This window comes from Buteo buteo, chromosome 4 (assembly GCF_964188355.1).
Source record: "Buteo buteo chromosome 4, bButBut1.hap1.1, whole genome shotgun sequence".
Taxonomy (NCBI): domain Eukaryota; kingdom Metazoa; phylum Chordata; class Aves; order Accipitriformes; family Accipitridae; genus Buteo; species Buteo buteo.
Window position 1 is genome coordinate 1,680,467 of NC_134174.1, and position 59,877 is coordinate 1,740,343.

Below are 59,877 nucleotides of genomic sequence, written 5' to 3' on the forward strand. Positions count from 1 at the left end.
TAATTAATCGTAAATATATATATTTATATGCTTGCTTTTCTGCTAGTAATTTTGTAGTAACTTGTAATATACACTTGCTTTACTAATAGTATTCTGTAATAAAGAAATTAATGGAAACAAAGGCCGTGTCCTTGTGTGCTATGGGGTCCTACGACCCCACCGTCGCCACCGTGGGTTGGGTGGTGACTGTGACCGTGACACCTCCTCGCACCAAGCCGGGTGCACGGGCACGCATCCTCCCTGGCTGCCTGCGGCAGGACCTGAGCCTGGAGGAAGCCGTTATCGGATCCTCCCTAATTTGGCTGCTCTTTTATTGACTTCGCCAAATAAAGCAAACATTTGGGCTCCTGGGAGCCGTTCCTGGCTAATCTGTTTGTTGCTGCTGGCTCCGTGGGGACGGCAGATGTGGCCTTGGTGAGAAGGTCCGCGAGCGCCCCCGGAGCACTATATAGGGGGCTATATACGTCCTCGGGGGCTGAGGTTCGTCTACGTCCACTCACCATGAAGATCCTCCTGGTCTTCGCCACCCTCGTGGCAGCCGCCTGCGGCGAGCAGCTTTTCGTGGGGTGAGTCCTGCTGAAAGCAAGGGGTGGTGGGGCACCCTGGGTGGGGATGGGGACCGGGGTGAGGGATGCCTGGCCTCATCCACCTTCCTTTGGGATCAACAAGAAGGGTGGCATCCCGAAGGAGGGAAATCCATCAGCTTTTGCTGCGTGGACACCAGGAAAAATGTGGGGTTTTTTACCCTGGCTTTGCAGGGAGGTTTTGAGCCCCCTCCTGGCCACTGCAGTGGGTAGAAATTAGGGGATGCTAAATCCTGAGAGCATCACCCCAAGCTGTTCCAGGGGAAGGACTGAACTGGGATGGGAAAACCTTGCTGCTGGGGAAGGAGAGTGTTTCCTTCTTCGCTGGGGGCTGTAGCCATCCCTGGGGGAGCCCAGCCAGGCTGGAGCAGAGGCTGTGCTAGGAAATATCTAACATAGAGGTAGGTATAAAGAGAACATATCCATATGTTAGATATTTACTGACATTTTGGGAGCTCTCATGATCGACAGAAGGGTGGAGATTGCCTCAGGCTCCCTGGCACTTGCTGTTTTTCCCTATTGCGGCTATTCTGAACCTGCATTTTTCACTCTCGACACCAAACCTCCAGCAATTGATGCACTTTCCAACCTGTCGAGCCGGTGTAGACCTTTCACGGTCTCCACCCAGCCCACGATGGGGCCGTGTCAGCGCTGGAGGCTCAGGTCCTTTCCCCCTGCTCCTGAGATCCCTCCTGCGTGTGCTGATGGCTCTGCCTCCCTGCAGGGACCAGGTCCTCCGCATCACGGCCAGCAACGAGGAGCAGATCGCCCTGCTCAGGGCGCTGGGTGAGCAGGCAGAGCTGCAGGTGAGCTGCGATGTGGTCCCGAGCATCCCCTGGTGTAAAGCAGAGACCCTGGTGACATCCAAAGCTCCCTCCTTCTTTTGAGCTCACATCCAATTTTCCTTCCCGTTTTGGATACTTATAATTTATGACTATATAAATATAATATTTAGCTTGGGGAACTTTGAGCTTAGCCTTCCTGTTTCAGACAAAGTGGGAACACCCCGGCCACTGCAGCATTGTCGTATGCAGGCTGACAATTATTCAGGTCTTATTCAGGTCTAAAAAGCCATTGCATTTTTTTTTGGTTTGAATTACAACGTGACTCTCCTCCTGCTGTGTTTTCTCTGGTTGCTTTGGGTGGGGGGGGGGTGAATCCTGGTGAACAATTTGAGCAGCAGGAGAGATTTGGGTGGTGGGGAACAGCATCTGCATCGCAAAGCTGATGTAGGGATATAGGTCTATCAAATTAAGGCGCAAAACCAGCACACAGCAACCCTGGTGTCTCATTGTGTCTGCTCAAATCACAAAACCTCATCATTCAAAGGGATGTTTACAGCCAACATGTAGCTTGGGCTGAAACATGTTTCTGTAGAAGATCCATTGATTGAGGCAAATGATTGACCCTGACCCATTCTGGTACTCACGTGTGTCCCAAAATTTGTCCAAAGACCTTTTTAAATCCTTCAGTGGAAACTTTTATGAGACCCTTTTTGGTGCCGGGGAGCTCAGGGGATGAGCACCAGCATGGGATGGGGCCGAGCTCTCTCCTCTCCTCCCCACCAGGTTGACTTTTGGCTTGACCCCACCAGCCCCGGTTACCCAGCCGACCTGCGGGTGCCCTTTCCCAGCCTCCAAGCAGTCAAAATCTTCCTGGAGTCCAATAGCATTTCCTACAGCATCATGATTGAGGACGTACAGGTAAGCGCCGCGGTGGGGAGCTGGATGAGCTCCTGCAGCTCAGTCCCAAGAAAGGGTCCAAAAAGTTGGAAACTATGAGGAGACAGAAGAAGAACCCAACCACCTGCTCCTTCCAGCCTGTTTGATGTTGTGGTTTTTTGTTTGTTTTTTTTTTTCCCTCCTAAACAGGAGTTAGTGGATGAGGAAAAGAGAGCCATGATGAAGTCTAGGAGGATAGAGAGAAGCACCCGCACATTCGATTTTGCCTCCTACCACACGATAGATGAGGTACTTTGCTCTGCAGAGCATTTGTTTCATCTTGCTAGGGTCACGCTCAGCCCGTGCCATGGTTGCATCCATGTGGTGACATTTGTGGTGGCAGGCGAGACCCCCCCTGGGACATGCCTGTTCTCCTTGGGTGGAGGTTTTAGCTGAGCTGAGAGACTGGAGATCCCTCCACGTGCAGCGTGGCCTCTCCTGGCATCTCCCCACCTTGCTGGAAGACATCTTCAACTTCATTTTGGGGGGTGAAACCCTGTGCTTGGAGCCCAGTGGGTGGCTGACAGAGGCTATTATGGTGTTGGGGGATCTCAGAGCTTTCCCCCCCCCCGCCCTGTTCATCTGCTTTTGCAAAAACCTTTGCGATGTGCACCTCCCTGCTCACCTGGAGGTCCAAGTACCTGGTCTTCTCCAGGGGAGCTCTGCATGTTGCATCTGGCACCAGATACCCTAAAAACCGAAAGGAAAGCCAGGGTGAGCCTCGTGACGCAGCAGCTCCTCCTTTCAGATCTACGACTGGATGGACATGCTGGTAGATGATCATCCCAGCCTCGTTAGCAAGATCCAGATCGGGCAGAGCTACGAGAAAAGACCCTTGTATGTGCTGAAGGTGGGTACCGGGGACACCCTCACCTTGCCCAGCCCTGGGAGGGCACGGGGCTGAAATCCCCCCCTCTCTGTACAGTTCAGCACCGGGGGATCGAATCGGCCGGCCATCTGGCTGGACACCGGCATCCACTCGCGGGAATGGATCACGCAAGCCACCGGCGTCTGGACGGCCAACAAGGTAACCGTGTGCCCTGGGACCCCAATTCTTACCCCAGCTCTTCTTTAACACCTCCCTGAGGGGCACCAAGGCAGCTCCTGCTCTCCTCCCCATGCAGATCGCTGAGGAATACGGCCGGGACCCCTCCATCACCGCCATCCTGGACAGCATGGACATCTTCTTCGAGATCGTCACCAACCCTGATGGCTATGCCTTCACCCACAGCTCCGTGAGTGCAGGCGCAACTTCTCCCAGCTCTTGTCTCTGGCAACTGTGGCTGGCCGCAGTTTTTGGGTGGGGAGGGATGTTCTTTCCCATGTGGGACGGTGAGTGGGTGGAGGTGGTTTCCTCCCATCCCTGGAGATGCTTGGGCAGGAGGGTGGCATCTGTGCCCCCAAAGAGGTGGGATTCACATCCCTGTGACGGTCTTGCCCCCATCTGCTCCTAGAATCGCATGTGGCGCAAGACGAGGTCCATCAACGCCGGCTCCCACTGCGTTGGCGTGGACCCCAACCGAAACTGGGACGCAGGCTTTGGAGGTGAGAGCCGGGCCACCAGGTCGCCGTGCTGGGCGTCGCTCGTGCCTCAAAGCATCGAAGCTTTCTGCTAGAGGGGAGAAACCTGGGGGCTAGAAACCCTTCTCCAGGGCAGCCTCTCTACATGGTGCCTCTTCCGCCATGCCCCAGGCGCCGGCTCCAGCAGCAACCCCTGCTCCGAGACCTACCGCGGCCCTTACCCCCACTCTGAGAGCGAAGTGAAAGCCATCGTGGACTTCATCCGCGGCCACGGGAACGTGAAATCGGTCATCTCCATCCACAGCTACTCCCAGATGCTGCTTTTCCCCTACGGCTACAAGAGAGCACCCGCGCCCGACCACCAGGAACTGGTGAGATGGCCCCAAAATGGAGACACTGGGCTGTGAGCACCAGCCTTGCTGGAAAAGTCAGGTCGGATCATCCCAGGACCCTCCCGGCTCCTCTCATTAGGTGCAACCTGCACACTGAAGCCCGTTACCTGGTTCTTAGAGGGAGGACAATTGCAAGATGTACCCCCCCCATCCATCAAAAATTAAGGGTGTCTTGGGGAAAAGCAAGAGCAGAAGGGGTGGGATATGATGATGGGCCTCACTGCCCTGGCGTTTCCAATGTTCCAGGGTCTTGGTCCACCGGGTCTTACCACTTTTGGGCTCTCCCTTGCAGAATGAACTGGCTAAAAAGGCGGTGAACGACTTGGCCGCCGTGTATGGGACGAAATACACCTACGGCAGCATCGTGGACACCATCTGTAAGTGCCCCTTCCTCATCCCGCAGCCTTGTGTCCACCACGAATGCTCAACGTTGGGGTCACATCTCCCCTCCTCTCCCCGCAGACTTGGCAGACGGGACCACCATCGACTGGGCCTACGACAACGGGGTGAAATATTCCTTCACCTTCGAGCTGAGGGACACGGGACGCTACGGCTTCCTCCTGCCCAGCACCCAGATCATCCCCACCGCTACCGAGACCTGGCCGGCGCTGCTGGACATCATGACCCACGTCCTGGAGCATCCGTACTAAAGCTGGCGCCTTCCACGGCGTCCCCTCATCTCAATAAATAATCTTGGAGACTCTTTACGGTTTAGAACTGGCGCCTTTATTTTTTCATGCTAGACTTCCAAAAAAGGGTGAAAAAGGATTCCCAGCCCTGCAGGTGTTTATTCCCCCCCTCATGGCTTTGGCCCTACAAGTCCTTATCCTTTGGGACCAACAGCCCTGAAGGACCTGGCAGGAGGTGTTTTTTTGGGCAACCAAACCCAAATTTGTGGGGTTTTGGACAGCACTGCTCTATCGTCCCTTCCCTGGGGGCTGCGAGGAGGGACACTGGGCACTCTCAGGGCCGTCGCTGGGTGCAAAGTGCTTTCAGGCATTTGCTCTTTTATTTTTGCCACCCGGGCTGACCGTCACCCGCTCCGACCTCTGTCCTGTGCCAAACTTTAAACCAATTTCCCTGCCGCCACCACCACGGCCATGGTTTGGGCATCCAGCTCACCGAGTCCCCCATGCAAAAATCTGCATCTCGCACTTTCCCCACCCAAATTTATCTTTTTCCTCCCCCCAGCCGGCACCGTGGGCAGTGGGATTTTTGGCACCTCCCCACCTCTCGCCCTGCTGGTGGGTGACTCACGGACGGCTCCGGCCGGTTCCCAGGACGGGTTTGGCCGGGACTGGGAGGGTGGACGGCAGGGCTGCAGTGCCCAACCTTGCCCGGTGCCAGACGGAGCCTTCCCACAGCCCTGGGAAAGGGGACAGCTGGGGGCGGGGGGGGGCGGCCGCCGATGGGATTTAAGAGATCCCGGTGTGCCGTCGGGACGTGGAACGGGCACTTTCGGCTGACGATGAGGGCCCTCGTGCTGCTGGCTGCCCTGGTGGCAGCGGCCGCTGGCACCGAGACTTTTGTTGGGTAGGGGGTCCGGCTGGCGGGGGGGGGCTGGCTGGGATGGGGACGGTGGCACCCATCAGGGCAGAAGGAACTGATTCAGCCCCGAGGGGACACGGACACCCCCTGGGAAAAGACTCAGTGCAAATCCCCAGGGTGAGGGGATGGATGGGGTGGGGGGGGTTAGGCTGGACCCACGGGGGGCCAGAGCTTGGTCCTGCGCCCCCCCAGCATCCCCTGACCCCGCAGGCACCAGGTGCTGCGCATCGTCCCCACCAGCGACGAGGAGCTGCAGAAGGTGCAGGAGCTGCAGGACCTCGAGGAGCTGCAGGTACTGGGTGCAACGGCGGGGGTGGCTTTTGGGGAGACACCCCCCCCCCCCCCCTCAGCTCGTGTCCCTTGCTTTGCACCCCCCAAATCATGCTGTAGAGTAGGGATGGGGCTGGAGGGGGGGGTGGATGTGGGATGATGGGGACCAGCTGGTGAAAAGCAAGACAGAGGATGGTGCAGGGCGGCGGGGGGCAGCCTGAGGTGGGATCTGACCCCCCCATCTCACTTTGTCCTCCTCCAGCTGGATTTCTGGCTGGCACCCCGCGGCCCTGGGTACCCGGTCGATGTCCGCGTGCCCTTCCCCAGCCTGCAGCCCTTCAAAGCCCACCTGGAGGCCAACGGCGTCTCCTACTCCATCATGATCGAGGACGTGCAGGTCAGCGGTGGCAGAGGGGAGGCGGGTGAGACGCAGGGTCTCAGCCCGGCGGGGAACGAGGTCTCATCCTGCTCCCTGTCCCCCAGGCGCTGGTGGACGATGAGCAGACAGAGATGCTTCGTGGCCGCCGTCGGCTGCCGCTCTCCACCAACACATTTGACTATGCCGCCTACCATAACCTGGATGAGGTGAGAAAGCACGAGATTCGGGGCATTTTGGGGTGAAAAACTGCATCCTGGAATTGCTCTTGCAAAGCCTTTTGCTCCACGTGCAGCAAGGGCAGGGGGTGAGCTGGGAGTGATCCCCCCCAACGCTCTCCCCCCAGATCTACTCCTTCATGGACCTGCTGGTGGCTGAAAACCCCAACCTGGTCAGCAAGCTCGAGATCGGCCGGTCGACGGAGAACCGCCCCATTTACGTGCTCAAGGTGAGGATTTGGGGTTTGTAGGGTGACCGGAGGGGGGAGCAGGACCAGGGCCAAAGCCAACCCTCCCCTTTCTGCTTCTTCAGTTCAGCAAAGGGGGTCCGAACCGCCCGGCCGTCTGGATCGACACCGGTATCCACTCCCGCGAATGGGTGACGCAGGCCAGCGGTGTCTGGTTCGCCAAGAAGGTATGGGCACCTCCTGGACACGTCTTACGTTCCCAAAGGGCCAAACGGTCCTGCAGCCACCGTAGATGCCAGGTGGCCGACGCCACAGAGAGGACGATGCCCCAGCACCGCCAGAGAGCCCCAAATTGCTGTCTTCTCTAGATTGTCCTGGATCATGAGAATGACGAAGGTCTGGCCTCCATCCTGGACACGATGGACATCTTCCTGGAGATCGTCACCAACCCGGATGGCTTTGCCTTCACCCAAACCCAGGTACCGCCCCGGCTTTCCTCTTCCTGGCTCCTACAGCCATGCTGGATGGGGCTGAGGAACAAGATTGGGGTGCTGCATATCGAGGCCCCCGAAAGGTCAAAGCCTCCTTGTCCACGTTTCCACGGGATGGGAAGGGGACCACCATGACCCATTAGCCTCCTCAGATGTCAGACCCCTTGTCTGCTTGAGGCTGGTGGAGCATCAGCCCCGGACACCAGCTGAGATGGCTCTGCCCTTCCAGAATCGCATGTGGCGCAAGACCAGGTCCAGGCATTCGGGCTCCAATTGCATCGGCGTGGACCCCAACCGCAACTGGGATGCAGGTTTTGGAGGTCAGAGCTCTCCCGTTCACCCTGCCGGGGGTTTCTACCCTCCAGGTGGAGGCTCTGAGGTCATTTCTGGCTCAGAAAGATCCACTGATGTCCCCTGGGGAAGGGATGGGATTTGCTCTCTGCGGCAGAGACGTGGGTTTGGGCTCTACCGGGGCTTTGATGTCCCCTAGTGAGCAGCATGGTGGGGACCACAAATGAAAGCCATCAAACAAATGTGTAGGAGGAGCCCCAAAAGTTCTTCGCTGGCCACCAAGCAGCTGAGGGGTGGGAAAAGCTCTTAGGCTTGGAAATGGAAAAGGCCCTTTGTCCTTGTGACTCTCTGAGCCACCCAACTGCCACCAAAGCCACCAAACACCCACACTGTGTTTTCACTGTCCTCCACAGGGCCCGGAGCCAGCAAAAATCCATGCTCAGAGACGTACCATGGACCTTACGCCAACTCGGAGCCCGAGGTGAAGGCCATCGTGGACTTTGTGAAGAACCACGGGAACATCAAGGCTTTCATCTCCATCCACAGCTACTCCCAGCTCCTGCTCTACCCCTACGGCTACACCAGCACCCCAGTGCCTGACCAGAAGGAACTGGTAGGGTTGACACGGAGGTTTGAAGGGGGCTGGGATGATGCAAGGCTGTTCCTCTCCTCCAAGGAGGGGCAACCTCCATCCTGCACTGCGAAGGGGCCATTGGCAAGCCAGGAAGAAGCCCTGGCTCCTCTGCCAGTCCCCGGGGACTCCCATTAAGCTTTGGCATCCTTTTTGCCTGTGGCACGAGCATAAAATCTCTCCTGCAGGCTGGATCCCGCAGGCTTTTCCCTTCTTCGGCTCATCTTTCTCCCTTCTGTCTATTCCCAGCACCAGGTTTCTCAGAAGGCGGTCGCAGCTCTGTCTTCTCTCTACGGCACTAAATACAAGTATGGCAGCATCATCACCACCATCTGTAAGTAACGGGGGGCAGCAGTGGTTCCCCCAAAATAAACCAAAATCATCACTTGCACCTCCGCTTAGACAAAAGGTCCCGTGAAATACCCGTACGACGCAGAGCAACTAAGTTTTCACATCCTTCCCGTTGTTTCCCCACTCAGATCAAGCGAGCGGAGGAACCATCGACTGGACGTACAATCAGGGCATTAAGTACTCCTTCACCTTCGAGCTGCGGGACACGGGGCGCTACGGATTCCTGCTCCCTGCCAAACAGATCGTCCCGACCGCACAGGAGACATGGCTGGCGCTGAAAGTCATCATGCTGCACGCGCGGGACCACCTCTACTAACTGGGATCGCGGGGCTGAGTGGAAGTTGGATTAGCTGTGGGAGGAAAAGAAAGCAAGAAATAAATGTAAAGAATGATGAGAAATGCCTTTTGTTGTTTTTCCCTGTTTCAAAATAATGTTGAAAAGCTTTTTTGGAGACTGACTCGGCACTCCTGTGGGTGCACGTGGCTGCAGCCACCATAAACAGCATGCGCTGGCCCAGCGGCCCAAAAAGGGGATGAAAAGGGCATGAAAATAGTGGGACACAAAAGAAAGGAAGGTGCTTGTTTTCCCTCTGCTCCAGCAGAGGATGGAAGGGGAAGAGGTTCAGTTTGACATTTACTGGGCAAGCAGAGACCTCAGACACCGCAGCTGTGCGGGCAGGAGGGGTGCCCACCTTCCCCAGCCCTGCCAGGGGCCAGGGCAGCTCTGGGACATGAGGCAATGGGGTTATTAGCTCAATTTATTTTGTGTATTTTTGGGGTTGAACACCAATTTGCAGCACTGGTAGGAAGTTCCCTCCTCACTCACTGCAATCCCATGGGCCGGGGGAGCCAAGCCCCTGCCCAATCCCAGCTTCTGCAGGCACCGCTCCATGCTCTCCATTAGCTCTCAAAGCTCAAACTGAAAAGAAGGACTCAACCATATGTTATAATTTACTTTTTATTAAATTAAACAATTAAAACTCCCAGAGTCTATAGAGTTTGACTCTATCTTCCAAACAACACGAAGTCAAGAGTCCAAAAACACATAAATCCATCAAGACAGGAAAATACATTCAGTTCTTCCTTTGATGCCCTGAATTTGGAGGGCCTCAAACAGTTCGGACTAGATTTGTCCATCTGCTTCAGAAGGATGTTTTCATGCAGCCCAGAGTAGAGCAGCCAGGGATTTCAGATCTGTCTCCCGCAGCTGGATAGCAAAATCAGGACATAAGCAGATGCACATGATGCCTATTCTCATCTCCATTTTCAGACAAATGCATTTTATACACTTCCAAGTGCTCACAGAGCTGAAATACCTCCTACTCACACACCGGTGTGACCCGGCATGCTGTACTGGTCCCTTGTCTTTCAAGCACATAATAAATGGCTCTTACCTCTCTTGTGCACATGCAGCTAAATCAATCAGGTAGTATCATTTTTCAGGCAACCGGCCTAGGCAAGCTACCAACTGAATTATGCAGGACATACTGCTTCATTCAATGTTTTTATTTCATGATGACATAAAAATAGAGGTGCTGTACAGGAAGGAGTAGCGGACTCAGGACATCAAGATCAGACTATGCAGCAGCATGAGCCACGTTATACCCCAACGTTCAAAGCTAAATGTGGTATTTCTGCAATGCTTCAATACCAAACTCCTTTGAAAGCTTTATTTAGCTTTTAGTTATTTTATTAGGCCACCTAAAATCATCGCCACTCAGTAACTAAAGCCCCAAGAGGTCAGCCAGCTTCCCAAGGCTGCGAGTGAAGAAGAGTGCGGACAAGAACCAGGTCCCTGCAGCTCCTGCTTTGGGCTCAGACCATTTAAGTAAACACTTTTCTCTCAAAAAGCAACGCTGCCATTCCACGGAAAGCCAACCAGTCTGACCTAGGAGGACAAGCTACTTTGTCCAAAATAAATAAGCCTACAACTAAAACAAGAAGGTGGCTTCCAGAAGCGTGATCAAGTAGGAAGGTAAGAAAGTAGAGCAGTTAGTAAGATGGTGAGACGCATCCAGCTTCCTATGGATGGGCTGAAGTAAGACATGACCAGACCCATTAGTATTTTTATCTTCACACCTCACCAGCCCGACTCTTACAGTACACACTTACACACACACATACACACACACTCTCCCAGTGGAAACCCAGGACATGTGTGATCCTTAGTGGATGGATTGGAAGGACAGTTAGTACAAATTAGAGCTGGTTTGTACAACTGAAAGCATCCAAGGACTTCTTTGGGAAGCTGGCAGCTTTAAGTTACCTCCCTGCAATCAGATTTTGTTACATATAAAAATATAGATGCATATTTGAACATACAAGGACATTCAGCTCTTTGAAGTACTTTGTTCAGTACATTTTTAAATGCTGGCTCTGCCCTATGACCCTCTATTTCTCCCCTTATTCTCCCTCTGGGGGATCCCAAAACGGCATCAGAGGTTTGTGCTGATCACCTCACTCTTCTCTGGAGAGGACTGAGGTTATGGCTCTCACCAGAATGAGACTGCCAGTTCCTGTATCAGCACCTCTCCGATTTAAGACACATGGAGACACAATAAACATGATAAATGTGCTCAGGGATGTTGAGTCTTAACTGCCAAACTGGAAATTATGTGCAATTTCTCTAGCCTTGCCCTTTCACGAGAATTATCCCCTGATGATCTGCACCAGCAGTGAATTTTGGGGTCTGTTGAAGATTACTTGTCTACTTTAAAAAGGGGGACCCCTCCCCACTGAAACCCCAAAAGCCATGCACAAAACCCACAAGACCAGGAAGCCAAAGCTGGACCAAGCTGAGCAATCCTGTAGATAAAGGCTAGAGAGCAGGATCTCTCTGTAACCACCTAAAATGTCGCTAGTAGGCAACTCTGCTTTGTCACTGGGTAGTTTCAGATGATTTCCTGGTCACTCAACCAATACTGGTATGGTGGAAGCAGCCAGTCAGTTTGATTTGATGAAAGCTGTGATACTCATTTTCTATGAAGTCTTCATGCCCTGTTCAGTTACCAGATTAATCGTCCCTGCTAGGTTTTAGGGATCCTGGTGAGAGGGCAGAAGAAAATTTCCCTTCAGCCACCCTAACCTTAAAGAAGCTATGCCAAAAACACCAGCAAGGGTGTAACTGGGAATAAATGCCCAGCCTCTATCAGGCCCTGGAACTGCAGAGCTCTTTGCTGCTCCACTGAAGAATACAGTTTGCCTCCAAGTAACACAAAAAGCATTTTACAAAGCAAAATTACATTGTGCCTCCTAACCTCAACCCACAGCTGCCTGTAAGAGGTTAGGGAAGTCAGCCTTGTCAGCAGAAGGGTGACTGGCTTCTCCATGTACGCTGTAGTTTTCTGCAGTTCCAGTGACGAGCAACCTGTTCTGGCAGGTCAGAAAAAGAGCAAGCTACCGGCGCACGGTGGAACTAAGGAGACACTCTGCCTGCACACCAAAAGGAGGGGCACAGCAGATTGTTTTGCCCTAAGACTTGTCAGCTAAAAACCAGCACATCTGGCAGACTTACTCTCATTTAGAACCAAAACCACCACACAGTAGCTCTCTGTAACCATGGCAAGGAACAAAGCAGAAAAAGCAGTTAGAAGCTAAACATTTCAGACAATAAGGGAGAAAAGACAGAAAACAGTTATTTTCTCCTCCAGCTCACCTTTAAAAATACAGAACTGTATCATGAACTGTCCATGAGTAAACACAACTGTCAGGTTACAGTGCCATGCTGGGCATTATTTAAAAAAACAACTTTATTACAAGTACTTCTGATCATTAGTATAAATTTAAAAAACCCCAAACACTTACGGAATCCTCTCTCCAATGTTTTGGCAAGTTGCTGAATGTCTGTATCTCTGCTACAAAACACCAAAGTTTTTGCTCACAGATGATTTCTGGCCTGTTTACCTTCACATGTGTTCTCCTGTTCGCACAGGCACAGCACAGGAGGAGTATGTTACAGACACAAATTCATTCATCCGAACTACAAGCTTCGCAGAACCGTTTCTACTGGTCACAGGCTTTACTACCAGTTTCCTCCCTCCCCTACAAAATCAGTTATATCAATTCTGTCCTGACACTGCACCTAAAGGTCAGCCTTGCCAAAGCGACACTGTTCCTGCTTCTATGAAACATCAAACATTCCACCTCCCCCAGCCTTACCCGAGCTGCCATTTATACACCACCGCTGCTTTTCTCTGCAGATTCCTAAAACGACAAACAGGCTGCACTGCTCAGGGTTCCCAGAATCTGGACATTCATTTATTCAGTGGAGGAAGACACTGCTGCTTATTTCCATGGCCTGTTCTGGAGGCTGCTCCTGCTGAGTGAGCGGGTGGTGAGGGGTGCCATGTTGCCAGCGGTGCTGGGGAGACTGGGGCTGCTCCTCACAGTTGTCACCTTGGAATTGTGGCCTGAAGAACCATGGCTAAGCCGGCCTGTGGAAAAAAAAACCCCAAAGATCAGAAGCTGTGTGCGTGATGGAGCACAAGGACACACAAATGATCTGTTGCCCATCACTAGCTCTCCAGCTCTCCCTGTAAACATATAGGCCCATGAATAATTCAGTGCAGGGTTCTGGGAAGTCTCTATCTAGCTGTGCAGGCCTAAGAATTTGAAGAACCTACTAATCACCAGTAAAACCTAAAGATATTTAAATATAGTGGGCAGAATGGTATATGCCCACCCTCAGCAGGCCCAGGATTTTGCCATTGCGTAACTATGTAAGATTTAAGTTCTCTGGCTTTGGCATAGCACAGGTTTTGGTGGATATTCTCAGTCAGTTTGGAAAAAAATTCTCCCTCTCCCAGCAATCTCATGGAGAGAATACAGCAAAGCAGAGGACTGCTGCAGGGCAGGCTCAAGAGCTACAGAAAGCAGCTGCAGCATTTGTCCTGGACTCTTACTGGCAGTATCTGAAGGAATGTGCTCCTCTTCTAGGTAGTACTTTATTTTTTTTAGATCATCTGCAGAAAATCTCCATTTGTTCTCAGCAAGTGCAGGTGGCATTTTGGGAGAGGTCTTTTTTCGGGCAGATCCAGTGGGAGCTGCCAGCTGGCAGGACATGGGGAGCGAGCCGGTGACCAGACCTTCTGGGATCTTCTGGGCAAGGACCTTCAGGCCTGCAGACATAACAGATCACGTTATCAGTGACCACCAGCTAAGATTGGATCAGTGATTTTACCGGTCACAAATAAAACACTCAACAGAGCTGAACATCTAGCTCTTTTCAATTTCCAGCTCACGCAACCCTTGCTCTCTGCTCTCAATTTACCCACTCGAGATCTCAGGGAGTCCTGCCCATCCCCACTTACCTCCAGATAACATAAACAAGTTCTCAAAGCCCCTCTCACACATGGTTGTCGCAGCCTGGCTGGCTAACCTCTCATCATTGTCATATAAGATGATAATTTTTCCGTGTGCATTTTTCTGATAGGTAAAAGAGCTAAGGATTGTAAGTTTAAGGTGATCGTTAATATCTTTTAGAAAGAAGGGGGACAAACAAATTGGACTGGGAACTGTGACACTCCCTTCTTGATTTGTGAGTATCAGACAGGAATGCCTTCCCTTCACCAGTGCTTTAAAACTGATTTCTTAGTAGCTGGGGCTTGCCAGGTGCTGGAAAGACACAGCCTAATCCCCACTGGAGTACAGCCCCTGCAGCAAGCGTCCACCACTGTTCTGAAGATTGGTTAGTAACAGGCAATAGCAAGAAGCACCTTAATTTATAGCCTGCCCTCTCCCCTGCAGCCCTCACAAGCTAACAACCCAGGAAATTATCAGCTTAATCCTAGCTAATAATCCTCTTTCTGTCCTCCAGAGAAAAGCCAATCCCCATCAAGGTGCTAAGAGGAAGCCAAAGGATTTGATCAATGTGTCCCTCAAGAAGCCCAGTGCTCCAGCAACAGCAGGGGACAGGTGCCCAAGTAGTACAGCTTTGCCTTCCAGCAGCCAAAATCCCATGAAATGCCAAAGTCAGGCAGCTCACTCCCATTGGAGTCAAGACGTGTAACAGCCTTGAGGAACTAGAGTCCAGCATCTGATGGTGGCAGCGGAGCCACACCAGGTAATCACAGACAGCGTAAAGGACTTGCCCTCCCACCCTCCTTGAAATCCCCAGATTTTGTTGGTTAAGCATTGTCCTGCTCACAGCAACTGCTATAGCTCCCACTGTCTTTGGAAGCACCCACCAACATCCCCTCAATTTCCCTTTTTTTTTTTTTTTTTTTTTTTTTATTCCAGCACTTTATATGTAAAGGATACATATTCCAGAATACTATTTGTATACGGGTTCATGGTTCTAGACAGTGTTGCAATAGGATAAGAGTAAGCTGCAGAGGAGGCAAAAAGAAAAAGAAAAAAATTATACAGCAGCTGAACACCAACCATCACACAACCTGGAATACAACTCACGCAGGCTTCTTAGAGTAAACAGACTTGAAAACCCACCGAATAAGGGATTAACATCAGCTCGGTCCCCTCATCCCTTTCCAGGGAAGATGGGTGTACTGGATGAGTGCCGAGAGCATTCTACACCCAAGTGATATCTACCTTGGGGGAAAAAAATGAAGCCAGCCAGAATATGACACAACGAGTGGAATATGTGATACCAACTGACACTAGACTGCTGTGGGATTCTAGCCTCCTCACCTCCAACAATGTGACATTGGTCGTATGCATCTCGGTCTCGTACGTCCAAAAGCAGGAAGGGGCAGTCGGGATAAGGCAGGTCTTTAGCCTGAGCATCCACTTTCTTTGGAGTGCCCTTTTCTATATCCAGTTCACCAACACCACTTATCACACTACAAGAGGAAAGAGGAGGTTATGGTGCAAGCTCTCACTCTGAACACTTCCATACCTCTTCAGCAGGTCAGAGCACTTTTCCATCAACTGTTCCAACAGCCCATTTACATGCCAGTACAGCCAGACACCACTTAAAAATGGAGAGATTCTATTTCAGGCTTTCCAGTACATCATAAGAGACTGATTTTATTTTTATCAGTATAAAAAAAAATAAACAAAGTACAGCCCTGCTATGTGAATATACCGTACTCTTCTGGATCAGTCAAGTCCAGGTGTTTTATGTTGTAAGTGACTTTGAGGTGAGGGAGAATAATTCTAAGAAGCTGCCAACACGAAGATCTCAGCAAGTCAGACACACTAAATAACTGTTAGTCATCTACTAGCAGTGCTATGCAGAGGTTTCCAATTTCAACACTAGATTGGATACAGGACATGAACAGAAACCTCCAGATACCCTTGGTGGTCACTAAATCGATGGCTTTGATACACAACCACCAAGCCTGTCAGGCTAATGTCCCAACTCTTCTGTTAACATTTGCACAGGTAGAGCAAGAGAAGGGCTGAGACAAAGCTTCCTCTTATAGTGTCTTCCTGGGATCTCTGACCTTGACTAGTGATGTATTGAGTTAGGAAACTGGACTCTTATTCTCAATTACGGGACAATCTGTTAAGATCATCAGAAAGGCACATTCCTGAGTTTACCAGAGCAGTTTATAACATGGATTCTTGAACCCAGGGACCTGGATCAAATCCCACAAACATATTTCCTTGTCAGCTGTTTAGACAATCATCAGGTGGCAACAGTGTTGGGTTACAGCCTCAAACCAAACTCATACAGACAGGAAAACCTGCTAACCCTCTCTCTTGCTCATATCCCCAGACCTGCAAAATCAGGCTTTAATAAGAAATACAACATAAATCCACTTAGCAGCAATTTAAAATAACTAGCTGGATAAAAATAATTATCTGCTAAGACAGGAAGAAAATTGTGTATTATTATCAGGCACCTCTGCAATGTGGACCGATAGGATTCCCCAGCTCCTGTGTTGTTTATGAACAGGACTGGACTAGGTGTCCCATCTGGGCTTCCTTTCCCATTTGTCCCTGCTGTGCCTTCAGCATCTGCATCTGGAGCAGCAGAATCACCATCTTGGGGAGAGAACAGGGTACAAAGAGTTAAAATGCTGCAGGAAATAAGCAGGTTTTAAGCGCAGTTTCTATTCTTAGAAGAAAGTGTGTCTCTTAAAGACAGCCTTATCTTCATCCTCTTATAAGGATAACTTACTGAGAGCCTCATATTAAAAATAATAAAAAGTGCCATATGATTTTTAAGGGCTCAAGATCTCATTTTAAGAATTCAATAAAAATGTAATTCTTGATGCATGATATCTAATGAGTTACTACAATAAACTTGGCAGAACAAGGCCTTTTTTATTTGCAAGCCTTTCTGTTTTAAAAGTGTTTCTGCTCCCAAAGTGGAATGGCTGCAGGCCACAGGTTAATTTTTTTTTCCTCCTGACTTGCTGAATAGTCAGCTATGTCTGTCAGGACACAGTTCACCATATGACAGTGTTCTACAGCTCTCTCTCTTTGTGCTTACAATAAATATTGTTACCTTCCAGCTTGTGGATCTCCTCATTTGTCGCTTCTAAGGTTTCATCAGATAGAGAGGCAACCTGGATGACCTGCAGGAAACAAAAGCAAGCAATGATATCTTGATACGCATGCAGCGGTGTCAATGAAAGACAGCAGGGATCAGCTTAAGGAAAAACAATCCTCAAGCCAAAACACATTTAACTCAATGCAACTTCTACTGCAAGTGTGTCCTTTTATTAAAAAAGAGTTGTAGCAAAAAAAAAAAAAGAACACTCAACCTTAGAATAAAGAAAAGCCAGATATGTGGTGCTGGCAATATCAAATACCAGAATGTTTTCTGATATTTATGAAGTTCAGTCACTGGCTGCAACTGAAACATTTCAGAGCATGCACTACACTGGCTAAAATCACACATGGTTAATTGGTTTGTGAGAGCAGAACTGAGATATTCACATACTAAATCAGTTCATTACACCAGTGAGAGTTACAGGACTGGTCTTAACCATCCAGGCGAACTGAAGATATGAGTCTGCACAAACCCACTCCTTCAGTATCTGCAAGTTTAACCTTCCCTTTCCTTCTCTCCTTTGAAGACAGCTTGTCTTTTTCTAGTTTTTACTAGTTTTCTTGAACTAACATGTAAGCAACACACAGCTCTCTATTTACTGGTCAAATTTTCCATTTGTTAATGTTTTGATTCATTACTTTTAAGTAAAAAACTATGCAGAAAGCCTTGAAGTCACAACCTTCCCACCTTCTGCAATTAAACCTGCTATTAAGGAGGGCTTCAGGCTGTGACTGCTTGACACAAAGCTCTATGAGATCAGATTTGAATGCTACTTTACATAGCCCTTTTCTTTTGTAAGAGGCTCAAAGATCCTCTTAAGTTAATGGACAAAAAATAGAGAACAAATTTCAAAGACAGAGTCACTACAAACTTCAATTTGCAACTAAATGCATTTGAGTACTCTGAAAAAATTGGCCTGAATCGTTTGCTTTTATTAAGGGAAATCTATGAGGGCAGGAAGAAGCCAATACAGAAGAATTACACACTAAGGCTACATAACTATGTAGGAAGCTTTAGACAAAGCAAAAATGTTGTTCATAAATGATAACAACTTTCAGAGGCCAGAGAGGGAACTATACATACCAACTGGGCAAAAGTAGTCACTTTCAGTCTTTTAAACAGCTCATCCTTTTTATATCTGTAATCTTCAAAAACAAAACAGAAGAGGACAATGTAAATTTTCAGTTAATTCCCAGCTTTTGCAAATGCCAGGTAATGGGCTTAGTCCCAGCTATTCTCATAGACTCTCTTCTCCAACAAGGCAGGATTTCTGGGCGCTAAGCTTGCGCTGAAGGATCAGAGCAGCAAGCCTGAAGACTTTGTGAAAAGTAATACCAGTTATAAAGAGAGATCTTGTCCAGATATGATTGAAGGGGAGAAAGCAGATTTAGTTGCTTTTAGACTCAAATGTGTATTACTTTGTGTTTTCTGTTCTTGCTGGGGGAAAGAAGCAGTTTCATGAATTTATGACCTTGCCTGCTGTTCTTCTGAAGCCTGCTATGGTCGCAAAGCCTCTTAAACCAAAAGATTTAATTTACCTGAATTTTTAATTTGTGAAAGTTACAGCAGAATCAGAGCATAGGGGCACTATATCTCAGATTGTGTCTTTTCAAATACTAAGCTAAACATGTATGTTTAATCGTACAGATTAAAATGCTCCAGGTTTTCTTACTTTATCTGACAATTAAATTCCAATTCCTACAATTTGCTGATACAGATATCTAAAGGAATGGATAACTGACAGAAGCCGTTTAACGCAGAAAACCAAACAGCAGATCAGTGTGGATACCAGCTTGAAGCACACATAATTGCTATGGAGAAACTGGACTAATTGACTCTTAAGCCTGAAGACAAAGTTTAAGTAGCAAGAAAACTGAGCGTTCTGTTGGAACGACTGGCAAACAACCAGAGCAGAGATTAACAGTGCTAAGTAAGTGATGACAAGGATGGAAGTCTGATTGCATACAGATACTCGAGATGTGTAAACACGAGGAAGAGAGAAGCCTTCTAGTGTGAAACAAAAGGGTGTATGTAGTAGGAGAGAGAAGCTGAGACGAGTATCAGTAGGAACATCTTGATATGAAATAGCCTCCCACGGGAAGTAATGAAAGCCTCGTCCTTTGGGAAATTTACAGCTAGAAAGAAGATAGCAGAGGAGGGAAGAAAAAGGGGGAAAAAAACCCCAACAAATCCAAAACAGTCAATCCTGCACTGGCAGGGAAAGGCAAAGAAGATGAACAAAATTCCTCCCATGTCAGGCACTGCAGTCATAACAGAGTTCTGCATGCAGCTCTTGAAGCCATGCTCTAATGAATCTAAGCTCCCTCGAAAAATAAAATTGCTCCTCCTTTCTTTTCCTTCTCCTCCCGTACTAGGCTCCACCTCTGAAGTAGCAGATTTTTATTAAAAAAAAAAAAAAAAAAAAAAAAGAAAAATCCTTTGCATTTTTCTAACAATTTTAGTAACTACTGGAGGATATTCCAAACTGGTCTCTCTCCAGCTGTTCAGCTAAGAGGGCTAACAATGGAGTACAGGACCTTTAGCAAATCCAGCCAGTTAAGCAATTCTAAATCCTCTGAAACCATCTGCTGAATGCTCCATTAGCTTAAGCAAGGGAAGATGGGGGAGAAGGGGGAAGGGCTCCAATCCATACTCCTGTAACCACCACACAAAAAATTACTGCAAAATTAGCTTATGGAAACTCTCAAGCTGACATGTGTTTAGAGAAGGAGCCACGCGAACGCTGGAGGCCGAGATCTCTTCCCAATACAAGTGGTGATCACGCGCTTCCTGACAGATGTTCTACTCGGACAAGATTCTCTGCGTACACAGCCTGCGGGCACATTATGGTTGCAGTACAGACACAAAAAGAGAAATTGTGAGTTTTCATCTCTGGGGTTTTTTTTATTCCTATCCCTTCCCTCTTAAATATGCTTCCTAGAGAGGTAGGCCAATTAATTTTCAGCATTCAGAGTGAGCAGAGTTCCCAAATTCAACGGCCTACCCTATATAATTGTTACTAGGCTGCAAAGCAAGTGCCTACTTGCTACTCAGCAACTTGTCTTAGAAAAAAGAAGCCCATCCAAAATATCCCAGTGCACTGCAGTGTGCACTATGCATTTCAAACCACGAGTCTGAAGTACAAGACCTGTGCATAAACTAGATTTCAGAACGTCAATTAACTTGAAAACGACCCTCGCAGTTCTTGCAAAACCACCTGGTTTCAAGCCTCAAGTTCAGGTTGCTAAAGCCTCCCTTTAACTCAAAAATAACAGCAACAATTATCTTTTATACAGCCCATTTCATCTGCCTGACGAAACCCACATGTAGCCCACGTCCAAATGATTAAAACTCCCCAGCCATGGACAAAAAGAGCCCTCAGTCAAGTGAGGAGCAAGAAATAAACTTAATTTAGAAGGACTAATAAAAGCAGCAAAGCTTATGAAGTGCTGGATGTATATAAACACTGACAAAGCAGAACCGTTGTCACAGTGCTCATGCAATACGGCTGATGGATGGTTTCTGCCCACCTCGAGCAATGATTATTTATCCCAGAACAAGCCTTTTTGACCTAGATCTTGCCTTTATCACCCAAAATTATTTCTACCAACAAGAAACACCAAAAGCCTCCCAGCAGTTATCTGAAAGTTCAGAAGAAGTGCTGCTTCTGACTACAAAAGCAACACGACATACCCGGTTCTGTCCTGGAAGGTCCATTCGAATTTTCTGACATTTTTTGCTTCAGTGACCTGGTCTGAAGCTGTAATTATTGTGTATTCAAGGAGGTGCTCCTCAGGGCTTCAGAAATGAGTGAAGCAACACCAGAGAAAAGGAAGAGGCTTGGTGTCTCTCCTCAAGACAATCCGCCAAAGGGCAAATCATCGTGGTTCCAGCTCTCTTATGTTCTGATTCCACAGCAGGCTCAGGGTATTAAGTCCCACTCTCTCACATTACACAAGAGACAGAGAGTTGACTGTACTGGGTATTTAAAGTTGTGTCCAAACGGTGTCATCTATCCATGAGAAATCAAGGGGTAGAAGTTTCTAAACTGCCTGGGAACACAAGGTGTCTATTCAGCACTGATATAATGAGAAAGTTTCTACTGGACTCCAGAACCATGATTAAACAAAAGAACTCCTACATGAAACAAAATCAGATTCACAGCAGAGATTGAAAACCAACTAGACCCATACAAGATTTTCAGCACAGATAAAAAGCGATGGCAATCCAGTATTAAGCACTGAAATCTTTGGAAAGCAAGGTCACTTCTCTTTTGATATAACCCAAAGACCCATGGTTTTAAAAAAAAAAACCACCAACAAAAAAAAACCAGCAACAAAGGACCATTTTGCACAAAGCCGAGCACAAATATATTCATGTGACAGTTTAGCGACCTCCTTATAATATGAACACTGCCACTGTAGAGAAACACAGTAAGTGGGTCTAAGAACTAAAACTGAACATTCATAAGTCTAATTAATCCTCATTAATGGGGATGGTTTTTCTTTTACAACAATAAGTGCAGCTTTTGGGTTTAATAGCTTTCCTGGCTCTCTATGTGAAAATAATCTGGACAGCAGCTGAAAATAAAGTAGTAAAACGTTAGCTTTATTAGTAAAAATTTTTTAAAAAGCCTATTTTCAGTGGGAAAACAGACTGATGTAAAAACCAGTTAGGCTTTCATTAGCCTGAACAACCCGACATCTTCAAAATATCAGTGTTTAATTCTGGTGAAATCAATGAGTTGCACAGGAATGAGCTTCTCTTTTTCCTGTCTTGGAGTATTCTGATAGAAATCTAAGTATGCTAAAATCATACAAAGGTAAGAGATCTCAAGTTCAATCATTTTGTTACCTAAAAGTGAAATAAAGTCTTAGAAGTGCAGTCTGAGTCTTCCCAGATGAGTCTAGTCTAGTTTTCTTAGTCCAGAGACTTCCTCCTGTCCATTCAATAACAAAAATTGCACAAAGAAGGATCTGGAAAGACTCCTACACCTGCCCACCTCGTTTTTTAAGTTAAATCTGTGAAGCACTGTAAGAGACAGAGAAATAAGGCACAGGACAAAGCAGAAGGTGCCCAGCAAAGAATTAAGGTAGAGTCATCTTTGTATCCTACTCCTACCTGTTTCTACAGTTCATTCCTGTAAATGGCTGTGGGAAGCATTGGAGTGGAGATTTCCAAGCAAATGGAGGGCCTGGGAGTCAACCCCTGCTCCTCCATGCTCTTTCAGTTTTGAACTAACGCACCACAAGCTACACTCTGCTCCTCTCCAGATACTTACTTCTTTTGATCTCTTCCAACTTCTCAGTGTATTTTGTTAAACTGTTTCCTGTAACAAAAAAAAATAAATCAATTTGTTACTAATGTTTTATTAGTGATTTTCTTCAGCGCTATTAAGCCTTACATTTTTTTTCTGAAGGCAAAGATCAGACTATGATCACAAGTGTTTGTTGTAGATCCTCTTTTGCCATGACAATACAAGGCAGCCATAAATCAAAAGTACCACGATTTTCCTCCTCATGCTTTTCTCTCACAAGGAAGGCTGAGCTAAATAGCCAAGTCAGTCGAAGGACTAGCTGTACCCTGGCTGCCAACCACCTCTGGGAACAGGCAGTGCCCTCTAGCCTCTGTACTGGAGAGGGGAAGTCACTGTGACTGTTCACAACCAGCAGGAGCGCAAATCTTTTACATATACCCACAGCTGCATGGCATCTGGGGTAAAGGAGCTCTGGACAGAAGCAGTTAAGACATTCAGCATGGTTTTGTATACTCCTACATCCACGTTTGGTGTTTTTACCCTACAATGATTTCACTTACCGGTATCGAGGCGGGTTTTTATATGTTGGTATCTGGGATTCTGAGGGATGCGCCTGGTTAAGTACTGTTTTAAAAGGGAAAAGATAAGAGGAAGTCAATATACAGCCATGTATTTTTTTTAAAGGCAAAAAAACATTAATGGAAAAGGCAATTTGAAGAGGTCTGAGAGACAGCAAAAAGAGGAGTGAGACCACAGGCATCCTCTCGGACATCTCTGCTCTCCAGCAGAAGGTCACACCTCTGAATCTCCAACTCGATATTAAATCCCCAAGATTTAAACCGCCGCTTTAAGGCCTCAAAAGGTGAGCTTCTCTCCCTTTCCCTCTCCACCCGCCCACTCACCCGGCTCTGGAGACCCCAGGAAACCTCCCCCCCGCCCCCAGTTACCCCTCTGGAAGCTGCACCGGCCCACTGAGGCCACCGAGAGTCCCCCTACCCTCAGGACACCCCACCGAATCGGTCCCCACATCCCGCAGCTCCCAGGGACGCCCCGGCCGCTGGGGACCCTGCGTGCCATGGGCCACCCAGGGCTGACCCCCCTCAGGAGAGGAAGAGGAGGAGGCCGCCGCCGCTCCCCGGCCCGGACCCCCGAGTCCCCCCCGCCTCCCCGCCCGCGGGTGGGAGGCTGACGGCGAAGGGAAGAGCCCCTCACGCCACCTCCGGGTCCCCGACGCTCCTCCGGCTCGACATCTTCCCTCAGCAGACCCGCCGCCGTCCCCGTCTTCCCTCGCTCCCGCCTGCCCACTCGCCCTCCGGTTCTGGCGTCCCACCCCGCAATTACCCCTTCTCCGATTGGTCGCCCGTGGCGCCGGCGGCCAATCAGGCGCCGCCTAGGGGCTCGAGCGGCTGACAGCGCCCGCTCGTCGCCCGGCAACGGGGGACGCCGCCGTTACACGCCCCGTGACGCGCGGGAAGCTTTGTCGGGGGAGGGCGGGGCGTCCGGGCGGCGCATGCGCAGGGCGGGGAGCTGCCCCCCCCCAGCCCCCGCCGTTAGAGCGCCGTGCCGGCGCGCGGCCGAAGCACCTGAGGCAGGTGAGGCGCGCGCGGTCCCCCCGCCCCGCCCCGCGGCCCCGCCAGGCGCGGAGGCTCCGCCCACCGCCGCTGGGGGGGCGGGGCCTGACACCCCCCCCTCAGGGGAGGGGGCGCGCGGCAGGGGGGGCGTGGCCTGCGGGGGGGGAACAAGTGCTGCCCTGAGGGGCGGGGCTGGGATTGAAGGGGCGGGGTTTGTTGACGGGGGCGTGGCCTCGTTTGTGGTGGGGCGGTGCTTATGGAGGGGTGTGGTGGTGGGGCGGGGCTTTGGCCTTCAGATCGGGGCCACACCCCCCCTTAAACCCCTTGTGGGGCTCACGTGCCCCCCCTCAGCCCCCCAACGGGGCCCACATCCCCCCCTTACGACCCCCAGTGGGGCCCATGTCCTCCCTCAGACCCCTCATGGGGGGCTACATCCATCCCTCAGACCCCCAATGGGGCCCATGTCCTCCCTCAGACCTCAAATTGGGCCCACGCTCCCCCTCAGACCCCTTATGGGGGGCCACATCCATCCCTCAGACCCTTAATGGGGCCCACGTTCCCCCCCTCAGACCCCCTAACCTCTACTGCAGAGACCGCTTTCTGTCACGGACCTGCCACCACAGGGACGCGTAAGGTGTGGGGACATGGGGGGTTTTGGGGACTTGGAGGTGGGTTATGGGGACGTGGGGGGTTTGGGGCACTCGGAGGTGGGTTATGGGGACGTGGGGTTCGGTTGTGGGGACGTGGGGAGTTTTGGGGACTTGGAGGTGGGTTATGGGGACGTGGGGGGTTTTGGGGACTTGGAGGTGGGTTATGGGGACGTGGGGGGTTTGGGGGACTCGGAGGTGGGTTATGGGGACGTGGGGTTGGGTTGTGGGGATGCGGGGGGTTTTGGGGACTCGGAGGTGGGTTAGGGAGCTGTGGGGGTTATGGGGACATGGCGGTGGGTTAGGGGGATGTGGGAGTTACGGGGTAAATCCCAGTAGACAGGCGCCTTGCTCTCTGCGGCAGGATGAAGGAGTGGTGGGTGCAGGTGGGGCTGCTGAGCGTCCCCCTCCTCGCCGTCTACCTGCACATCCCACCCCCCAAGCTCTCCCCAGCTCTCCTCTCCTGGAGGTCCTCCGGAGGCTACTTCACCTACAAGGAGCAGAACATCTTCTACAGAGGTGACGGGGCTGCGCCGAGCCCTGGGGACATCTTGTCCGTCCCTGGTGGGGAGTGGGGCTGGGGACTCTGCTCCCCTCGGTGGTCCCGGGGACGTCCCCAAGGCCAGGCAGGGAGACGGAAAATCCCTCCCAAAACGTAATGGCTTTAGGGGGAGCCGCCGCATGGATCCAGGAACGATGTGGCTGTTCGTTATCAAAAGTTTTTAATTGGGTGAAGCCACCAAGGTTGGGTTTTGTGCAGCAGCGGCAATACCTTGCTGTTGGCGGGGAAGGATCCCAAGAGCCTCTGACGGGTCACAGCAAGGAAAAAAGATACTGAAAAACCTTTTTGCTGGAGCAGTTGTTAGCCACTATAGCAACTTAGGGGCAGCTGCAATTAATTTGTGCTAAGTAAAACCCTGGTTTGCATCAAGTAGCTGATGCCAGTGGTCACAGTGGCTCGTCTGGGTGGGTTTGCGAAACCACGCTGGCACCGGGAAGCTGCTGTGCCAGTCAAACCCATGCTTGGTTTTGGGGTAGCAGAGGGAGAGGTTGGGCTCCCAGCAGGGCGAAAGGCAATGACTGTCTTACAGGGGAGAAAATTGGGGGAGAAAAAAGCTGACCCTGAGGTGCTCTGTTCCCTTCCCAGATTCATACGGCGCCGTCGGCAGCTCCGACATCGTCATCCTCCTGCATGGCTTCCCAACCTCTAGCTACGACTGGTGCAAGGTGAGGGGAGTGAGCATACGGGGAGTTGGATGTCGACAGCAAACCCTGCAGTTTCTCCCTGCTGGGGATGAGCAGAAGGACACAGGTGGTGCGTCAGCCTAGGGGGGGCGATGCTCCAGAGGAGTTTCTCCTGGGGATACCACCGGGCTCCAGGATATCAGCCCTGTTCCTCTCTCAACACCTTGCATGGGACCCAAGCCCTTTTCACATCACCCTTTCCCACACTTCAGCCCACAGCAGGAGGAAAAGACCCACAACTATTTCTTGGCTTTTTTGGGAGATGGTCTTGCTGTTTATTGGGAAATTTCAACCTCCTGCAGTTTTCTCAGAGCTGGAAGGTGCTGTCTGGGGGACTGGAGGGGAGCATGGCTGTCTATAGCTGCGCATTGCCGTAGAGTTTTCCTCTCTCTGCTCCCATCAGCCTTTTTTTTTTTTTTTTTTTTTTTTAATGCATTTCTCCTCTTTCCAGATCTGGGAAGGGCTGACCCAGCGGTTTCACCGGGTGATTGCTCTGGATTTCGTAGGATTCGGTTTCAGTGACAAGCCTGTAAGTAGCCTGGGAAGAGGATTTTTGCAGTTGCTTTTGGCCCAGCGGTTGTTCTGCCATGCCAGCATCCCCAGAAAACTGGCATTTGCAGTGCAGTTTCTTCTCCCATTTACATCTGGAAAAGGAATAAGACATTGTAATAGCGAAAAGGGTGGGGAAGGTGTGTGGTGGAGATCAGCTCTGCCACCATCTTGCCTTTACTTGGGTTTGATGTGACTCCAAAGCACACCTTGACCCCTTTGGGGCATGGGCAGTGCTCCCGTGGGCTTGTTGATGTAGCTGCCAGCCCAGGACATCCCGACTGCTCTGTCTGGGGTCGCAAACTGCTGGTTTCCACCCCATATTCCTCCATTTGGGTGTTTATTCTGGAGTTTGTGGGCTCATGGTGGGTCAGGCTCTCACTGTGGCTCCTCTCTTGCTTTGCTTCGCAGAGGCCCCACCGCTACTCCATCTTCGAGCAAGCCAGCATTGTCGAGGGGCTGGTGCGTCACCTTGGCCTCCACCACCAGAGGATTAATCTCCTGTCCCACGATTACGGGGATACGGTCGCACAGGAGCTGCTGCACAGGTCACTGCAACCACTGATGCTCTGGCTGCTCTTTACTGTCCCCACCAAGATGCTTTCCAGCAGATAAATGGGAGGATGTAGTGCACAACCCTGTTTTCCCTGTACCTACAGCTGTAATGAAGGCTGGGAGGTCTCAGGGCACATCCATGGTGGGCAGATCTGAGGCTCCCATCCATGAAATCTCAGCTGCTAGGATGTTTAACTTTCTTCCTGAGCTCCTTCTTATCTAGCCAGGGACAGCAGGGGAACAGAGATGATCTGACACTGTTAATTTGACCTGCTGGTTGGTCACTTCTTGGAGCCTGTAGAAGGTCTAGTGGCATTTCACCTTCTCTTCTGTCCTCCAGGTATGAGCACAATAAAACTGGAAGCATCTTGATCAACAGCCTATGTTTATCCAATGGCGGTAAGGTTTGCCTGGCATGGTGGGATGGGTGGGCTGGGAGGGATGGGAATCCATGGGACAGGATGGCCTTCCCGCCTCCATCACCCGAGGGAAAGCACCACCCAAACCCCAAGCAAATTGCAATTAAGGTGCTGTAATTAACCAGGAGTGTTAGTCCTCAGGCTGCCTGTGCCACCTTTCGTGGCACCATAAAGAAGGGGAGAGACTGGGAGATGCAGAGCAAAACACTTGTAACGTTACAACTCTGTTCTCTGACGTCCTTCCAGGGATTTTCCCCGAAACGCACTACCCCCGGTTCATCCAGAAGGTGAGCTGCTACCCCCTCTAGTTGTACTGTATCGCCCCTCAAGCAGAAGTCTGACTGTGAGTTTGGGGTTTTACCTGGCTCAGATGCCTGCTGCTTTTCCTGCTTTGGTAATGGCACCTGAGCTGCTCATGGGCATCATTAGAGGTGGTGAGGAGAAGCAGGGGCTGTCAGGATGCGGCTCGTCACATCCGAATGTCCCAGCTAATCGCCCCTTGAAGCACTGATGTCTCACTGCCGAGAGCTCACGTACATCTCGAGGGTTGGGGCTGAGCTGGGAAACTGCTGTAATACTGAGCTGGGGGAAAAAGCCCTCCAAGGAGGCAGGATTTACCCATTTGTACGATACTGAGTAGTGCTGTCTCCTTTTTTCCTTCTGCCCAAGATCCTCAAGGATGGGGGTTTACTGTCCCCCGTCATCACACGGCTGATGAACTTCTTTTTCTTCTCCAGAGGGTGAGTTGGGTCTCTGTGCTGCTTGATACAGTCCCTACAGGGGTTTTGAGCCAAGCGGGGAGGGGGCCAACATAGGAATTAGCGTAGCAGGTATTTGGCAGGTGAGCAGAACCCCCGGCACTGTCCCAGGAGAGATTTGCCCCTGGATTTGAATGACCTTGGTCCTCTGGGCCATTCCCTCTCCAGACTGGCAAAGCACTTCAGCCTAATAATAAACCACACGGCTTTTTACTGTACGCTGAAATCCTTCTCTCCCATGAGTATTGGACTTGTGCACGTTACAGAGGCAATGAAAACCCTAACCATGCTCTGCATACGGTGCGCAATCAGATATATATTTTTATCAGATGTTGCAAACCCTCTTTTTTTCCAAAAAGCCCTTTAGGCTGGCCACTAAGTCCAACACTGGGTGCGTTTGGGGGACAGCTTGCAGTGCTGCGCTTGCACCCACGTTTCGCAGTGGGAGCTGGAAGTGCTTGACTGTTTTTTGCCCTCAGCTAGTTTTTGAGTTGTATGCTAACACGGCTGCTGCCGTGCTGCTCTGAACTCTTTTTTTCCAGGCTTGGGGCAGTCTTCGGACCCTACACACAGCCTTCGCAGGCAGAATACTGGGATATGTGGACAGCAGTGCGGACCAACGATGGCAATCTCGTTGTTGACAGGTACATCTCTGTTAATTGCTGAACGAACTTAGTTTTATGCCCACGACGTCCCTCCGTCTGCAGGCAGAGCCATGCAGTAGCTCGGAGGTTACCAGAGCTCAGCCAGGTCCCTGGATGCTGGCTCCCCAGAGCCTCCAGCTGCTTCTGTTGGGGCCTGGGGATCATCACTGCACCCCAAAAGAGAGCTGGGATGTCATGTAGGAGCAGGAATTCTTGCTGGGATGATGCAAGGCAGGTAAATGAAGTCTGGAGTCAGGAGGACCTGAGCCTGCACACGGTGGGAGAAGGACAACACTGGAGATGTACAATGTGGGGTTTTTTCCTTCTTTGGAAGTTAGGGGCTTGAATTTATGGGGTTTTGTTAAAAACTGGAGCTACACCTGGTTTCCTCCAGTTTGGGACTTTTGGAAGGACCTCAGGCTGGTGGCTGTGAGTTCGGTACCCTCATTGAGCAGGGCCTGTGTGTGTCCTTCTCTCCCAGCAAGCAAACTCCTCTCTCCTCCCTCTGGGGACAATCTCCAGACAAATCACAGTAGGGACCAAATAGCTCAGCCTCTCCAAGGATGCTCGCTAATTGCCTCTAGTAACGAGGGATACTCGCCCAAGCCCAGCAATGGATATATTGGCTGATGCACTGCCCACTTGGCAAGTCCTGCCGTGGCAAATTTTTGCAATATCACCTTTGTCGGCAGCACAGCTGTGATGGGAAGCTCAGTGCCAAAATATCTCCAGCCCCTAAAATGTCGTGTGTCAGAGTATCGGTACGTTTACTTAGTGTAGCTTCCCGTCCTTGGAAGGCTTTTTATAACCCAACTGACTCGAACCTGATGTTTAAATTGTGAGCCTCAGCCCGAGAGCTGTGCTGAAGCAAGGAATCACCCCAAGTTGCTGGCTGGGGTGACAAGACAGGCTGAGGAGCAGTTAGCAGTTCGGATATTCACTGTAAAACCGGACCAGCGCAACTTATCTTCTCCTGCATTCCTCCACACTCAGTGGTTCAGCACTGACTCCTCTTCCTCCTCTGTGGGGCAGTGAAATGGTTTCAGAGCTGCTGCAATGCCCGTGAACCGTGCATGGGAGTGCTTAGACAGTGCTGCCTCTGTGTTGGCTTTCAGCAGACTGATTTCCACCCCGACATTTTGTAGGATCTGACTGTAAACACACCTTTTGCCCCGCTGCCCAAGCGAAGCAGCACGGAGTTTGTTAAGGGGGCTTGGGGGTAACCAACTTTTCGGGGCTTGTTTGCCAGCTGCCTGCAGCCCGCTGTGACTTACTGCACCACCTGGCACAAAGGTTGCGATGGTTCAGCCCCTTTTACAACCCGGTGGCATTTGACTGGGAGCAGAGGACCCAAATTTTCTTCCATCTCAGCTGGGAAGGATTCAAACCTTACCCTCCCTTCTCCCCAGACTGCAGGCTGTTTCTCCCTTCATAAATGAACTTAGATTATCTTCCAGCAGGACTCTGCACTGGACCCTGCCCTTAGGGCATGGAACTGGCAGGGGCAAGACCCAGAGTCAGTGTCCCAAACTCATCTGCACTTTTATTTGCTGTCTAAATAAAAAACCAAAAAACAAAAAACCAAAAACACTTTAGGCAAGTCACTAAGCTGGGGATGGTCAGCAGACTGATTTCGTGTTGCTGCCACCCCAAGGAGGTGGCCAGTGGGAGATGCAGATTCCACTTTGGTCTCGTTGCACAGGTGTACATTGCCCTGAGGGCAATTTCCAGGCTGTGCAACACCTGGAGGCACCGTCTGCCGTGTAACAACAGGTTTCTCTTCAGTATTTTGCAGTACATAAACCAGAGAAAGAAGCACAGAGACCGCTGGGTTGGCGCTTTGATGTCCACCTCTGTCCCATGTGAGTAGGAATCTGTTTTCTTTGATTTACTGGTCAGGATGTTGGGAATCGCCCTCCTTGCCTGCAGGCACTGGTGCTGGCTCCTTCCACTAATCGCTGGAGCCTCTTGTTATTCTGATGAAGATGATGTGGGTCAAATCCGGTTTGTGCAGGGAGTAGCATCACAAAGTGTCACAAAACTCCCTGCTCCAGTTTAAGGTTGGGTTACAGTGGAGAGCTGTGAGCTTGTTAAGGTAAGAGGAAAAAGAGTTTGTTCCACTGAGCAGAGGTAACTTTAACTTTCCTTTAGAGGCTGGTTCACAGCCTCCGGTTTCTCCAGCTGCTGCCTCAGGGAAGCTGAGGTGCTTTTCCAGCTCAAGAGAAGTTGCAGCCACTCAAGGAAAGGTTTGCTGTTTGCAGGAGGAGGTTGGGAGGCTGAACTTGACCCCAGGGCAGAGAAGCAAGAGCTCTTTCGGCAGCTGGTTTGCTCAGTGCTCTGCTGAAAGCTTCCCAAGCTCCATGCAAGGGGAGAACGTATCTGCGACAGGTCTCCTTGGCTTAGTTTAGGGATGTGCTTGGGTATAAAAGCTCTGTCTGTGCTCTCTTGCAGTGCATCTAATCTATGGGCCCCTGGACCCTGTGAATCCCCACCCAGAGTTTCTTCAGCTTTACAAGTAAGACAATACCGCCACAAAGCGGGAATACGCAACTGGGGTTTCATTTTGAGGGAGATTTTTTCTCAGACTTTTCCACCCATTCCCTTTTCACGGAGGCTGTTTTTAATTCTCACCTGTAACCTGCACAGCCAGGTGATTCAGTTGGAGCCTTCTGCCATTTGGAAATTGCTTCCCCATTTTAGACATCAAAGTTACAAGCCTCAGTCAAATCCAGCATGCATTTTAAAACCACATCAGACAGAGGCAAGATTTGTTGACTGAGGTAGTCTTCTCCTCCAAACTAACCTGAAGTAAATCCAGCACTTGGAAGAGTGGTCCACTGTAACTGCTACAGGCTTTTTTTGTCCCAAAACCATGTTATGGGCAGAATCCCAACTATGCAAGAGCGTACCGTCCTCCTCCTTGGCTGCAGACCGAGCTGCAGTTCCTGTGCTTAAGCCTTGCTGCATTCTTCCAACAGGAAGGTGCTTCCCATGTCCACAGTGTCTGTGCTGGACGACCACATTAGCCACTATCCACAGCTGGAGGATCCGACAGGCTTCCTGAATGCCTATCTGAACTTCATCAACTCCTTCTGAGCTGCTGCAGCTCAGTTCTTGCTGCTTGAGTCAGGCTTTGGGGGCAGGAAGAAACTTCAATTTTTATCTCCAGATCCAACACTCTGCACTAATAAACACCCTCATCCTTGGCTGCCAAACTGCTGCATTGATGCAGTTAAATCCTTTGAGCACCAGAAAAGATTAGCCTGCAGGGAGGCATGGACAAAACTGTCAGCCTAAGCAGAGTTACAGGACACTGACAGCTCTTCCAGCCCTGTGCTCACGTTGCTTCTTGACCAGCCTATCTCTGTATTTAGAGCCAGGGGGGCTCAAGGGACAACAGGGGCACCTGAGGGGAAGCAGAGCACCTATGTCAGTCCAAGAGTCCTTACTTGCCTTCATTGCTAGGCTGTGCTGCCTGCCACAGGCAGACAAGACCACTAGCAGCCAAGGGTCAATGCACATATTCCCAAGATGAATGCTGGTCTGCTTTTTGAGTTGTGTGCAAGCAGTTTATATTATACCCTTCTGCTAAGTGTTTTAATTCTTGGCTAGCTTGTCAGAACTGAAGAATTTAAAATGGAGTTTGCCTAAATACAGCAGGAGAGCAGGATCTGTAATCCCCCGAAGTACAGGCAATGATGCTCTCCACCCATAAAGGGGAATTTAAGCACTGTAATTATGCCTTCAGTAATCTCTTTTTAATGGCCAGTTACCCAAAGACAAGCTCTAACCATCAAGTTTTTACCACATCCCTTGTTTCTCTGATTTTCAGTTCAACAAGCAGAGCTGCTCACTGACACTACACCCCTGGGACTATCTCAGGAGCTTCGCCAAAGCCTGGCTGCAGCACACAGTTCTACCAGGGCAGCCTTGTACCCATTTCACTAGAGCAAGCTGAATATGCAATACTGGCACTAGCAAAAGCCAAGGTGTTCTTCTGAGCAATAGCTATCTGAGCCACAGGGACTTGGGACAAGTGTTTAAATTAGCATTAAAGTAGTATTCCTTCCTTCCTCATCCTGACTTGAGAACTAAAGAAACACCAGTTCATCAGCAGAGAGAGGCACAACTTCTCAAAAGGAAGTCGCTGCAAGGTCCCTCCTTCCCCCTCTTCCCAACTTTTGATATAGGATGTTTCACATCTTTGAGCCCAGGAAAAGGCTGAACTGTTGTTTGGTATTTTCTGACATACGCTCAGAGAACTGAATATGCCTTGATAGGTGAATTTTAATCTCTCTCTCTCTCTCTGCACATTGATTTTTCTGTGCAGAACAAAGGAGACAATCATTAAGACATTGTAAATTTGCAGTTTGGCAGACACTGCAGGTTTTGTGTGGTTTTTAACCGCTTATGTTTGAAATTTAATAGCATCCCTTTAAGAATAAGGGGCTTCTGTTGAGTAAACAGCCATTATAGGCTACTTTTTCTGTAGTGAAGCAGACAGAATTAGAACAAGAAATTTCTATTTTATTAACAGTAATTAATATGAATTCCACCACTTGGACCAGTGTTTATTTTCTGTTAATAAAAATCAGTTTTGACAAAAGTCTGATTCCATTTTCTTACCACCTGCATCTTTTATGTTCCCTGCTCTACTGCAAGTGGCCAGAGATGCAATAAGTTAGACGGGAATGCTGAAGTGACAATGAGGGAAGGGACACGGGAAAGGCTCAGTACCAGCCAGCCACTATTGCCACTACTGTAACATCATACAAAATATTTACCAAATTGAGGAATAAAAACTACATGCAGAAGGACAGACAGGCTGCTTGATATCTGGCAAATAGCCAACTGGTGCTTGCAAAGGAGATTTCCACCACAGTCGATGTGCTGTAACACTCAGCCTACAGAAGCCAGGATGACATCTACTGGTGTTTCTTCCTTGCTCCTAACCGTCACCTGCATGGTCACGCCATCTCCTAGTGCAAGCCTGGACCTTACCAGCACATCACAGCCGCCTCTGTATACACCTGTGGACAAAGGAACATTTGAGAGATTACTGTGAGAGAGGCTCAGTGATCTAGTCCTAACCCAGAAGCCAACAACCTGGTATGCAAGACAGATTCAGTCTATGGCCAGTTGCAGAGAGGGGGGAAATGACAAAAAAACCCCAAACCACCAAACACCAAAACTCCCAAATCGGCCAAGACTGAAGGTAACAGATACTGTCCTAGTTAAACACAGTCAGCAAGTGCTGCTGGAGGGCTAGGCTGATTAAAATAGGTAGAAACTAGAAAGTGGGTAGCTGAAGCTCACTTCCAGTTTGAAAAGGCAACACATATTGTAATTCTGCCATGAAGGCACAGTCCATTGGTTCAGTGCCCTTGCTGTTAAGGGAGGAATAGCCCTCCTATGCTTCTACTAGAGGGCTTGGAAGTAGCACTCCTGGAGGCAACTCAGACTGTAGGATGAGCCACCTCCAGTCCCACTTCAACATCACTATGCAGACAGACCTGGAGTTACCAATTCTGCCTCTGAAATAAATTGAGATCCGACCTTTCAGTCATATTAAAACAAAACCGCAATGAACAACTGCAACAAAGTTTTGTAGAGTGCTTCACTTCCAGGGATTGCACAAAACTGTAAGCCTGGAGCACAGTCACCGAACATAAGTTGTGGGTACTGCAGGCCAATTCAGGATGTGTCTTTAGTGACAGGAACTTGAAAACAAGATGGTCCCCCTTCTGAGATAACCTCAGGCAAGGAATTTAGTTAGGTGTCTGCTCTGGAAGTTCTCCATTCAGAGGATTCACTACAATTCCTATATGTAGAATACCTCCATTCCAGGAGACACAGAACCAAGCCTGAGTACACCTGCAACAGTGGGCTCCAAGTTAGCAGCAGCTGCATTCAACTTGCTGGTTCACTTCAGCTTTCTACAGAGGAAAAAACCCTTGAAATAAGAGCAGAATCTCCTGATTTTCCTTCATTTTGTAAAAATCTGCAGGGACATGGAAACATCGAGTTCAATAGCATGAATACTTACCAGCTAAGTAGAGCGTGTGAGAATTTTTGTTCTCTGGCACTTTATCTGATCTCTCACAGGGCTGCATGCCCAAGAACTTGATGATGTTATTGACAGCTTCTGCATTCAGAGATTGAAGAGGAAAATTACCTCCAGGTTGGTGCCAAGCTTTCTGTGAGAACTTATTTACAATCAAAGAACATTTTCTAAGCACCCATGTGGCTTAACCATTTCCATTCATTACCTTGGTTGCAGCCCCACCACCACATCTACCTTGCCATGTCCCTTCTGCTGTCTTAACAGTCTAGGAATGCACCCCTCCCTTCAACCAGCCTCAAGCAAGAGAGCACTGCCAAGCTTCCACTCACTATAATCCCAACATTGCAACACAAAGCCTTGTTGCTGGGACATAATGTCACATTGGAAGGCACCAAATTCTCCTCCTACCACACTAAATATATCCCCAGCACGGCAGATTTACTGGGATTACTATGTGGGTCACCAATAAACGAGGAGACATCATCTCACCATCAAGGGTTTTAATTGAACTAAGTGCAAAGGTTTCTTCTTTCTCAAAGTCATCTCCCACTTCTTCCCACGCAGCTGCGAAGTTAGGCTTTAAAACCTTCTGAATATGATCAGACACAGTCACCTCCAAATCTTCCAACTGACAGAAAAGCAAGGGAGATTTTCAGCTGGCAGTTACAGAAACGATCCCAATCTTAGAAAGGGAAAGAAAGACAAAGACAGCAGGATTTTGCCAAGACAATTCTGACATGCCTGGCTTTCATTTCAGGAGAAGCACATAATAATAGCATCTAAAAAGCAGAGAGGAAATACAGTGTTTATGGTGGTCATCTGTAAAGCTTAAAAACATTTACACAAAAACATCTGTGAGAGTAAAGGAGAGGAGAAAAAGGGGCAATCACTCTGTGAGTCAAAGCCCATTCTAGCCCTTACTGGGCATCTGAGGAGAGACACTTTCTCAGAATCCAGAAGGAGCCTTTACTTCCTCCAAGCCCAAGAGACAGGCACTTTCCTGAGATCTGACTTGTATTTCAGTGATTGGTAACACGAACGCAATAAACTGAAGTGCAAATGCTTGGGATGGAAAGAAAGATTGGGCCAGAGTCCTGAAAACATACAATGGAAGTTATTCCTTCCCTCCTGTCTGTCCCCACAAATCTATCTCCATAGGGCACTAAAGCTAAACTAACTTTTGGCAGAAGCAAAGTTTTGGGGAAGGATCTAAAGCTACAAGCTACAGTATTTTGGAAATGTTGTTTCAGGCAGGCCTGCCATTCTCTCCTATCAGCTTCAGATCTGCAAGGAAACTGTCAATCCAATGGCCATGTGTATTCAGAATTAGTGACAAGGAAAAAAACCCAGGTCTTGAACTTACCACATATTCATCGTCATAGCCATCTTCTTCTGGCACACCTGTGTTTGGGTCACAGTCTCGAACAGTGAACTTCATTGTGCAACTGAAAGTACAAGCAACTGGGGAGGACAGAAAAAGCCTGTATAGGTTAGTGGTGCAGTTCCTTCTGCTTGAGCCCTCATTTCCCAAAAAGGGACCAGAAAGAATGTATTTCAGCTTTGCCCCAGAAGGTATAGACATGGCCGTGGCCAAAAGAGGATCTTGGAAGAGAAGTATGCCAGGGCCACAGTGTAACAAACACAGGCCTGCTGACTCGCAGAGCACTGCAGTGAGATCCAGTCATCATTAGCTACCAGAAGGAACTCTGCAAGGGTTTCTGACAAGTGGATTATGATCCAAAAATCACAGTTCAGGGAATTCAGACTAGTTCTAATCTTTCCTGGTATTAAAGCAATAACCAAGAAATCCACCCCACTGATGAGCTGAGTCATGTTAAACCAAATGCAAATCCAATGGAGTTTCTTTCAGGTGTGAATAGTAAGAAAGGGAAGTTTTATGCTCAAGAAAATATCTCATTCCTACATTTCATAGTTGATTCTAATTCTCTAGAGAGGAAAAAATGCATTAGTCAAATATGTAGAGGCCCAAACTACTAATATTTTTCTCCTATTTGCATTTTCCTTTTACTGATTCTGTTCTTGAATGCTACCAACAAACATCCATGTTTTCAAAGGTGCTCCTTTCATTGATTCAAAGTAGTAAATTCCATTTCCTCTAATACCTGTCCTCTATTACCTGCATGCTCTCCAATCCTCTAACATCCCATTTTTAATCATCCATTACCACTGATTATTTAAAAAGTAGGTATTTTGTAAAAAGCGTGCATACTATTTTGCGCAAACACAGGTTCTACATAAAAACCAGCACATGTGACACATGAGAAAGAAACGGTGCTAGAATCTCAGTATACACTTGCCAAATCCCACACCGTAAACATTTTATTATGTGTTCTCCAAAAACTTCATTTGAGGGATTTGCAATGCAGAACTACTCCCTCCCAATGGGTACCTGCAGTGGGGTCATCCTGGGGAATCTGGACAAGGGTGTAACACATGCCCGGCTGGTTGTAAGCCAAGCTGGGCGCTGGGATGCAACAGATCACGTCGTAAGCGTCCGATGGCTCCATCTGCACAGTGACTCTCTCTAACAGCTGATCGTTTAATGTGTTTGTGCAATCAAACTGCAGAAGAATAAATTGAAAAAGACTTGAACACAGAAGAAACATTTCTAATCAAGATTTTTTCCCCAAATCAGCTACAATACTCCACGGCATACAGCAGACACCCTGCATCCTTGATAAAACCTGCTGTTCTCACTGAATGGCTCTTCTCTCCAATTTTACTAGAATTCTTTAACAGATGGGATCATAACCCCCATCCTTTTTTGATCATTGAGGCAAGCAGTACACAGCCTTTTCATTCTACCTTGCAACTCCCTTAAGAGAGAGGCTGTCCTCTCCAGGGCACAGCAACAACACTATTTATGCTACACCCAGTTGAGGGACAACTCCTATTGCACCCTGGCAAAAGCGTGTAACTTCTCTTACCTGGAAAACAATGTGATTTGTGAACACGTGTTTAATACAACGAACAAAATACTCTGTTTCTGCTTCTGTGAGCTGCACTGGTTCTGAAGACTTGAATAACGGACCCAAGCTCTTAAACTCTGGAATGGCTGCCAGTTGTTCTGTGCAGAAAGTTAAAGAAGATGACAGACACTTAGTGACAAGCTCGTTCATTGCTCCCACCTGACCTGCGGCAATCATCCCAACACTTTAAGTGCTGGAGACCCACTGGTCGATCTCTCATACCTTGGAATATATCCTGACGTGAAGGAGCAACCTTCTCAGGCTTGCTGGTCACTAGGGCAATCTCTGTGAAGAAGAAAGCAAAGACACTGTGCTATCAACTACACCATGCAGGAGTTTTAAGTGCCATTGTATCTCCACTAAAAATTCCTTAACCTATAGTGTTTCACACATTCTGCTGCAAACCATTGCCAGCCCGGTTCCTCACACACACACTGAAATATCTTCTGTGAGGCAATATTGGATTGTAAGGAGAGGAGAGGTGTTTAGTAATGACGAAGAAATCACACTTTAGCTCAGAATAGCCAGCAAAAAAAGCTGGAAGAAGGAGGAGAAGGGATTTAAAAAAAAAACAAAAAAAACCCAAACAACCTTTTCTTAAAAAGTTGTGCGATGTCAAAATGCAAGAATTGTGGAAGAACATGGAAGAAAGCCAGAGGAGTGACTAAGCACTTCTGGAATGTGTTTTTTTCAAACATCTATGAACTAATAAATTCTGCTTGTGTACAAACTCCTCTGTGATAGCAAGATTAGCAGAACGAATAATGACATTCTTGCCAACCCATATTCCTTTGGAAGAAGTGCTGTCTTCCTTTATCTGTGAAGATCAGGTAGGCTTGCTTCTGCAAAGCCAGTGACACCGTAACCTGTATGGCATTTGGCTGAGCCACCTCCAGTCTTGGCCTGACCCTACTAGGATGGCAGCCAGTTTACAGACGTCATCATTACGGCAACCTGAATGCTTATAGCCTGCCTACAGCCTATTTAAATGAAGCCCAAGTGTTACCTGCTTTCTGTTCAAAGACTGGTGCAGTAGCCAGTGGAACTGTTTTCATATCAAAAGGTTTGTCAGAAGGCTCCAGTGTATATTGGTGCAGGGCTTTCTCCATCCCAGGAACAGAGACGGTCAAGCCTGCAAAGCAGAAGCACAGACAGAAAAATTCAGTTTTAATAGCAGGAACTGTCACGAGGCCTACAATCACTAGGATATAGGGCTCACAACTGAACAGTGCGAATTTTGGATTGCCCACTGCACCAAAAGCAGCAAGATGCCAGAGTCTGAAAAACTTCTCTGTGTCTTGGTTACCTTCCTCTTGAGATATAAACAAGGAAGATTATTTAAAGAGCTCTTCTCTATATCCCGTCCATTGGTTCAGGCTGCAGAGAAAAACTCCTGTGAAGAATCTAGAGTTTACAGCTAGAGAGATACATTTTGGACTTTGGCTAATAAAAAGCTAGTTAAAGCACTTTCATTTCTCAGTAAACACACACACACATGCTAAGATACTGGATAGGATAAAAAAAGACCTGCTCTGAAGAGGACACAGAAAGTTGCCATTCCAGAGGGTACTGCAGTCTAAACAGCTCACTCAAGAAAAGTTCTCTTGCAGTAGTCTTAAATATGTTAAATACTCTGCTTGTGTGAACTTTCAACTACAGACAATAAAACATTTTTATAATCAGTCCTTGCAACAAAATGCGTCACCCTCATTTTGGAATGGAGAAGATGGAGCAAAGGTTAAGAAAATTGTCCCAAGTGAAGGAAGAGGTGATGATGAAAAAACCCATCCCATATTCCTGTTCCACTTCCTAGACAATCCTTTTCATATTTTGCTAAATCTACCATTCTCAGTTAGCACAAGTACTTCACAGGAAAATCCTAGGGCCAGAAAAAACCACACAGTTCTGTCCTTTCTAGTTATTCTGACCCAAGTTACATTACAGAAAACTATTCTTACATCAAAAAAGCCCACCCATAATACAGAATGTGAAATAACAGCTCAGACTTCTTTCCTTTCTGTCACTGACCATTAAAAATATAGGCAGCATTCAGTGCTATCTGTCTCTGTTGCAGTACATTCAAGTAGAACGTTGCTCTGTCCCGAACTTCGTCATCGCTGTCCATCATGCACCTGTTTTGGGGAACAAGAGGACAGCAGTCAGCCAGCTCAGGACATCAAGAGAGCTGAGCTAAAAAACAGCACTGAGAAGACTGGACTTGATACTGCAATGATAGTCTGAGTGCCCTCAATAGATTTTCAAATTATGCAAAAAGAGTGTTCATACAATACAGTAGTTGAAGTTTAACTTGAAGTTTATTTGCAGGTGTCACATCAGAAAACTAAGATTAAAGGAGATGAGTATGTAAACTGTTAACACCATGGACACTTGCTAGATTATACACCCACATTTTATGGCTAATAATTCTGATGGGCACCATGTGGTTGCACTTTTTTTTTTTTACAGCATTCTTTCACAATAGAAAAAAAAAGGCAGAAGACATAGATTACAAAAATAAACATGTTAAAGCTGCTTTCTATTTCAGACTGAAAAAATGGGTGTGTGCTCAAGTATTCACCTAGTTTTTCAATTATAGCAGGTGGTTTATACGGAGAGATTCTCTCTCCCTCCTGGCAACTTCTCTCCCTCCTTGTATTGCTCCAGTGACTTCTTGCAGTTGTAATTTACTTGCACCTACACTGAGGCTGCCTTCTGCCTGAAGCACTTCATAACTTGAATTATTCCTCTCACCACAGAGGTCCGACATGGCATAGGTTTACACTATAGTGCTATACAAATGAAGAACATGACATTCATGGTACAGACAATTTAAGGAGGCTGAATAGTCTTAACAAGAGACACGAACCTGTGAAATGGGAACACCCGAGATCACTACTCAGCCATACAGAAATGTTATTTATGAGTAACATGAAAATATATTTTCTTGCCTCAAGGGAGGAAAAAAATGTACTAGAACACTGGAGATTTATTACCCACTGAAGAGTGTTCTCAGACCAGATTACTATCAGATGTTTTATGACTAATCGTATCTTTCATTTGCTTATCTTCAGCAGTGCTACGCTCCCTCTGGCCAGGAAGGAAGGGTGGAAGACAGCCATCTCCTGACTCCTCAACTGGTACGTTGTGACAATGCCAGTGCAAGTTCTGACCTGGTCTGACATTGCTTCTTCTGTGGAGACAGACTGCCCAGCATCACCAACAAGCTTAGCACATACACAGCCATACCCACTCACCTCTGCAAAAGCACCAAGATGCTCGGAAGAAGATTCTCATTCTGGGCACCAAACTTCGCTAGCGCACTTACAGCAGCTAGAAAAGAAAACGGGGAGACGTCAGAGGTGCCCAAGCTATACGGAAACACATTCTCACTGTGCATACTGTTGTCCTGAAGTTCCAATTTACACAGGTTTTCACTTCCACATCATAAACTTCTTAGTGTTATGGAAAGACTAAACTATTTCCATATTTTCAAACAGAAATAGTTTCATGTCAGGGAATAACAGAACAAGACCAGCTTAACAGCCCTGCAACTCTGTTCTTGGAGAACTCTTTATCGGATAAGGTTACTTCAAGCTCCATGGCTTATTCCAGTTGTTGGCCCCTCTGCCATTAGCTGTAGCTCTCACCCCCAGATAAATCTGTTTTTCACACACAGGGGTGACATGCATCCAGTGGTGACCAGGGCCAGACTGCATCCAATGACTTTGCAAGGAGCTGAAACCCCTCAGCAGCCACTTAGAGCTGCCTCTCCAAATTAATCTAATTTCAGCACAGCATCAGCTTGAAGAAATTCCACATGTAGGAAGAAGAGAAAGCTCTATAAGGAAGTACAAGCTTTATGGCCTTGGTGGTTAAAAAAGAACCCATATTTTTACAACAAAGTTTCTAGACATTGTACACTCTGTGGGGGATGCTCTTCATGTGCTCCCGGGTCACAGTTAGGAAAACTGTGTCCAAAAGAGCTGTCACGAAAAATCAAATGCAATCTGGACCATACTATATTTGTGAGTTCCTTCTGCTTCCTCTCTCCCAGCAGTACTTCCTCTTCTAACACAAAAGAGATCAAGCCAATGCTGATATCACTCCAATGCCAAGTCCCAAGTATGAAAATAGGCTGAACACTCTAAAGAGTTTGTTGTAAAGGCTCCGCAGGAAGGAAATATCAGTCTGCAACATGCTTCCAAGGAGGAATCCTTATCTTGTGAGAGAGATTTCCATAGAGACAATAATCTATAGCAGACAATTATGGGAACTAACAGCATCCTTTCCTCATGTATTACCTCTCGACTTCTAGGAGGCATTCAAAGAAGGGACTAGAAAGCTAATATATTGCTTATGTTCTGTGAAGCAGGAGGACCGAGTGCTGATGCTAAGATGATATGAGGAGTTTAAACACACTGCAGGATAAAAATCACCTTCACAGCTGATGCATAGAAGAGCTAGATCTTCGCAGTGCCTGTGGAGTAACCATTGCCTCCCATGTCCAAACCCAGTTTCAGCTCTGAGATTTCCAGCAGAGCTCAGACATGAAACCGTCAAGCACGTGAGCTGAACTTACCGGCCCTCACAGCCTCGTTCTCCAGCACCACCCTGTTGAATATGAAGCGGATGTACTTGGATGGGGATGGAGTCCTCGGCCCCTCTTTTCCCAGCAGGTGCAGGATCTTTGTGGCTAGGACAGTATGTTCACAGTCTTCAATGAACTCGCAGAGGTGAGCCAAGCCCGATTCCTTACTCTCAGGATTCTCCTCAATGATGCTGATTATACAGTCCACAATGGCTCGCTTGTACTCAAAGCCACCCTGGGAAAGGAAAATCAAGGACACTGACCCGGCAGGCGGAGCTCAGTCCACAGCGCTGCTCAGTTCCCCTCACGCTTCAATTAATTCTTTCCATTGAGAAAAACAAGCATTTGTACATAAAGAGAAAAGAGAAGGGGTACTGGATGACCTAACAGGGTCTTTCCAGTCCCCTCTGACCCATATAGGCACATCATCTGAGCATCTCTTCAGATCAGTTTTTGATGTACCAGCTCTAAGCACATTCATAAGCACATTTCAGGCAGGTCCAACCCACAAGATCAGCAAGGTCTTGGTAATCAGTCAGGCCCCATCATTGCTGTGTACCCACTGATGTTAGACAGAAGAGACCCTTCATACCATCTATCAGAGCTATCTGCCAATTACTACACAAAGAAAGTTTCACACATACATCATCCCTGAGCATATTGGAGAGGAAGGTCATCATGACGCTGTGTTTCCGAGGGTATTTCTGGCACAAAGCACTGATAGCCTGTACTACCACTACCTGCAAAATAACAGAGAAGGACGTTAGTCATGTGCATTTATTTTTCCATGAAAAAATACAGGCTTCTTACTATCTCAAGTTGTCAACTTGATAGATTAAATTCATGTATCAGAAGGATAAAATCAGGTGGTGGACTCTCAGCACGAGTGTGTTAACAACCTTGCGCTAGCATGCTGCAAGACCTGGCTCTGCTAGAAGGACTGTAATTTATGACAGACTACATTAATTCAAAGGCTTCCCCCCCCTTCCTCTGCCCTGTGACTATCCTGACCTAATTCTAACTTAACTAGTTACATTCTGTCATTAAAACTCTTTGCAATTTTAAACTTGTCTAATATGTATTTCCTTTTCTCATAAAAACAAGAACTTAAGACCACTGTACACTAGCAGACATTGACTTTGTAGAGACATGCTATGCTCCTTAAGGCAACTCCAGGGTGTAAAAGGGACAGGTACAAGTGACTTACCATCCTTAACCAAGTTACTACCTGAGTTCATAGTGACTAAACTTGACAAATTCGGTAGAAATTTACAGTTCACGCTGTTTCCTAACTATGTATCAGACTGAAGTGATACAGACTCAATCAAAACAGTTAAAATCCCTCTTCCTCTCCAAAGAGGAAACCAGAAGGCAGTACAAGGTTTTGCAGGATACTGCACAGGAGCCAGGAATCCATGAAACAACATTTATCCTTTCTTGGAGTGGTGGGAGGAGATGACACAGTCTATTTAAGTTGGAAATCAGAGGACTCCACCTTCTGAATTTCAAGCTGGCTTTGCTCTATCAGACTATAGTCACTGAAGTATTAACAAATGGGAAAAGCTTCATAATAACAAGAATGGGAGAAAAACCTGCAGCTGGACAGAGCAGAGGCCTCCAATGCCACACCTTAAACTCATCTGATATTTCTGACACGAAGGAAGAGATCTGTTTCATGAGCCTGTCTACACTGCTCTCACTGCCTGTCTTCAGCAGGGTGGTGATGGCAAGGGTAGCGATACTGCGATTGGAGTCAGTGATGAGGTTTTCCAGATCCAAGTTGCAGGCAGTGACTGCAGATGGATGCTTCATGGCCACCTGTAAAGGAAAAGATTCCAAAATTATATGGGGGCAATAACATCCTACACTTCAAAGCTTTCAGTGGGGCAAGGATTAAATCTTCCCCCGCTCCCTCAAGTACTGCTCTGTTCTGTAAGGTTTGCAACTAAACATACATCACATGACTGCTGGCAGGATGCAATCAAAGCTCAAGTTCTTTTGTCTCAGCACTTCAAATGAACTCTAACTGTAAGTTACAGCTCATGGGTTTGACAGTCACAAACTGCTTCTGTTGCAGCACACAGCTTTGAAATCAGGATGTTATTTCCTTCACACGCACATCCTATTCACACTTTTTGCAGTATTAAATATCCAGGACTCTGCTTCCTTACAGCTGAAAGCTTACAAGTTATCCAACTACAGCTTGTTATAGCCCTGTGGTCCAGAAATGAGCAAACATAGCTTGAGTGCAGAAAAGATTTCTGTCACACCAGAAGATTTGGAATGGAAAAGCCAATTCTCCAGCATGAAGTATTTCCAAATACAGTAATCGTAAGAGCAGTCACTCTACATTAAGTAACACACCATTAGGCACTGAAGTCTAGCTTCCTCTGATGCTCAGAGATTTATGCTTGTTTAGAAGGTTTTGGAAGCACTCACTTTATTAAGGGTCCGAACAGCTGCATATCTCAAGACAGGTTTGGGAGAACTACAGAAAAGCTGCAGCACTGAAAATAAAGAAAATATATAATGAAGAGGAGTAACTCAAAACAAAATGTTACAGAGTAAAGACTGTTTAACAAAAACCAGCTCCCAGTACTGCAACTCCAGGCACCTGTAATGTCTGAGGAGCAGAAGGTGAAAGCCCTCATGACCACACCAGATGAGGAAAAGGAAACTGCCTTGTGCCAGCACTTTGGTATTGAGAGGTGCAAATAGTTTAGTCAGAATTCACCACAGCAGAAAGCCAGATATGGTCTCTTTCAAAGAAAGGGAATAGAGAGGAAAGTCTAATGTGTCCACATTCAACTGTGTGCTGCTAAATATTCATGCAGCTCTATGCATAACTTATCACTAGTTTCACAAGCAAGTTAAAAATAACCTCCCGTTGTTCATCTTGTATCAATATAGGTGGGTTGCATAGCTGCCTGTGGCACATCTATGCTATCAAGTTCTCCTCTACCTTCCCTTCCACGCCAACTTCCTGCAGCCACCTCTAGTGCCCATTGTCTAAAGCCCTGGATGAAATGGGGAAATGGGATCAATGTGCTTGGGATCCAAAAGCCCTCTAACCTGGGGACAATCAGAAAATTCAGGTTTTGAGTCCAGTATTTTAGTTATGCTGTATTATCTCTGACATGTTTTTCCACCCTTTCTTTCAGCTGCATCAATGGCACAAAGGACTCTATGACCAACCTGAAACAGCCGGTGCCAGCTCCCTGGCTGTGCAGTTTGGGAGATGGATGATTGCAGAAGCAGCTTCGTAAATAACCATTTCATGCTTATTCCGCAGACAGCTCTCAATGAAGTCAAACAGTGGACTTTCATGGCTACAAACAGAAGACATTTCACAGCTTGATGCTGAATTATGTACAAACCACTAACACTGCATTTCTGAGAACGTGACAGAAAGCACAGCTAATGCACTGGCTTTCCTGTTTCCTACACCACCATGTTGCTCAACTCATACTTGAGCTCTAAACTTGCTATTTACTGTTATTCTAGTTGTCTTTACGTTATCTTCTTCATGCTAGAAATGCTGCATTTTAGAAATAAATACTTTACTATTAACAAAAATTTCCACTGATAGAAGAATTTCATCACAAGGTGAGTTTCTCAGATAACTATACCCTCCTCTGCTAGTATGAGAGATCAGAATAGGAAAGATCCTTTTGTTTATATCCCCACAATACAGGCAGAACCTTATTGCATTTGAAATGCATCTAACTAGACAAAGTACAAAACCTCTCCAGAGATTATTCTGCAGTTTTAATCCTACTCTCAGCTAAGTTTTGGTGGTGTGGCACCAAAAAAATCCAAACCCCACCACACAACTGCCATGCATACCACCACTCAGTTCAGCCTAGCATTCTGCTTCTACCTGTATTTTACTTTTAACACTAGTTCTGGGTGTAGATTTCCATAAACTTTAAAAACAAACAACTTTCCTAGCTACCATTTACCTCAAACTGTAATTCTTTTTTTGTAATCCACATGCTGCCTCTTACTTACCCCTCATCAGATTCCTTCAAGAGTTTGCTTGCAATTCGGATCAGCATGCAGTACGCAAACTGGGATTTCAGTCCAGATTTAGTGAACTTATTCAGCATCTTGGAAACTGCAAGGCGATCATTTTTTCTAAGGTGATAGAGCAGCCCCAAAGCATGATACTAGGAAATCAGAAATAGATGTGTGGGTATTGAATACACACTGCAGTTGGAAAAGCCAGACTGTAAGACATAAGAGGGCTAATAATCACTGTTTCCTAGCAGAAACACCTAACCTCAAATGATGCGAGTTTCCTAAGTTACAAAGATCTGCAGTATTTTCTTCCCCTTCCTGTCCACCATAAGACAGCCTCAACATATTTCTGAAGATCAAAAAGAGCCATGAAGTTATTTACTCCCTTTTCTCCCCATTAAATATCAGAACTTCAAAGGCTTCAGCTCACTAAATTATGCTGCACAATAACACTTGCATTTCTAGTACACTCGACATCCAGGATATCCCAAGGCCTTTAAATGACAGCTGACCTTACAAAAATCCTCAGACGTTTACAGTGAAAGTACAAAGCGACATTTCTAGTTGCTTGCCAAGTTGTTTTGGTTTTTTTTGCCATAAGACTGATTGACAGTAAGGCTTAATGAAGCTGCTAACTGGGCAAGAACAAAGCTGATTTTGCAGACTTGTTTCTCATCGTTAGTCTGTAACACTGACTGAACATACAGAATACTTTCATTTCCACAGCTGTTTGGAGTATTTGTGCAAAGATTTTGCTAATGTGGATATCTTACTGATATTTGGGCTAACCCCTGTAGCAACTGGCAAATTTTCTGAAGGCCAAGACAAGAGATGCTGGTGTTCTGGGAGGCAGCAAGATCATTTCTTAAGCTTTTTGAAAACTCAGATTCCAAGCCCTTCTACAACAACTACTGTGAAACAGTCAGCAGCATCCCAGCGATCAGAAGGTTAGCAGGGTAAGGGCAGAGGACTGCACTAAAGAGCCAGCTTTTAATTAAGAATCTTGCATTGGGATCACGGAGATACTCGTGAGTTTTTTGAAACAGTCCAGTTGTTTCCCTCAAGTCACAATTCTTGTTTTTAAAAGAATAAGAGAAAAAGGAAAACCAGTTACTTTTTCTAAGGTTATCTCAAGAACTCACAGAATACCATTAAAACCCTGTAGTGTGTTTAGAGCTTCCTGCGGCAACTGCCTTCAAACATACCTGCACCATGATGTTGTCACTAGAAGCTGCTTCTTGAGCTTCGTTGATCCACCGTTTGACTACGTCGTAACTGATCTTCATCATATGCTGGAAGAAGCCACAAATTGAGACTGCAGACAAACTAACATTAGAAGCACAGTGAAGTACCATGAGCCTTGTTTTCAGCTTTTAAGTTTAAAGACTTCAAGTCAATCTAATGCTTTGCTGCATACTACAAGTAACAAAGATTAACTCCCAAATACATATTTTGTATGGACGTACTTGTTTCAGTAAAGATAAAAGTAACTTGGAGAGTTTTTATTTATGTTTAAACAGGACAGAAGACAATACTAGGACAATTCACCTGCCTACAGTTAGTCCAGCAGTAAGACTGCAGTTGTCAGTATTAATACAGCTTTGTTTTTGTTTGCACCCTCAGGGTCCTAACACAGGCTCTACTTCACCGCATCAGCTGGACCTCTTACCTCCTGCTCTGCCTTCTTGATTTACCAATGCAGCCAGTCTCTTTATCCTATGCACCTATATACCACTGTTTTTCTTACATCTCAGTCTCAGACTACCATGCTTTCGCTTGTATTCTCCTCTTAATAAAAGTATTAACCTAACTAGATCTCTTCCAGCCTTTTCTCATAAACAAGGGAGAAAAAACCAGCAAACTTCTTCATCTTGCCCTCCTACTACATATTAGCAAAAACAACCTTGAATTGCAGTCTTATCAGACAGCAATTTCATGGACTTGTTTTTTGCAGAGCACAAAGCAGACTGCTTCATTACTTGTTACAGAACTCATATGCTCTTTCACAGTCATCAATGTTAGTTCTTGTTATTTCTACTTACTCTCACCAAATTGATAAGCACTTTCACAGTCATCAGTGTGCTTGACTTTTCAAAACAGACAAGGCCCCTCCCCAGAGAAATTAATGTTCTACACTAACTGCATAGAGAGATGACTGAGCACTTTGCACTTAAAGTTATTGCAACTGATGTAGTCTACAGCAAGAAAACGTTAAAGAAGGAGTTTGAGAAGACAGAGTCTGCTTGAGACAAAGGAAACTCCATTGCTACTATTTTTTGTTTATTTTCCAGTGAGGCAATGAAGAAGAGTCATCTTAAAGGAAAAGGAGATGAAGAAAGGACAAAACAAAGACCAGGCAGAGCTACAAATGCAGCAAACTAGCCTTCCCAGCCACAACACAATGAACAAATTCACAATAATCTACTACTTTACTTACTAAGGAAGATACCAGTGCAGAACTAGACACACTGGGGACTTTGTCCACAATGGCTTGCTTCATGTATCTCTCAATGGCTTGTAACATCGTACCCTATGAAAGGGAAAAAGAAAAGTGTTGATACTTCAGAAGCAGAGCATAAAAGCAGTATAAGGCAAAACATACACACAGCATATTCAAAAGGACCTCAGAAAAAATCTTGAGGTAATTCTGAAAACGTGTAGTTCTGCAAGGGAGACATGAGTACCAGCTGCCCAGTCCTGAAGGTTCAGTGACATGATCAAAGTCTACAGCAAAGCAATCTCAGATCAGACACTAGAGCTCCAAAGTTCCTGCCTTCTAACTCCATGTTTACAGTGCTACAGCTCCACAGAGTTCCTCACATCTGCAGAGGTTTCAGAGTAGTCCTCCCTAAAGCAGCAGTTCCATTACTATTATAATACATCCTGCAGGAGAGTAGTTTTTCTATTTTAAATACACTCATCACCTCTCCCACAACAGTGATGTGATTTGTACTTACATCAGTGATCCTGCAGAGTGCTCTGATGGCTGGGCCTCGGTATACATCTTCCTTCCCCGTCATGTCTTTGGTCAAACTAAAATGATCAAAGACACCCTGTTAAGACTTCTTTAATATCTCCATGCCTTGGCCCTTTTGTGACATTCACCTCATCACAAGTAGCTGTTCTTCCAGCTGTTACCACGTAACTGCTAAGCTCGAGTATTGGTTAGAAACAACTTCTTAATAATTAGCTATTTGAAAATTATTAACATCAGATTCTGTGAAAATACAGAACATTACAAAATGCATAGTCCAAAATACTGCTTTGCCATAGGCCTGGTTTATTTAGCTCAGCCATTCTCCTCCTTGGTGGCGGTGGTCTTTCTACCACATGAAATTTTGATTTAGATAATAGCAAAGTTTAGTTTGCTGAACAGCTTTAAAAAAAATATAGAATAAAACAATTGCTTAGCACATGCCACAGATCCAATTATTGCTCTTGCAGCAACTGTAATGTCTATTCTGTAGTCAAAAAAATTGATAGTTCTGTTGGCAGACTGAACTGAGCTTTGCTCTACTTTTTCCCAACTGCTCTGACAGCAAAATGAAACAGCAGTCACAGCCTAAGTTTTCACAAAATCATCAAGCACCAATAATTTAAAAAAACAAAAAAACGCAAAACCCAACAACAAAACAAAGTAGCAACCGATGGATAAACTCTAGGCAAGCCTCTTGCTTTTTTAGAAGAGCATAACAACACAGTAGGAAGAAATTAACATTGCATATGGTGACACATACTCTGTACCATAGAACAACTTGTTTTCCCTTGCTGAATCCTTTATAAAGCATAATTACAGAAAATCATAGTAGCTAAAATAAAGATATTAGGATGCAGCTACTTGTTTCAGAGCTCTGATACTACGTTTTCTGTAGGTTCTACTACCTGCTTGTGACAATGATGACGTCCTCAGAAATATTGGCCATCTCTTTGATAGTAAGGTAACACATTCTTCTAAGGGTTTGCTGTGAAAGTGTATTGCAGAAAACCATTAAACCCAATGGCAATTATGAATTAACACTTCCTAGAAGTTTTAAAGGTTAAATAAACTTAAAAGTTAAATAAACTTTTAAATAGAATCATAGAATCATTTAGGTTGGGAAAGACCTTTAAGATCACTGAGTCCAACCATTAAGCTAGCACTGCCAAGTCCAACTGACCCGTGTCCCTGAGCACCCCATCTACACATCTTTTAAATACCCCCAGGGACGGTGACTCCACCACTTCCCTGGGCAGCCTGTTCCAATGTTTGACAACCCTTTCGGTGAAGAAATTTTTCCTAATATCCAATCTAAACCTTCCCTGGCACAACTTGAGGCTCTTTCCTCTCATCCTGTCACTTGTTACTTGGGAGAAGAGACTGACCCCCACCTGGCTACACCCTCCTTTCAGGTAGTTGCAGAGAGCGATCAGGTCTCCCCTCAGCCTCCTTTTCTCCAGGCTAAACAACCCCAGTTCCTCAGCCGCTCCTCACAAGACTTGTGCTCCAGACCCTCCACCGGCTTCATTGCCCTTCTCTGGACACACTCCAGCACCTCAAGATCTTTCTTGTCGTGAGGGGCCCAAAACTGAACACAGGACTCGAGGTGCGGCCTCACCAGTGCCCAGTACAGGGGGACGATCCCTGCCCTGCTCCTGCTGGCCACACTACTTCTGACACAAGCCAGGATGCCATTGGCCTTCTTGGCCACCTGGGCACATCGCTGGCTCACATTCAGCCAGCTGTCAACCAGCACCCCCAGGTCCTTTTCCAGCAGGCAGCTTTCCAGCCACTCTTCTGCAAGCCTGTAGCGCTGCACGGGGCTGTTGTGACCCAAGGACAGGACCTGGCACTTGGCCTTGTTGAACCTCGTACAACTGGCCTCGCTCGGGCCATCGATCCAGCCTGCCCAGGTCCCTCTGTAGAGCCTGCCTACCCTCCAGCCGGTCAACGCTTCCGCCCAACTTGGTGTCATCTGCAAACTTACTGAGGGTGCACTCAATCCCCTCATCCAGATAGGGGATAGAACAAATAGAACACCCTCCAAATAGTCCCTCCAAACTGAACACCATTCAAATAGAACATCCTCTTCCCCACTTCTATACAAAGTTAGAAGCACACAAGCAAAACCATGTTTGATAATGGGGTAACAGCCTTACTCCCCATTATTGAACAAACCAGGAGAAGAGTAAGATATATCTCTAAAAATCTGAAGTGCCAGTTAATTTTTAACAAAAATTAATGAGACCCATCACATGAAGCATACTTCTCTGTGTTCTTACACTCTCTGCAAAAGAAACTAGAGAAGGACTTTACACTGGACAAAGTCCAAACTCTAGTCCAGCATTTTTAGGATGTTATCCCTTGGCTCCATGCTGATTCATGAATAGAGCAAGTTGTTCTAGGGAATAGCAATATTTGATCTACTGGCAACTTTTAAATTCTATTTTGAGTTAAGCTGATGGGGATTATCTGCAAGTGTAAGAAACAATCATAAAATTATACTGATTTGTATATTTAGGCTTTCTGTCATTATTGACATTCTTTACAACGTAATTCAACTCAGGAAAAAAAAAATCACCCCACCACCAAAACCAACCTGCAAATGTAACCGTATGTTATTATCCAGTCATTTGTTTCCAAACCACAAATTGCCTTCAGCAAGTACTTTGCATGCAGAGCTTGTTCTCTGAAGTACTTGCCTTGCCTTCCTCCCACATCCCAACATCCAACTGTTTTGTAATTACTGCACTCCAGACAAAACCAGGGAGGCAGCAAGTGGTAAGCACTAGGTACTTACATCATTAGATTGAAATAATCTGGTCATTGCAAAAAAAGCTTCCGTGGCTTCAGTGGTTCCAAAGTGCTCACCCTGAAAATTGCATACAAGAAGTGAGAGAAAAAACATGATCGTTATTCAGCTGCCTCCACCTTTCAGCCCCCACTTATAATACCTACTCACATACGAAGAATCTTTTCTTTGAAGACTTTTTCTCATATGAGAAACAGTCCCTCCTTCACCTTCTGCTTCCTGGGGAGTACATGCCAAGTTTACCACTACTATCTGCTTGGTTTCAATATAAATGCCATCCACAATGTCAAGTAGCCATTGTTCCCCCTTTTGACATCAGTGTGTCAGCAGTTGTTTTTATGTCATGCTTGTTCACAAGAAGGATCCCCTTGCTTAAAAGGGATCTAATTAAATATGACTGGTGCCAATTAAGTCTGAACAGCATAGGTCCCTCCTAACTGATCGTAACTCTATGTTGAATACTGCCTGACATGCAGGAAACCTGATCTATATGGATACCTAAAGAAAATCTCCTTCCTTTTCATGTTTCCAATTTCTCCCCCTCAAAAAAGACACCTACCACTTCATCACTTCCTGGCCTATGTTCTTACCTCACCTCAGTTGTCCCTACTTTAGCTGGGCAAACACAAGTGGCTCTTTAATTGCACAGTGCTGCGGTGATCACAGACCAACCAGCAGCTCTCACTTGGCACTCAGAAAAAAAAAGTTTTAAAAGCTTCAATAACACATATCAGCCACCTTAGCGGCACAGTCGGAGGGGAGAACATAATACTACAGCATAAACAGTCCATTTCTGATCTCCTTAAAAGCTGCCTCCCAAGTCTGACAGGAAGAGGTATAAAACTATTTTCACAATGAAAGCTATCAAAAATTACCCTCAGGAATATTCATTCTGGCTGGGCAGGAATTACAGTTACCTGGTTCAGCAAGTAAAGAATCTTGGTAAGGATGTGCAGGCATCTTCGTGGATTTATAGGGGTCTCATTAAAGATACGTGCCTACAAACATAGCATAAATACTGTATTACAGTGTAACCCAACATAATAATTTCTCTTTCACCATAAAAAGTAAAGCAATTTGTTTTCAACCAAGTAGTGTGTAACTTTTTTCATTCTAAAAATGTGTCCCAGAGAGCATATTCCTGTCATTCAGTTCATGCATGTTTAGTTTGCTGGATGGGCAGCAATATGAACAAAGGACGACTTGGTTTACCATCTGGAACTAGCAAAAATACTTTAAAATAAAAGCATAACAAAATTCTTTCCATAGCATCTGTAGCCCAACCACTACTTAGCACTAGTCTGTAGGAACACAAAATTGAAATTATTAAGTTCCTACTTATAGCTCTTTGCACCCACCAAAATTCCCCATTATTTAACCACATGTTCACCTCACCACTTGCAATCATTCTTGGAGTACACAAAGAGAAGCAGGAAAACCCATTATTACAGAGTACGCTGAATGAGCATAGGAAAACAAGCAGGCCAACTCTTCAGAAACCACACCCTGAGATTCCGCATGTCCACATGGAAGGCAGAAGTCACATGTAATCTAGTTACTATACATAAACCCCTCATAGAGTAACTTCACGAGCACTTAATTTACATCTCCTGTGATTTTAAATTAACTGTTTGAACTTAGCCATTCACATTTCCCAAGAGTTAGTGCTGTAAAACCTCCTTAAGCTGCTAACACTTACTGAAGAAAAAAAATGTTAAACAGTATTATACTATGATTATTCGTACCTCCTGAAGCACAGCACTCTTCTCCAAATGCTGGAAAGGATTAGAGCCACTACCTGAGGAACAAAAGAGCCCTCTCAGTTAAGGAAATGCATTCTTCACAAAAACCAACAGAACTGAACATGCAGGAACAGCCCCTAAACTTTACAAAACCACCTCAATGCTACGGTGACACTCCTCTTGGAATAACTGATGCGCTCCATCAAGAGCTTTGAATCACCTTCTTAAGTTGTGTATTCAGAGTTACAGGAAAAAAAAAGGGGGGAGGCACTTTCAATAGAGCTAGAAGGTGAGGAAGAAGACAAGTGTTTACTAGTAAATTTGCCTTATATACTTCCTTTACAAAAAACTATTTACTTTTTTTTTTTTTTCTTCTCCCAGTCTCCTGTTTTTATTCCTTTAGGCACAGAACACACTGAACACATCAGGGAAGAGCTGCTGCTGAGGATCTGAAATAGGAATCTATCGATCAGTGCACCGCTAAAATGGGCTACTTGGCAAACCCCAAATACAGTCTGGCTGCTGCACATCACAAAATCGTTAACACACTAGACTATCTCCATACTGTAACGTCTCAGTCTTTTAACAGCCCAGACCCAGCCGTTGAGAGTAATTAATTTCTTGGAGATGACACTTCTCTGTCAGCAGCATACAGAGGAGACCAGCCTTCTAATCCACATTCACAGTGAAACCGCCCCTCAGGGCTCCCGTTACAGACATGTAAATCCCTCCAAACCCTCACTACTGCTTCTGACCCTTTTTCTCCAGCAATAATTTTTCATTTTCGGTTCATTTATTCTTCAGTTCTCACATCCCAAGCAGAAGGAAACTGAGAATGAAACGAAACTCAGCGCAGCTGGGCACATCTTGTGGCTCAGAAGACCTCTGAGCAGCAGCAAGAGAAAATCCAAGACGGCATCGGCTACTGCAAGCAACCTGAACTTAATTTCCAGACAATTTTGCGGAGCGAAAACCTGCAGGTGATGGCTTCATTCACCATCTCTATACCTAATGTGATGGGTATTATTCCCGCCCGCCGGGTACATGCACACAACCGCTCCTGACACAATCCCAAACACAAGGGACGGCTGTTGCCCCGCTACGGGGCAAAGGAGCAGACCCCGATCGAGCCCTGCAAGCGCCGTTCCTCCTCACCAAGGCAAGGGCGGGAAGAGAACGTCAGCTGCAGCCCGCAGGGTTGCGGGAAACCGGTTCCCTCCGAGCGTGGCCTCAGGGGACCGGGGCGGGCCCTGCAACCCGCGGGCCATCCTGAAGGGCCGGGAGAGGCTCCGAGGGAGGCCAGGGCACCAGGAAGCAGGTGGGAGCCTCCTTCCTCAGCGGCCGTTACCCCCCCCTCACCTCAGCGGCCATTACTCCCTCCCTCACCTCAGCGGCCGTTACAGGCCGCGGCGCGCACTGGGCGCCTAACGATCCCTCCCCTCAGGGCCGTGCCGCCATGCCCGCCCCTGAGCCCGCCCCCCAGCTCCCTCCGCCCCGCCGCTCAGCCCCGTACCGGACTCTTCGTCCTTCTTGTCAAACTTCTTAATCATGTCGCCGCCGGTCGCCCCCCTCCCTTCGAGCCGCACCGCCGCGGGAGCTCCCGCCGGAAGACCCGCCTCCCCGCCTCAATGCCTGGCATCTGATTGGGCCGCGGCGCTGCCACTCAACTCCCTTACACCCTTAGGGCCGCTGGGGGAGCCTTCCGTCTCTCCGAGCCACGCCCCCTCTCCTGCTGCTAAGGGGGCGGGGCCGAGCCGGGCCGAGGGGGGCGTGTCTTAAAGGAGCCGCGCCGCCATTTTGTAGGGGTTGCTTAGCCTCGACTGACAGACTGACTGACTGACTGACTGACAAACTGACTGACTGACTGACAGGCCCATCTGAGCCCCTTGGCAAAAAGACAAACGCACATGTCAGCCACCAGCTCCCCTCAGAAGGGGGAGGCGAGGCGCCTTTGCCCAAACGCTGAGGTATTTCGGCAGCAACGGCAGCGTCTTGCTGCTTCCCTCCTCCCTGCCCCTTCTAAAAATAAAAAAGCTAAAAAGGAGCTGTGTTAAGTTATTTGCACCTCGACCAGGTCTTTATGAAACGACACCCTTGTCTCTAAATTGGAGAGACATGGATTTGATGGATGGACCACTCGGTGGATGAGGAGTTGGCTGGATGGTCGCCCTCAAAGAGTTGCGGTCAATGGCTCTATGTCCGAGTGGAGAGCAGTGACGAGTGGGGTTCCTCAGGGGTCGGTGTTGGGACCGTGTAACATCTTTGTCGGTGACATGGACAGTGGGACTGAGCGCACCCTCAGCAAGTTTGCCGACCACACCAAGCTGTGTGGTGCGGTCGACACGCTGGAGGGAAGGGATGTCATCCAGAGGGACCTCGACAGGCTTGAGAGGTGGGACTGTGCGAACCTCGTGAAGTCCAACAAGGCCAAGTGCGAGGTCCTGCACATGGGTCGGGGCAATCCCGAGCACAAATACAGGCTGGGCGATGAGTGGATTGGGAGCAGCCCTGTGGAGAAGGACTTGGGGGTGTTGGTTGACGAGAAGCTCATCATGACCTGGCAATGTGCAGCCCAGAAAGCCACCCGTACCCTGGGCTGCATCAAAAGCAGCGTGACCAGCAGGTCGAGGGAGGGGATTCTGCCCCTCTGCTCCGCTCTGGTGAGACCCCCCTGCAGTACTGCCTTCAGCTCTGGGGTCCTCGGAACAGGAGAGACATGGACCTGTTGGAGCGAGTCCAGAGGAGGGACATGAAGATGATCAGGGAGCTGGAGCACCTCTCCTATGAGGACAGGCTGAGAGAGTTGGGGTTGTTCAACCTGGAGAAGAGAAGGCTCCAGGGAGACCTTACAGCAGCCTGCCAGTACCTAAAGGGGGCCTACAGGAAAGATGGAGAGGGACTTTCTACAAGGGCAGGTACTGATAGGACAAGGGGTAATGGCTTTAAATTGAAAGAGGGTAGATTTAGATTAGATGTAAGAAAGAAGTTCTTCCCTGTGTGGGTGGTGAGGCACTGAGGGAACAGGTTGCTCAGAGAAGTTGTGGCTGCCCCATCCCTGGCAGTGTTCAAGGCCAGGTTGGATGGGGTTGGAGCAACCTGGTCTAGTGGGTTGGCCCATGGCAGGGGAATTGGAACTAGATGATCTTTAAGGTCCCATCCAACCCAAACCATTCTGTGATTCTGTGATTATATGATTGCAGCTTTGCTGTAGATGGGTGGAGAATGACTGGTGGACTTTTATAGATCTTGTAAAGAGAATGGCTTGTAATAGGTCAGAAAAGGAGAATCTTTTATCTTATTATGCATTATTACCTATGGACTGGAGTGGAGGGTACCAACGCCATGTCTCACCTTCCCCATGCCCTCCTGTCCTCCTCCTAGGAACTAAAGGAACTAAACTCCCAAGGAACTAAACATTGGTTTCTCTTTGCTTCTGACTTAATAAAAGCTGTGCAGTAGGTGATGTCTGGTGCTGCATTTGTTCAACCCATCCTTCTCTCCCCTCCTTAAGGAAGGGTAACTTCCCACCTGGCTTCGGGAAGGCTCGGTAGTGGAGTTGTGGATATTGCCTTTCTCTTTGCTTCTCAGCAAAAGGTTTTGAGAACTGTCCTTCAGCTTAAAAATCACTATCTTTGGATAACCTGGGGTGTGAAATGAAAACTAGACTCAGGAAAGCAGCCTGAGGTCCCAGGGATAGCTTTGTCTTATTTGATTATGCTTCTAAGTACTTAAGAGCAATAATTCATGCTAATAACAAAATGAGCAGCCCTTTTCATGGGTCAGGGAGAATAAGACAAGTGGGTATTGCATGACCTTGGGCCCAGCATGTCTGGTTCCTCAACAGGCTGGGGCTAAAACAGACTTTCTGGTGTCTCTGGCAACCCCAGCTGCTGAAATGGCTCCATGACTGCTGATTTAGGGTGAAGCAGAGCCCCTTAAGTGCCATTCTCTAGCTATTAAGTGCCCTAATCCAGCTATTACCCTGCTGCTTCCAGAGAGGGAGATCTATTCTTGGGCTTAAGTACCTGCGCTCTGCTGGGGGAGACTCCCCTCACAGCCCACCTGAGCACCATTTTAAAACCAGGAATAGCAGGCATGGCAGCCCAGGAGAATGGACAGCACAGGGGGATGAGAAGCCATAGAAATGCACCGACTAAAACACCTGTGCAGGATTGTTCTTTCTTGTCAGTCAAAGCTATCTGATTATCTTAATCGCCATTGAAAACCCCTCAGCTTCCTTTTCTCCTTGCATTTAGAAGAGGCAAATCATAGCTTTGCTACCTGCTCCGGGTCCATTTTTTAGTCTCAGATCAAAGTTACAGCTCAAGATTCATGTTAGTGCTCTGGCAGGGATTATGTAGGAAAGCAAAGGTTTTCAACTGCACCTGAACATAAAATGTTTCCCAGCCATTTCCCCAGGAAATCATGTCCTTGGCTCTGTCAGCTCCTTCCACTGTGTCTTCATTGAGACAAAGTGAATCTGACTCTTGGGAGCAATCCTCCGGAAGAGAATGGATGATGAAACCAAACTAGATATACAGAGGCAGGTTGAAAACATCAACCTTAACACAAGAGAGAAGGTCCAGACAGTTGTTGAAGATACTATAAAAGAGGTTTCGTATCAGGAATGAGGAAGTGGGGATAAGCAGGGTGTTTCTGTGAGAAAATAAAGGGAGTAACTGCTAAAGGAAGGAAGTAATGGAGGCCAAAAAGGCTAAGTTGTAGGGAAGGAAATAACACAGCCATCCTAATGCATGCAAGTGTGTTTTCCAAAACTATCATGCAAAGCCGGCTGAGATATATAAGTAAATAACACATTTTTAGTTCTTTGTTGTTTTCTCACTTGCTGTTTGAGTTCTGTAGTTGCTCTTTACTGGCACAGAGACCAAAGATCAGTTTTAAAGAAGAACTGAGGTCTTTGTATAATTCCACAACACTGAGGCTGGAATTCATCTCACCTATCTTCATCTGGCTCAAATTTAGGCATCTAGTCTGAGCTGGTCATCCGCACTTCTTCTGTATTGAGTAGAAGGTGAGAGAGGGAGAGAGAGGGAGGCATTGCACATGGACAGAGCATCCTCTTTGGAGATGAGGACAGAGCCACAGGATGCCTCTTCCCAGACTTCTTAAGCTTCCTCTATAATCTAGTTTAACATTAAAGCCTTACATCTGAGGTGGCCGTACTTACATTAAATGACTCTTTCACTTAGACATGGGAGACCGAAGACAGCTCTTGCCAAACCCTGCCCACGTTTCACTGTAGCCTCCCAGTGCTCTCCTGATACAGTGTTCGCTCACAGGGCTGATTCTCTCCCCTGAGACCACACAGGCCCCCTGAAATGTGTTTGCAAGCCCCAGTGTGCTGTCCCCTCTGTTGACCACATCACACGCTTTTGTCACTCTCCCTTCCCGAGAGACTTATATGCAAACAAGCAAGCAGACCCAGACGTGACTGAAACCCCAGACTTGGCACTGCTCCGAGCGGCCCCAGGTCTGTTTAGACTCTTATCTCCTCTTGCAGTCAAGAAGTGGAAGAACATGATAGCGTGATGTGCTGCCAGTCCTGCAGGAGATGGAGGCATTAGGCTCTGTTTTGACCGTAACCCCTTAAGCAATAGGACCGGTTTTGTTGTTTCATTTTTTAACCCTGGATGTGTTTTACCATATTATCTGCATATGGCTGGTAACAGGCAGCTGACCCAGCCAAGGCGATAATGCAAAGGTGAAGGCAAACAGCAAAAATGGGGTGGGAATGGCTTGTCCTGTCAGCATCACTAAAGTTTCTCAGATTTTGACCCCACAGCCAGCCCGAACTGAACCCACAGTCCATCAGTATGGTTTCTTGTTATGTTTAATACAGTGTCAGTGTGGAGCGCCCTGAAACCCATGTCCTCTTCCCGCTCCTACATGCTCTAGGTGACTCCATTGTATAGCAAGGCTAAGGGATCATGGGAATTGGACCCAGTGGATAGGATTTGATTTTCATTAAATCATTG

At 47.3% G+C, this 59,877-nt stretch overlaps 5 protein-coding genes across 9 annotated transcripts; 3 read left to right on the plus strand and 2 right to left on the minus strand.

Moving 5' to 3' along the window:
- The first annotated feature begins 471 nt into the window (after window positions 1–471).
- On the plus strand, window positions 472–4,868 carry LOC142030519 (carboxypeptidase A1-like). The gene is made up of 11 exons (XM_075026761.1): window positions 472–566; window positions 1,309–1,390; window positions 2,153–2,287; window positions 2,456–2,554; window positions 3,054–3,155; window positions 3,231–3,332; window positions 3,430–3,540; window positions 3,760–3,850; window positions 3,998–4,197; window positions 4,511–4,595; window positions 4,681–4,868. The coding sequence occupies exons 1-11, from the start codon at window positions 502–504 to the stop codon at window positions 4,866–4,868; spliced, it is 1,260 nt and encodes a 419-aa protein (XP_074882862.1). The 5' UTR covers window positions 472–501.
- An 803-nt stretch (window positions 4,869–5,671) lies between these two features.
- On the plus strand, window positions 5,672–8,952 carry LOC142030518 (carboxypeptidase A1-like). Its single transcript, XM_075026760.1, has 11 exons — window positions 5,672–5,751; window positions 5,977–6,058; window positions 6,299–6,433; window positions 6,520–6,621; window positions 6,759–6,860; window positions 6,944–7,045; window positions 7,187–7,297; window positions 7,539–7,629; window positions 8,014–8,213; window positions 8,481–8,565; window positions 8,711–8,952. Exons 1-11 carry the CDS (start codon window positions 5,687–5,689, stop codon window positions 8,896–8,898), a joined length of 1,263 nt encoding a protein of 420 aa, XP_074882861.1. The 5' UTR covers window positions 5,672–5,686; the 3' UTR covers window positions 8,899–8,952.
- Window positions 8,953–9,568: 616 nt separating this feature from the next.
- Window positions 9,569–23,623, minus strand: CEP41 (centrosomal protein 41). 2 transcript variants are annotated; one of them, XR_012649978.1, is made up of 12 exons: window positions 23,518–23,623; window positions 22,861–22,924; window positions 22,325–22,372; window positions 18,127–18,188; window positions 16,996–17,065; window positions 16,388–16,529; window positions 15,228–15,379; window positions 14,841–14,908; window positions 13,892–14,006; window positions 13,484–13,699; window positions 12,741–13,015; window positions 9,569–9,789 (listed from the first exon to the last, which is right to left on the minus strand). XR_012649978.1 is itself a non-coding variant. In XM_075024547.1 (11 exons), exons 1-11 carry the CDS (start codon window positions 23,548–23,550, stop codon window positions 12,867–12,869), a joined length of 1,119 nt encoding a protein of 372 aa, XP_074880648.1. In that variant the 5' UTR covers window positions 23,551–23,623; the 3' UTR covers window positions 12,314–12,866. The 2 variants fall into 2 exon arrangements, 1 of the variants encoding a protein (XP_074880648.1); XM_075024547.1 differs by lacking the exon at window positions 9,569–9,789 and having other exon boundaries at window positions 12,314–13,015.
- A 212-nt stretch (window positions 23,624–23,835) lies between these two features.
- On the plus strand, window positions 23,836–31,953 carry MEST (mesoderm specific transcript). Of its 2 annotated transcripts, none has more exons than XM_075024549.1 (13): window positions 23,836–23,892; window positions 24,462–24,505; window positions 24,883–25,037; window positions 25,666–25,745; window positions 26,215–26,292; window positions 26,724–26,860; window positions 27,208–27,266; window positions 27,533–27,573; window positions 27,956–28,026; window positions 28,587–28,688; window positions 30,474–30,550; window positions 31,140–31,203; window positions 31,667–31,953. In XM_075024549.1, the coding sequence occupies exons 3-13, from the start codon at window positions 24,884–24,886 to the stop codon at window positions 31,782–31,784; spliced, it is 981 nt and encodes a 326-aa protein (XP_074880650.1). In that variant the 5' UTR covers window positions 23,836–23,892; window positions 24,462–24,505; window position 24,883; the 3' UTR covers window positions 31,785–31,953. The 2 variants fall into 2 exon arrangements, with proteins under 2 accessions (XP_074880650.1, XP_074880651.1); XM_075024550.1 differs by having other exon boundaries at window positions 23,877–23,892; window positions 24,441–24,500.
- A 1,241-nt stretch (window positions 31,954–33,194) lies between these two features.
- COPG2 (COPI coat complex subunit gamma 2) lies at window positions 33,195–55,528 on the minus strand. 3 transcript variants are annotated; one of them, XM_075024544.1, is made up of 24 exons: window positions 55,395–55,528; window positions 53,885–53,937; window positions 53,057–53,137; window positions 52,128–52,199; window positions 50,233–50,312; window positions 49,308–49,383; window positions 48,788–48,880; window positions 47,556–47,642; window positions 46,342–46,499; window positions 45,526–45,659; window positions 44,770–44,837; window positions 43,960–44,148; window positions 42,975–43,070; window positions 42,322–42,565; window positions 40,997–41,072; window positions 39,771–39,874; window positions 38,749–38,874; window positions 37,965–38,027; window positions 37,701–37,840; window positions 37,163–37,334; window positions 36,116–36,213; window positions 35,242–35,380; window positions 34,735–34,833; window positions 33,195–33,718 (listed from the first exon to the last, which is right to left on the minus strand). In XM_075024544.1, the coding sequence occupies exons 1-24, from the start codon at window positions 55,429–55,431 to the stop codon at window positions 33,588–33,590; spliced, it is 2,616 nt and encodes an 871-aa protein (XP_074880645.1). In that variant the 5' UTR covers window positions 55,432–55,528; the 3' UTR covers window positions 33,195–33,587. The 3 variants fall into 3 exon arrangements, with proteins under 3 accessions (XP_074880645.1, XP_074880647.1, XP_074880646.1); XM_075024545.1 differs by lacking the exon at window positions 33,195–33,718 and adding an exon at window positions 33,726–34,624; XM_075024546.1 differs by lacking the exon at window positions 50,233–50,312 and having other exon boundaries at window positions 55,395–55,421.
- Between the last annotated feature and the right edge of the window lie 4,349 nt (window positions 55,529–59,877).

What these genes read in the sequence shown, in the direction of transcription:
- LOC142030519 (XM_075026761.1), top strand. Translation starts at nt 502, where the DNA reads ATGAAGATCCTCCTGGTCTTCGCCACCCTCGTGGCAGCCGCCTGCGGC. An exon ending in CCTACCACACGATAGATGAG is followed by an intron (nt 2,555 to 3,053) that starts GTACTTTGCTCT and finishes TCCTCCTTTCAG; the next exon opens with ATCTACGACTGGATGGACAT. An exon ending in GACCCTTGTATGTGCTGAAG is followed by an intron (nt 3,156 to 3,230) that starts GTGGGTACCGGG and finishes CTCTCTGTACAG; the next exon opens with TTCAGCACCGGGGGATCGAA.
- LOC142030518 (XM_075026760.1), top strand. Translation starts at nt 5,687, where the DNA reads ATGAGGGCCCTCGTGCTGCTGGCTGCCCTGGTGGCAGCGGCCGCTGGC. An exon ending in GGCACCGAGACTTTTGTTGG is followed by an intron (nt 5,752 to 5,976) that starts GTAGGGGGTCCG and finishes CTGACCCCGCAG; the next exon opens with GCACCAGGTGCTGCGCATCG. An exon ending in CTGGGATGCAGGTTTTGGAG is followed by an intron (nt 7,630 to 8,013) that starts GTCAGAGCTCTC and finishes TGTCCTCCACAG; the next exon opens with GGCCCGGAGCCAGCAAAAAT.
- CEP41 (XM_075024547.1), bottom strand. Translation starts at nt 23,550, where the DNA reads ATGTCGAGCCGGAGGAGCGTCGGGGACCCGGAG. An exon ending in TGACTACTTTTGCCCAGTTG is followed by an intron (nt 17,066 to 18,126) that starts GTATGTATAGTT and finishes TGTTTCCTGCAG; the next exon opens with GTCATCCAGGTTGCCTCTCT. An exon ending in TATCGGTCCACATTGCAGAG is followed by an intron (nt 15,380 to 16,387) that starts GTGCCTGATAAT and finishes TTCCTCTTGTAG; the next exon opens with TGTGATAAGTGGTGTTGGTG.
- MEST (XM_075024549.1), top strand. Translation starts at nt 24,884, where the DNA reads ATGAAGGAGTGGTGGGTGCAGGTGGGGCTGCTGAGCGTCCCCCTCCTC. An exon ending in TCGGTTTCAGTGACAAGCCT is followed by an intron (nt 26,293 to 26,723) that starts GTAAGTAGCCTG and finishes TTTGCTTCGCAG; the next exon opens with AGGCCCCACCGCTACTCCAT. An exon ending in CCTATGTTTATCCAATGGCG is followed by an intron (nt 27,267 to 27,532) that starts GTAAGGTTTGCC and finishes ACGTCCTTCCAG; the next exon opens with GGATTTTCCCCGAAACGCAC.
- COPG2 (XM_075024544.1), bottom strand. Translation starts at nt 55,431, where the DNA reads ATGATTAAGAAGTTTGACAAGAAGGACGAAGAGTCCG. An exon ending in TGCTGCCTATATTTTTAATG is followed by an intron (nt 38,875 to 39,770) that starts GTCAGTGACAGA and finishes TCTGCTTTGCAG; the next exon opens with GCTTGACCGTCTCTGTTCCT. An exon ending in AGTCTTTGAACAGAAAGCAG is followed by an intron (nt 38,028 to 38,748) that starts GTAACACTTGGG and finishes TCTTCTTCACAG; the next exon opens with AGATTGCCCTAGTGACCAGC.